The sequence below is a fragment of the Pseudonaja textilis genome, chromosome 1 (assembly GCF_049901715.1).
Source record: "Pseudonaja textilis isolate UNSWEBS1 chromosome 1, rPseTex1.2, whole genome shotgun sequence".
Classification (NCBI taxonomy): domain Eukaryota; kingdom Metazoa; phylum Chordata; class Lepidosauria; order Squamata; family Elapidae; genus Pseudonaja; species Pseudonaja textilis.
The window spans coordinates 148,771,837-148,843,925 of record NC_141990.1 but is presented as its reverse complement, the minus strand read 5'-3'; the positions used below and the strand labels follow the sequence as shown (position 1 = coordinate 148,843,925).

Here is a 72,089-nt window from a genome sequence, read left to right as displayed (position 1 = left end):
TTCTAGATTAGGTTGGGCACAAATAAATTTTTAAAAAGTCCTAGAAGAAGGCAATGCCATATCATTTTTACACTGTTGCCAAGAAAGCAACTGAGATGTATCCATATGGTCTTTTAGAGATCAACCCAATAGAGAGATCTCATTGCTCTTTTGGGAGTTATTTATTCCTCGATGCATATATATTTTGGACTGATAGTTTTGGGTAAAAATACAGAATCTTCCACTCATTTAACCTCACCTGAATCAACCCATAATGTATAAACACAATTTGTCCAGTGATTTTGAATGTGATAAAGAAAAATGGAAAAAGTCAAGGATGAACTAAAAATCAATGTTAAACATTAATTAAAAGTTGTAGGGAGGGCTTTCGGGGCACTAAGCAGCCCCATGGTTGCGTTCCCCTCTGTAATCCCCTGAAAAGATGCAGAAATGTGTTTTCACACCTGTCTAAAAGGCCAGGAGAATGAGGTTCTGCCTCACTTCCAGATGGATAATGTTCCATAGTGTGGGGACAATTGCAGGGAAGATTGTCTTCCTGGACTCTGCCAGGCGTAATTCTTTAGCTGACCAGGCCCATAACATACTTGCCCTGCCTGATAGGGTGGGACAGGCTAATGCAGTGGAACAAAGATGATTCTGTAGGTAACCTGGTCCAAGGCCAAGTTTTGAAAGAAATACAAGTCATTGGAAAATAGTTCAGTGGAAATTGTCAGTTTAGAAAAGTGAGGTACTTTTTAATCGTATCACCTGATTCAAACGTGGAAAGAATGAGAACTAAGGGTGGGGATATTTTGCATTTCCAGGCAGATGATCATTTTAGCTGATTTTCATTTAACTACTTAGGTAATCACTTGCTGGATGCAATGAGATGTTCAATGCTCCAAATTGCGCTTGCTTCCAATTTAAACATCCTATACCTTAGTCTTTTAAATAGGGCTTTGGTTATGTCTACCAATGTTTATTCATTTTGAAGTGTGGCAAAAACAATGAGCATGATTGCTGAGAAACTGGAAGTCTCCTATAGAGCAAATCACTAAATGTTCCTTTGTTTGTGTTATTTATACCATTCTCTATGTTTTGGAATAAATATCCTAAAACTAATACTTGGTTCTAGGTAGAATGTATTCTATAGCCAAAGTACATTAATGGTAAATTTGACCTTTCAGAGGATGATTTTTAAATGACTGTCCATCCATTACACATGTACGGGCTTTATAAAAATGTCCATAAAAGCCAGTATATAGTGCAGTCCTAATATATTGACTTTTCACTGACATGGAATTCTCTTCTCTAAGGGATAAGGCTTACTATTTATTCATAAAGGCAAACTTAATGCTTCCATGTTCTTATAAATCTAACTGGAACATTCTTTTCTCTCAGTATAAATTGATAGATGAGGGGTGGGAGTCTAATATTTTAAGCATCTATACTCAGCTGGTTCTTTTGTTAGGGTCAACCAATAAAAGAATCTGACATTCAGGATATTTTGTGTTCAAAGTTATATTGCTGAACTGTAGATTGTGAATTGTTTTTCCTTATATTTCAATTTGGCTTCTTCTCCTTTTGAGAAGCTTGTAATAGATTATAGGAGTATTTTTTGCTTCTTACAGAAACAGTAGATGATCCTGATGATCAGAGAGAAGATGACATTTCAGAAGAGGTAGTTAGCACTGTTTAAAACTATCAGCTTTTATGTTTCATTTTAATTATGGTATTTAAAATAACATTAATGATCAACAAGTAAAAATAATTTTATGGCTATTTCATATGCAAGGGCAATAAAAGAAAAATGTATTTGATCTGGGGAAAATATCACATTGTATAGGGAAGTAGAAAGCATATCATACTTGAAATCAATACATTTTAAAATAGCCACCTGTTGAATTCTAAGTTTACCTGAAAAGTGAATATTCTGAATAATGCTCAGATACAATCAAATTCTGCCATCTTTTCAATGCTATAAGCATGTGCTTAGTTGTCCTTTCAGGTTCTGGAATGGTGTCATAAAATCAGAGAATGTTGGATCTTAAAGACAATCTAATCCAAGCCCAGGTCCATTGAAATAATCCATAATTTAACTTAAAACATAAGTGTTTTATTTTGCTAGTGCCAAAAAAAACCTTCAATCACGAGTGTTAATGATTATTGTCAGATTACACTTACATCCATCATTATGAAATGTTTTGAAAGACTGAAAAAAGACTTTATGGTATCCAGCCTCCCTCCAGCATTTGACTCACTTCAGTTTGCTTACCATCTGAATCGCTCCACAGAGGATGCTATTTGTTCTGTTTTCCATCTGAGCTTGATAGACTTAGAGGAAAGAAACACTCATGTGCGAATGCTGTTTTTCTATTTTAGTTTGGTATTTAATATGATCATTCCTCAGCATTTAGTAGACAAACTGGGCCTTTTAGGCTGTAATACTCTTTTGTGCCAATGGATTCCTTAATTTTCTCACTGATAGGTCCCAATATGTGTGAGCTGGGACAAATATTTACAACACCACTTTCTTCAGCACAGTTCACCTCAGGGCTGTGTCCTAAATCTGCTGTTGTTCCCCCTGTTGACCCATGACTGTTGTGCAAGGTTTGCTGCCAACCATATTGTGAAGCAGGAAGATGACACCACAATCGTGGGCTTTATTTAGGATGACAGTGAGGCAGTAGTGGGATTCAAATTGTTTTACCACTGGTTCGGTGGGCATGGCTTGGTGGGCACAGCTTGGTGAGCGTGTTTTACCTAATGCTGGCATGCATCTTTCCCCATACTAGCTGAGACCTGCAGCGCCAATCAGCTGAGAGGATAAAGAAGAGAGCCAATCAGCTGAGAGGATAAAGAAGAGAGCCAATCAGCTGAGAGGATAAAGAAGAGAAAAGCGCAGGGGCAGGTGGGAGGGCCGATCCTGCACTTTTCTCTTCTTTTTACTCTCAGTTGATTGTCTAGGATTTTTTCCTCCTCTTGGCTGATCATAGGCTTTTTTTACTACTGGTTCAGCTGAACCAGTCCGAACCAGTAGCATACCACCGCTGCAGTGAGGGTGCTTACAGAGAGGAGGTAGAGGGTTTGGTGGACTGCCTCATTCTAAATGTAGGAGAAACAAAAGAGATCAATGTCAATTTAAAAAAAGGCAGGGACAGCCATATATCTCTGGGTATTAATGATTCAAGTGTGGAGGTGATTAATAGTATCTAGTTTCTGAGTATGCCGCTAATGAGTAGGTTAGCTTGGTCACTCAACAGTGAGACACTGGTGAAGCAGACACAGCAGCAGCTGCATTTTCTGTGTCATATGAGAAGAGCACATCTTCCTTCCCTTGTCCTTACCACTTTCTATAGAGGGAGGATTGCAAGCATCCTGTTGTACTGTATTACTCTTTGGTTTGGAAGTATTACTGTTTCAGACAGGAAGACTGTGCAGAGAGTGATGAGTATGGCAGAAAAGATTATTGGAAGTTCACTTCCTTCTATCCAAGACATGGTATATAAGCACCGCTTGACCAGGGTCTGCAATATTGTCGGGGAACGCTACACATCCTCTCCATGATCAGTTTTCTTTGTAACCTTCTAGGAAGAGGCTTCATGGTATCAGAAGCAGACCTACATTTTGTAATAGCTTTGTACCATATAGTATCAACTTTGTTAACTCTCAAGACTCTTTTTTCTGCTATGTGTTCAAAATAGTACTACCAATAGCATTTAGATTTACTGTACATACCGTTTCATAGTGCTTTACAGCCCTCTCTGTAAGTGGTTTACAGAGTCCGCATATTGTCCCCAACAATCTGGGTCCTCATTTTTACCTCAGAAGGATGGAAGGCTGAGTCAACCTTGAGCCAGTCAGGATCAAATTCATGGCAATGGAATTCAGAGTTTGTCTGCAATACTGCATTGTAACTACTGCACCACCACTGATACACACACACATTCTTTTGAGAGTAGGCATCAGAATGTCACTTTTAATATGTGCCAGTATGTACACAGAAAAATGACAATGAAGATGATTTTATCTGTTATCTCTCTTACCACTTGCCCAAAGTATCTGCATAACTGCAATGCAGAAAGCTGTACCTATTCCATTAATAGAAACCAAGAATGTCCTACCTATCAGTCCTGCCAGATAATCTAGACAAGAAGCACACCAAAGAGTACTAAATCTATCTTTATTGTAACAGAATTAACAGAATTTTGCAAATTGAAAAGCAAACCTCCTATCCATCCTTTTTACTTTCCCGAAAGCAGGTTCCTTCTGAGACAGTTTCGCCACCCCGCCTCTTTCAGACTCAAATTTCATTTATTAGACTCTTGTCTAGATTGGCTGTTAGTCCTGTCTCCCAAGGTCATTCCCACGTACCATCACACTAGGTAAAGAGGGAGACAACTCAAAGAGAACATAATAAGCAGAGATAATTTAATGTAAGTATAATTGTTATTTATATGATATACTTTATTCTGTCTCCCCTTTATGCTTAAAAATCACCAGGTTTCTGCAAATTTTCAGCAGTAGAACTACAGATTCAGGAATTCCAATATCGGTGACTCTCTTTTTCATTAGTAATAAAAACTGGGTTCTTTCATTTCTTCCATAAATAGAAATTCATTTCCAGACAAATTAAGAATACAGAACATCCATTACCTAAAATGGTACTATAACATTGTATAGATGTAAATCAATAACCAGCCTGATTTTTGTTGGTCCTTTATAGATTACTTTCAAAATCATCTGAAGAACATGTTTATAATGCCAGATACAGTTTGATTTTTTTTTAATTTTCCACCTATAGAAGAAAAGTGGAGGCTATATTCCCTGAATCCTTTTTCCACCTGCAAATCCCGTGAACATATATGTCTTGAAATCTACTTCCAAGAAGGAGAAAGGATCCACTGGGAAAATGAAATTAATGTATTAAAGGAAACATAGTTAGATCACTAAGTTTTGCAAACAAAAGGTTATGATGGGATTCCATCAATGTATTATCACTGATGTTTTCAGGTTGATAGCCAATCCATGTAAAAAGAATGACTTTATTTGGCCAAAACTTTTGAGTTTCCCAAAATGTATCAGTCATAATGGTAATTATAAATTTGTAAATTTATTTCATGGTGATTCCATGGATACTACCATACAAGGATATTTTGGAAGGTTGTTTTGTTTGTTTGGGGGTGGGGGGGAGGCAATTTTTACCAAAATAGTTTGCCACTGCCTTCTACAAAGATGCTTTTGACTTCTCAGTCCAAGCTTCAGATCTTGAATTTTCTGGTAGTGTTCCAACTAAATACTAATTACAATACTGTAGTTATGACTCTGTTTAACCTCTGTGCTTAGATGAGAATGGCTTGCTGCTACCATCTGTTGATTCAAGTGAATCCAGTAATAATTATTTGTGCCAAAGGATTGCAGAACTCACTCAGCTCAATTGCTTAAACAATTATCTTATTCATTGATTACCATATCTTTTTTCATTAAGTATGGCTTTTCTGCCTGTGGTAAAGTTGGTTTTACTCTTTCCCAGCCTACATGACAGTTGATGCATCTAACGAACGGGAGGGATTTTTTCTCTCTCTCTTCATATTCTGGTACGTTGTTTCTAGGAAAAAAGAAGCCGCTGCAAAGTGAGTCATTTCATTTAAAGAAGAATCTAAATTGGGGATAAAAGATGCTTACATGTGTTCTTCCTTGAGTTACTTAAATCGAAGGACAGAAATATACTTACTTTCTTGTGTCACTGTGAAAGACTATTTTTAGAGGCAAAAATGAAGTAAAGCCCTAAAAAGATTGAATTTTCTGAAAAACAAAAGGGAAGCAATCTTGGCAAACATAGTTTACACAAATAGCTAACACAACATGTTTTGCAAAATGTGAGCAGTATGTGATAAGTCAGACCATTCAAATCCTATTTTGTCATTCATGTAGAAAGTTTAGTATTGCAATAATCACTTAAAATCAGTTGGAATTCTTGGGGTCTTTTTCTTTATTTGTCATTGGTTATGTGACACCCATTATGGTATGCATTTCGGTGCCAATAATCAATGAACTACTGAAACATTTTTGCTATACCCATTAGTTTAGCAAACTAATCTTGAGTACAGTGTTCTTTTAAAAACAAACCAGTTTGTCTACTATTAATGTGGCACCCCACAGTCACATTGTACATACCATATGTAGAAAACAGAACTAACATACACGCAGTTACCATCATGTAAACATGTGCCATGAAACAATACCTAGGTCAATTTATTTCAATATTGAAAAATGGTATAACTAAACTATTTTGCAGGAGATCCTGAACATATTCCGAAGAGCAACAATGCAAGTTACTTTTCCAACCCAAGGTAATAATATCACTTCAAGAGTGGTGATCTCTAATTTACACTTTTATGATACAGTGAGCAGACCTTAGTGTAGTGGAGTTTGGATGCAACAGAGAAAAATCTGTCTTTATACTCTATGTTTATGCCCATGCATAAAATGTATAAACTACATAAAATATGCATACATAAATTTCCATTCCTATTTTATGCATGAATAAACAGTGTGAAAAAGCATGGGTAAAATCCCATTTGGATTTAACAAAATTCTGCTTGAATAACCTCTATTTATCATTAGCTTGTAAATCAAGAATGTACTGTATTATTAAGTATTAAATTATTATTAAGTATTAAATGATCAAAGCCATGATAGGTGGTGGAGGCAAAGAGAGGGGATTCCATCAGTCCGTACCAGTTTGGATGAACCCCTTGATCTGAAGATCAGCTGGCAGTGTACTGATTCACTGCAATGAGCATGTGGGCCGGCCTGCCTGCCCGCCACTGTTCTTTCCTGTGCTTTATTTCCTTTTGTTGGAGCACAGCTGATTTGCGTGATCACCGAACCGATTGTTATACTGGTGGAATTCCACCACTGGGTAGAGGGCTATATGTAAGAGTCTGTCTGGTGATGGCGATGGCATTTGAACAATTGTGTCTTGAAATATAAGAGGAATACACAGTGAAGAACATGAATTAACAAGTAAAATGAAAGAAATAGGTAAGTCATTTCTCTAAAATTTAACAAAGGGGTAGGAGGGAATAAGTCTGAGTGAAGGTGGTCTCTTCTTATAGAGTGGAGTTGATGAATACATGCAGTTATCATTCATATGATTGACAGTGGAGTGCTACAATGCCTAATAGGTTTCCTCCTCCATCTTCTAATGCAATGTAGTTAGATGGGAGTGGGGGAAAGGGTTTCAAAGTGAGTGGGGAAAGCAAGGATGTGAGATGGAGAGTCTATCGGGATGAATAAAGTAGATCATAGTACCTCAATGTTGTCAGGTATGGGAAGATGTAATTGTGGGAGAGAGGCAGTCCACTAAGTCTGTTGCCTTATGCTGGGTTCGCATTCCAGCCCCTTGGGCTCAACTCATTTGTCAGCAGACTAACATTTGTCCAGGTTTAAACTGATGCATTTAAATTTCAGTTCAGTCTTTAATGTGGCTCCCCTTATTGTCAGAGGAAGGGGTCCCTCTCTCAGAAATGTTCCCAGCTGGGTATAGGATACGGCATCAGCCTCAACCGCACAAAAGGGGACGTGTATTGCTATTGTCATCAGATGGTCTTTGGTTGCTATCAGGGGCATTGCTGCAGAGGTTCCCAGCTGTAAGACCCTTTTCCTGAGGGTGGGCTTTAGGGATCAGGTGTGAATTGCTGCTATTGTACCAGCCTTCTGCTCATAGCCGCCTCTCTGCCCGATCTCTTAGATCATACTGCAGAGTTAGCAGTGGAGTTTCCCAGGCTTATAATTTGGGGGTTGTGGGCATCAATTTGCTTTCCCTGGAGGTGGGGTCAGAGGTAGCTCTGGAGTTCACAGAAACCATGACTTTCATGGACCTGTCCCAAGTCATCCGGGGTTTTACTAGCAATAAGGAAATTTGACTGTGGATTTTTAATATTGTACACCATTTTGTAATCACGATATGTGAGTTGGGAGGCTGTATACATTTGTTAATTAAATGAATAAGGTTAATTATGAATGAAACACCTAAAATGCATGTCATAAATATGAATGGTTTGGTTTAGGTTGTTATAAGTATGTATAAGAGTTCCCATCTTGATTCACCTCTAGGAAATGTATTGAAACCTGGATTTTTCTCCAGGCATTCGGGGGCATTTGAGTGGATCTCCCTCTGGTTCCTTTCATATTAATGCTGGGGTTTATATTCTGTATTTTATATTTATAATGTATACATGTTATGTTTTACCACTGTATGGCTCTTTTTGGTTTATTATGTTTTTTTTGTTATATATATATATTGTTTCCTTAAGTTTTCGCGGGTACTTACATGTATGGCATTCAGCTTTGTTCGGGTATTTTCCCACGTCATTGTAGTTGTGCTTTTAAAGTTGTAGCAATGTTTTGGCAGAATCTCATCTGCCATCATCAGGCTTCTGTGTAGTGTTCATCTGGATACCCGAACAAATACCCGAACAAAGCTGAATGCCATACATATGTGTTTGTGTGTGTGTGTGTGTGTGTGTGTATGTGTGTGTGTTGCCTTTCAGGGTCATAAGGTGGCCTTAATAAATGAATAAAGAAAATATAAGTGTGTATGAAAATAGGAATACATTGGCATGTAACTTTCCAGTGAATTGTGAACCAGATGAGTTCTGGGAAATACTGCAACCTTCCAAATGAATATGATTAAATGATTCTGTCAGCTGACATGAATGGGGATAAGGGAATGAGATGGGAGATGACCAAAAAGGGTCTGGGTCAATTTCAATGAGAATGGTGATGGGGGGAGGAAATATATTGTAAGTCTACTCATACATTTGGTACACATTGCATATACATCTAAAAGCTAGATTGATTTTTAGTGTTTCTGATAAGATATTGGCAAAATTAGCAAAGAATAGAAGAATGAGGGGAAAATGGTGAATAGACAACAGACTATTACTTCCTGGCCATTGGAGGGAAAGACTGGGAAAATAAGAGGAACAATATTAGATGCGAAGAACCAATAGATGGGAGAAGAATTAATTAATAATGTATCTCATGTGGAAGCTTGGTTCAGACTGCAAAAAGCCCTGGAAGAAATTAAAACTATTCAAACAGATCCTATCTTAATTAACTCACTAAAATGTGGGCTGGTTGTTCCTAATATAATATCTAAGATTCTGTACTTTACCCCTAATCTTTATATTAAAACTTTTATTGGAATCTGTATAAAGTGCACTTCAGTGAGTAGTGTTAAAAGTGAATCTTGAAGGAAATGGATATGGAAGAAAAAGAAAACAAGTGGGGAAAAATGACAATAAAACAACTGCAAGAAGAGAGGATATCATCCAAGTATGAAGGAGTAATAGAAAAAAGGAAAGGAAAAAAGATGTGGAAAGAGAAAATACAGAACAATTCTGCTGGAAATTAAAACATAATATTTTAAAAAATATGAAAAAGGGCTAAATAAGGAAACTCCAGCAGAATGAATGGAATTGAAAGAACAAAGTGATGAAATTATTTGTGATAAAATCAAAGTAGAGTATCAGCATTCCAAGTAATGCATCCATTGAAAGTAGAACTCCAAGGCAGGTATATTCCTCAAAGAAATATTTATTGGATACATCATATTAGCACAACTGGTTTTCCCCTGGTTTTCACCTAATTAAAAAGTAAAGTCCCCCCCCCCAGGTCATCAGTCACATTGTCCAATAGTGGTGCTGGCAGGTTGCCTGGTTACTCCACTCCTCCTTTTCTCAGCCACCAGTTGGAATGACCTTGATTCCCACAGGAAAACTTTTTATTTTGATGGCCAAGCCGAGCTATCTAAAATTCCCCCCTCCCTTTCTCCCCCTTCATTTTGTGGCAACCCTGAAGCCTCAAAGATGGCCTCAGCCAGACTCACTTCTGGGTTGACATAGAGAATGCCAGAAGATTCTAGAGACTTGCATGGAAGTAATGGAAACATGTAAAACACTAAAATTAAAACTAATGCTATAAGTATTAGCTTCTCAAAAAAAAAAGATGAAGAGGAAATCATAAAATGCTAGGAACGAGTTGAATCATTAAGACTGTAAGTATAACTGGATGGTTTAAATGAAAACATATTATAACATAAATTTTCTTAGGAATGGCAGAGACATTTCTTTAATGTATGTAATGACTGTGCCTGAACATTGGAAGAAATGCTATTATTGTTCTGGTGTATAATAAAGAGAAAATTATCAAGAATGAAAGCAAAAATAATAGGGATTAGCTGTTATCCCTGGAAAGATGTCAAACTTTTTCTTTTTTCTTTTGGTCTGAAAAACATGTAAGGAAGGAATGAACAAGCAGACCAAATTCTTCCTCCAGAAAGTGACTGAGAAATGTATGAAAGTGAGAAAATTTATTGTGTTTATTTAGAGAAAATATATGATAAAACAAATAGACTTGAATAATAAGATAGCTTGAATGAATATGGAGATTAAGATTGCTTGCTGAAAGCGATTAGTATAAGATGATTATAAAGCATAACTAACAATAAAAAGAATACTTATCGAAGTGTTTCAGCTTTAAGCAGGGAATAAGATAAGACTGAGTAATGTCTGCATGTTTAATATATGTATGGGTAAATGTGTAATAATTGCGTATAGGGATGTTAGAGGTATTTGGTGAATGAAAATGTCTGTGCTTTTGCACATAGACAATGCCACATGTTGACTGACAGCCAAAATTACTTGTTGTGAAAACAGTGTAGGATATAATGAGGGGTATGGATTTGGAAATAAATTTATCAAAGATCATCACAGTTGTGTTTGACAGGGAAGATGGAATCATAGATTTTATATATATAAATAATGAACAATTAGAGTAAGTAGATGCGTGTGAGCATACCTTGACAAAACATTTACTAAATAGAGAAAAGTCGATGGACAAATTGTAAGACATGCAAATACAGGTAATCCTTGGTTAATGATAGAAATTAGGACCAGAATTTCTGTCACTAAGCAGTGGGGTTCTCAAACAAAATATCATACGACCTCATCACTTAGCAACCACAATCCCAACAGTCCTGATTGCTGCTGTTTAGCAAATCCCAGCAGTCCTTAGATCCAAGTCATTTCCAGATTGGTTCTTCTCAGCTTCCAGCCTCGGTAAGATAAGGGTCTGCTTCCTCTTGAATTCCCCCCGCCCCACCTGCCTAGCTCTCCACATCTCTACCCTTTTGGCTTCCTACCTGCTATTACCACTTGCCTTCATTGCCTCATTGAAGGAGAGCATGCTGACTATGTAGAGCCAGACCTAACTCGGCTTATCTCCTGTATGGCAAACTTATTTACATCTAATTTGTAATTTCCAATTGACCTCATGTGGGCCAGATAAGAATAGCCAAAGGGCTGGATATGGCCCGGAGAGGGGGGGCATAAAATGCTGAGGTCTGGGATAGTGAGTAGTACATAGTCTGTTATAAGCAATTAATGTGTATTAAAAGTAGCAAAAATGGTCATGTGTACATGCTTCTGCCAACTTTGTTATAGGAAAGTAAGACTTGGGAATGTCAAGAGAAAACAAAAGGTAAATTGAATGCAATAAAAAAAACCAAGAAGTGGATAGTTCTTGTATAGTAAGACAAGAAAAGATAGGGTCAAGAATATGAATGGATGTCGCATGAACGGATTAAATACAAAACTGAGTAACTAGCAAAAAAGAAATACATTAAGATTTGTTGTATAAAAATAATAAATGAGGATGAAATTACAATGTGGATACAGTATATGAAGGAAGAGTGAATGAGGCGAAAGGAAATGAAAGTGGAATTTCAAAAAGTCAGGTCCGGATGATTTAATGCAAATTTCAAAAAAGACTGGCCAGCAATTAAAGGAAGAAAAGGCAATGTATGAATTACAAGGCTGTGGTGGAAATAAAAATGGTATGCAAGGACACAAAGTTAGAAGTATAGTGGGGGTAGCGTTGGTGAAATTAAATTTAATAGTATTTTCTTTTTTAAAAATCCTATTACTGTAACTTCTTTGACCTACTATTTCTGTTTCTGTGCTTTGCATAAGAGTGCTTGCCCTAATAGCAGGCCTGATGGCCATGTATATGTAAGATAAGTAGATGTTTCACTTGCACAAATGAAAAAGAAAAACAGCTCTGAACATATAAAATCAATTGGAAAAGTTTTTAAAACAGACCTGAATGATGATAATTCAAGCAGTCATTAAAATCTGGGCTGTTACTGTAACACATTATACAGCTAGTACTGTTGATTGGATACAGACTAGCTAGTTGCTTTAGTTCACACACTCTGAAAACTTGGGAAAATGTATCTTCCATTTCACCTTCAAAATGACATAGATTTTTGTATTTATCCCCGCTAAAAATGTTGGTTGTTGTGGTTTGTTGTTAGTGAAACAGATAGTGGAGACTTAAATGACTACATAAAAGCAAGCAAGGAGAAAATATTAATAAATGTCTGCAGGGGAAAAAGTTTTGAATGTGAGAATGAAAGGCAACATCCAAAACCAAATAAGTAGAATAATGAATGAAAAACTGGGGGGAAAAATCAAACCTCTGCCTAGTCAAAACCTGAAAGGAATTAAAGGCAGCGTGAATAGTAGCGAAACTTGGCAAGGCTTGTGATTGATCCATTAGGAAAGAGAAGGAAAGATTGCTATTTGCAGCCCCAGGATATAAGTACTGGCAATCAATGCCATAAAAAAATAACCCTGAAACAGCAAGATGGATTATACAAAAAGAAAGAAAAGACTGTTTGATCACTTAATAAGTAGCTGTAGCAAAACTGCCGAGATTGTGGCAAAAAATATGCTTTCGAATTCGCATAATCAGTATGAATTTGATGTATAGGTAGGACCATAAACATTGAAAGTGTGTTCCAGAATCAACATGTAAAGTTGTTATGGAACTTCTGAATTCTGAACAACGTCTAGAACATGACATGCCAGGGATCACAATAACTGAAGAAAATCACAATTTATGTATAGATGTGGCAACTGAACCTCAGTAAAATAGCTCATAAGTAACTGGATAGATTATAAAGTATTAGGACTTACAATTGAAATGCAGAGATTATGGAATTCACCACTGAAATGGTAGAATTGGCAGAGCAGCTGAAAATAGTAGAATTATTCAACCTCACAACTTTCAACTTATAAAACAACAACTCTTTATATGCATATAGGCTTGCAATAAGAGCAGGACAACCCTTAGGGTTTGAAATAAAGTTTGAATTGATCCTAACCATCACTGAATCAGTATTTTCTGACAAAAGAAGTTTCAGAAATTTTTCACCTGGCCTGGTGGCATGCAATTATTGCTTACAAGATGATTTAGCGTGGTCCTAGGCTCCTTTCTAGCTGCTATTAGGTGTTTGTGTCTCCTTGAGTCAGTACAGATCAAGGCAACTGTTGAATATGCTAATAAGGAGGGGACCAAGGAACACAGGTTTCCCTCCAGTCTGCCTTTCTGGTGAGAAAAATAATAATTTAAAATGATTAGTCCACCCTGCTGGTGAGACATTAGAGGAACCTCATTGGCTGGGCTGCCTGACATCTCCCTTTAAAAGAGGGAGCTGCTGGACAGCCACTTCACTTCTTTGAACACCAGTACCTACTAAATAAAGAGCTGTTTGTCACGAGCTGAGAGTCCTGCCTCTTCTTGCTGTTATGATGTCCAGAATTTTCAAAAGTGGTTTGCCATTGCCTTCTTCCTAAGACTGAGAAAAACAGGACCAAGGTTACCCAGCTGGCTGACTGGTAAACTAGATCAATGTTTCAGTGTTAATTGGTGAAAGAAACATTAGCCTTTCAGTTAAACAATCTAACAAAAAAAAATCAAGCAATTCACAGAGAATCCCTCTTAATTTATGAATAACACTGGACAATAATTTTTTTTCCAAAGTTTTGCATTCTGAAAAACTTTTCGTGATTATGATAGACACCTTCGAACTGAATACAGATATAATTACTTCTTCTTCTTCTTCTTTTTCTTCAGCGTTTGTCTCGCGCTCGGGCGAGGTCCGCTAATGTCCTTGAGTACTGCTTCCACACCTCTCTGTCTGCCACGTGTGTCGGGTCTGCCTTCGCGATCTCTAGATCGGCCTTGATCGTGTCCATCCAGCGTTGTTTAGGTCTACCACGCGGTCTCGCTCCTCCGACAGTCACCTTCATTACAGATTTGATGATGGATTCTTCCTTGGCGCGGCTCACGTGGCCGAACCATCGTGGCAGGACTGCCTCATGACCGTGGGGATGGGCACGCGTTGAACCGTCTCGCACTTCTTCGTTCCTGGCGCGATCGAGTAGGGTGAGGCCTACCGACCATCGGAGCATTCGCATCTCCATTATCTGGAGTCTGCTTTCGACTTCTTTGGTCGCCGGCCAGCACTCTGCGCCGTATATGGCCACAGGGCGCACCACAGAGTTATAGATTTTCGCCTTCAGGCGCGCCGGCATCTTCTTGTCACAGAGGACGCCCGTGACGGACTTCCATTGCCCCACGCTGCATTGATCCTGGCTGCCACCTCAGTTTGTAGTAGGCCTCCTTCCCAAGAGTAGTTCCCAGGTACTTGAAGGTGGAGGCGCGCGGTAGCTCCTGCCCATTCACGTGGATGGAGCCTGTCATTTCATTGTCAGTGGTCAGGTATTCGGACTTCTTTAGGTTCAGCCGGAGCCCGAACTGCTCGAGGCGGTCGTGCCACTGTTGGACTCGGTGCTCTAGTTCAGCCTTGCACAGGTTGGCCAGGAACACATCATCGGCGTAGAGCAGTGTCCATGGGGCGGGCGTGTACAGGTCGTGTGTAATTGTGTCCATCACCAGAATGAACAGCAGTGGTGAGAGAGCAGAGCCCTGGTGTCACGCCGACGGTAATATTAAACTCCTCTGATATCCCAGCTGCCGCTTTTACACGGCTTTTGTGACATCTGTATGGGAGTTGGACCCATTGTACGAGCAGCTCAGGCACGCCGTGGTCTCGCAGTGCGTACCAGATGAGATCGTGCGGGACTCGGTCGAAGGCCTTTTCCAAGTCTAGGAAGGCGGTGTGGAGCGGGATTTTCTTCTCTCTGTGAGCCTCCATCAGCATCCGCACACGAAGATGGCGTCGGTGGTGCCGCAGTTCTTGATGAATCCAGCCTGGTTGACGCTGATGTCGGCGGTGTCCCAATGCGCTTATCAAGGGACGCGTTCAAAGATCTTCATAGTGTGTGACAGTAACCTGACCGGTCTGTAGTTGGAGCAGTCCGCTGGGCTGCCCTTTCCCTTCCAGATCGGAACAGTGGTGCTGCGGTACCAGTCGTGTGGCACTTTTCCCGTGGAGACAGATATAATTACAGTATGACTATAATTATATCATGTAGAAATCTTGAGAATTATGGAATTTTAATGACTTTTTAATGTATTTAATTGCCTAATGTATTTGACATGTCACATGAATTCAACAGGGACAAAAGGGTTTTGCTGCTCATTTTCATTTGTAGTCGTTTCTGATGCTTCTCATTGCAGTGTTCAATAATCGTCAGCTAGCCTTGATTACAGTTGGCCTGATACCATTTTTCTATTGTGGTAATGTCCTGGGGAAAACTTTCATTATGTTCAACATTGGCTACACTTAGATTTTCAGGAAAGAAGTCCAAGAGTGAAGGCAGAAAATGAATCTTCAGCGACATGTTGTGTTTCATGGTCCTGCATGCTGTAAGAAATTTGTCAACCAACTATATGTATTGGTAGTTTGATGCTCTGTAGTTGCCAAGAAAATTCTCAACAACATCCTTGAATGCTTTCCAGGTGATTTTCTCTGGCCCCACCAATAGGTCTTTGAACCACTTATCATTGATGATGCATCTGATCTGTGGACCAATAAAAATTCCTTCCTTAATCTTGGCATCAATTAGAACACCTTCATCTTCATTGTTCATCGCTTTTACATAATAATGTTTTAATAATGCACAAATTTTAACTTCTCTTCCTAGTTAGAAGTAGTGTCTATGGAGATTCTCAGTCATCCAGGTCATGGTTGTCCCAAAGGTGTTTTTTCCACAGGCAACTGGACTTCCTTGTTTTTCACTGAACATATTTTGCTTCTCATCCAAGAAGCTTCTTCAGCTCTGGCTGGATGGTGGGAAATGGAAGGATTTATATTCCTTGCAGAGAGCTGATCATTTGCATTATTCCAGAGAGTTGTTGAGGCTACTTGGATATCTGTTTGTGTCCTCAGGGTCACCTGAGTAGTGCAAATGGGTATGGAGCCTCCTTGGAACTGCTGAAAGGACTGTGTTGTGGAGCTGGGCTTTCTGGAGGATGTTTTCTGTCCTGTGTCCCTTCATTGTTGAACACAGGCACAGGCTGTTGGGGATGAGTCTGTGTTGTTTGCATCTCAAACGGAAGCACAAATGGTTCCTGCAGTCTGCAATTTTTCTGAAAATACTCCGGCGCTATTTGAAGGGTATATACCTAAAAGTCTTCAGAGATTCTCAGTTATCCAGGTCATGGTGGTCCCAAAGGTGTTTTTTTCCAGAGGCAACTAGTCTTTCCTGTTTTTCTTTGAAGACGTTTCACTTCTCATCCAAAAAGCTTCTTCAGCTCTGACTCAGAGATTAGGTCAGGGTAGTAAGTAGGTGATATACCTATTTATTCCACCGCTAGATTACTTCTAACAAAATTGAAGTTTTTGTAATTGCAGCTGCTTTATATAACAAAAGAGGATGAAGCAAAGTTGGGAAAATTTGATCATAGTTCTCATGTGTCATATCTTTTTTTGCTCTTATACAGTAAAAGCTTAACAGATGTGGAGGGGTAAATAGGTCCCAGAAGAATAAGAAGAAGGCTAAATTTAGACCACCGAGGGGGAAAAATGGAGGACTATGCTTCTGAGAGAGACTCTGTGAATAAACAGCATTTGTAGAAGACATGTATCTAAAGGAGAGGGCACGGCCACACTGGGTGTTAGGAGTTGCAAAAAATGACAGCACAAGTTGTAAGATTAATGAGAAATTACAGAAACCGGACAGTAGAACTGCTCCCTGTTATTACAGCTTCAGAGAGTGTTAACCTCTGAGTAGGTGGATGAAATGACTAGGGTTTTCTGGAAAAGATCTTTATAAATATTTCATGGGATTCTGCAGTGCAAGCTATCTTTTGTAAGCACAAACTGCCTTACGCTGAATGTACCACGTTTGAAATATGTCTCAATTAATGTGCAAATTTTACTTGAAATCTGTATTTCAGTTACATTCTAGTCTTGATTGGAAAAGGGTCATTAAATACTCACAGATAGACACTCATTCAGATGCCAAACACAAGAGAGATTGCTATGATGACCAAAATAGCGTTTGTTCTAAAACTGATTTTATTTTATTTTATTCTGGTCAAATTTTTTTCTGGTAAAAGAAGAGGTTGGAAAAAAGAAGGACAAGAGTATTTCTCAGAGTAGCCAGAAAATACTGAGGCATTAGAAAAATGACAAAGACAAGGAAAAGTAAGTATCCATTCATTTGTTTTGATGGCAGAGCAAACATATATCAGTAGGAAATATGGCACACCATTGATTATTAAAATAATCACTTACTAATTCTAAAATGTGCATTCTTCACTGCATATTTCCACAAGCAAAATGTTATTAAAATTATTCAATAACGATACATGATTTAACATTATTGAATAAACAATTTAACTGTAATAAATTATTTTAAATGATAAACTCTTTTAGTACAGGGGAACCACACAAATCAGTGGCAAAAGATGAAAGTCAGGTCAGCTTTCGAAAATCACCTAGATAAATATCTCAAGAATGACTATATACAACAATGATATGAATAAGTATTCAGTTTGGACAACTGAATTAGTAGGCAGAAGAAGACCTACACCTGTCAAAATATATGGATTGGGACCATCTGACCAAGTCCTTGTTTTGTCTTTTGGTTCAAAAATCCAGTAAAATCAAATTAAATGTGTGTTTAAAATGTAAGATGCAGGGTTAATTTCCAAACATTCACCCTATTTGCAGGATTTCTAGAAGTGCCTCAGGTTCATACTTTGGTGAATATTAAGGGAGAAGGGAGTTTGCAATGGATGGAGAATTATTATATAGTGGCAAGGGAGATTCTGGACCAGTGGTTGCCAACCAGTGGGCTGGGGACTACTGATGATCTGCAGAAAAAAATTGGTGGTCCGCAGAGAAATGTCACCCCCAAAGCACCCCCCAAAGCAATTAACCCCGGCTGCGCAGAAACACAAGGCTGTTCTGCTCACATGGCCCATGGGAACACAAGGCTTGTGTCACTTGCATTGTGAACAACACAAGGTAGTGAGGGGAAGGGGAAAAGGGCAGAGGGGTGGTCTGGTCCCACTCACCCTATGCACCTGGCCTGGCCACCGGGCTGCTTCTTTCCACTTCTTTCTTCTTCTACTTTTGGCTTCATGAAAGGAAAGCAGAAAAAGTCTTTCTTTCTCTCCTCCAAAAGCTCCGCAAGAAAGAGTCTTTGGGACCCTGCTGTGCCGGTGTAACAAGTCTCACAAAGACTCATTTCTGGCAGAGTTTGGGGAAGAGAAAGAAAGACTTCTGCTGCTTCTGCTACTTTCCTTGCTTGAAGCCAAAAGAGTCTCAGTCTCTCTCTCTCCCTCTCCCACCTGAGAACGGAGCTGGAGATGGTATCCTGCGATCCCAAATAAAGAAGGATTGATCGGTAGGAAAACAGGGTGGGAAATTTTCCTGCAGACATTTTTTGGGATTTTCCCAGGGTCTCTGGTACCGTGGGATTTAAAATTATGAGTTTGGTGGTCCCTGAGGTCCAAAAGGTTGGTGATCCCTGCTCTAGACAATACACAGGCCACCTATTTATTCCTCTTTGGTGTATATCAATGATATGGAAAAATCATAGGAGGACCATGAAACAAATTTACATTTCTAAAATAGTCTGTTTGCAAACATGTTGAATTCATATAAGTCTGTACCTTATAGATATACGCACACAGAAGTAGTCAAGTGTTGGATAGCTGAATTCAGCAGGAGCTTTGGTTAGAAAATGTGCCCTGAACCAAAACAGATACTGAGTAATTAAATACCAGAACATGTTAATTAAAGGTGAAATGTTCACAATAAGATTGCTTTGGATGCATAGTAAAGGCTTAATCTGGCTATCAATGAATGCTAATTGACATTCGTTAATTTGAAATAACTGTTACATTAATTATGAAATACATACATAGAATAAGAAAGCCTCACTGATTCTAAATTACACCTTGAAGAGAGATAAAAATTGGAGGAGAGGAAGACAGAAAGCTCCATCATCTTTAAAGCACCCTTCCCTTATTTTTTTTTTTTTGCCTAATACAGATGTTTCAAATGTCAAATATCGGTTAGACCAGCTATCAATTATTACAATTGAAGTAAATATAATTTTTTTTAAAAAATATGAAGACAGAAAGTTTTTGAACAAAAAGTTCATAAACTTGCTTCCATTTAATCTACATCTTAAAGAGATGGACGTATGAGAGACAGGCAGACAGGCAGACAGGGCAAATTTCCTTTGCCTCTTAAATAATAATAATAATACTTTATTTGTGGTCACAGACCAAAGCACAAGTACAACAAAAGAAGAACATGGGAAAATTAATCATGAACAATTGGTCACCAAAAACTTGACTAAGGGGAATTACAGCGTTCTCCTCTGATGATTACAGCTCTTAAAAAAAATTGGAAACCAAAGAAGTGATATATGAGGAGCCATCCCCTAGACAATATAAGAACAAATCACTAACATTGGGTCTAGAAGGGTCTGTTTCAAGGACAGAAACTTAGATCTGCCTGCGTTATACACAGGGCAATATAAAAGGACTTGCTCCACAGTTTCAACCTCAGCTCTGTCATAGGGGCATAGCCGCTCGTTAATCGGGAGCCTCTTAAATCGCCCATCCAGTAGTGCTGAGGGCAGAATATTAAAGCGACCTAGGGAGAAAGCTCTTCTATACTTGGGAATGGTTAGAGTGTAAAAATAGGAAGCCATCCTCAGTCTGTAATTATTAAATTGGCTGAAGATCAGAGGGGAGCAAGTTTTGTTAGCTCTGGCTCGTAGATATTGCAAGTCAATGTCCACAAGCCGTTGGACTACCCTAATTTGGGCGTCCTTAAGGCCATAATCTCCCAGGGCATCCCCCGTAAAACCTAGCAGGTGTAATTTCTTTATCAGCTCCCTCTCCCAACGAGAAATATGAGAGTCAGCAAACGCCAGGGAGAGGTAGTTACCAGGAACTGCCAGAAAGAGCACCTGAAAACTCAATTTAAAGGTGTTAATCCACGCCATACATTCGACTGATCGAGTGCCCAGTTCCAGGTACATTGGAGCAAAACCAACACAAGGAGGAAGACCCAGAAGTTTTCTAAGAAAAACAGCCTGGGTTCTTTCAATACAATCCTTGAAGCCCCGTACCCACCTCTTAAATATAGATGTATCTAATTAACAGCAAACCAGGTAGAAACAGGCCTAGGGACTGCTGAGATGAAGATACTTCCTTACATTTGTTTCGGCAGACTCTCATCTGCCATCATCAGGCTTCTGTATAGTGTTCATCTGTGAGTCAGACTTTTACAGTGGTTTCAGATTTAAATTTGGGGCAGCCTATTGCTGTGCGAGCTATATATGTATGAAAATATCTGAAGAAAGCTGAATACCATATATGGTATGTATGTATACATACACTCTGAGAAGCACAGAGCCGAAGACACAAGCCTGAAGATGATGAATGAGACTTCATCGAAACGTTGCCTAGATACTGCCAATCCTACGCGGGAGAAAACCCGAATAAATCCACATACAAATACCCATGAGAACCTCAGTGTGTGTGTGTGTGTGTGTGTGTGTGTGTGTATTCAGCTATTCAGCTTTGTTCAGGTATTTTCCCACATCATTATAGTTGTGCTTTTAAAGTTGTAGCAAAGTTGTAGTATATATACATATTTGACTGATTAAATCTGAAATGTGTCTTATTTTGAACCAGAAACCACCGTCTAGAGGCAGCAGAAAAACAAAGCCAAAAAGTTATGGAACGACTGGCAGCTGATATGCTCTTTGGATATAATGGTCCTCAAAATGTAAAAGCAGCTGTATTACTGTATAAGCTTTTAGCTGAAGAAGGGTCACATAAAAGCCAGACTGTATGTGGTTCTTTAATTAACTGCAGCTTTAAATAATTACTAGTCTGTTTAAAATGAATAATGAATAATTGAAAAAGAATAAATGTGTGTAGATGGAACAAAGAAATCTCAACTAGGTGGTAAGGAAATAATGAATCCAGTTGACTAATTTACAAGAATGGTTGCATGTATGCATAAAATATACCCACATATTTATTGACTGATCAAAAAATTGGGGTAAGACTTAAGCCTGAATTCTCTGAAGACAGTGTATAGACAGAAATCAGTTCCTCAAACTAAATGTATATTTATAAGAATGTTAAAAAGCTAGCTTTACATATTTCCCTCCAAAAATGATATAAGAGAAGGTGGCATTCAACATATGTGTGAGGTTAGAGGACTGAAGAAGGAATATAATTCAGATTGCATAAGTTTGAGAGAGATGGAGTTTGAATGGTAGTGGATACAGGGTTGGAGAAAGCTGGAAGGTAGACGTGATCTGGGAGACTACTATTTTGGTAAGACTACAAAAGCGGTTGAGCCACTGGAGAGAGTTATTTGACCTGCAGAGAGTTGCATGATGAGAGGAGTGGAGCTTTCAATCTGGAGCAATGGTTGTAGCAACTCTCTACAGTAGTAACCATTGCTAAAGGGGGCTGTGGGTTTAGAGTTGCAGCAGCAATGGCCATGCATGGTGGCTATCATTGCCACCATTGTTGGAGTTGTCATTGGAGTGTTGGCAAGGAATGGCACACAGGTGGATTAGTAGCAATTGCATAGTAGGATTGGCAGTGGGGGAGTGCTGAGACCACTGCCAATAAGGACTTCCAGCTAGTGCTGGAATGCCATTAGTAACAATGTCACTGAGAGATCAGTAGAACGTGAGAGCCATTGCTCCATTGTTGGCAGTAACAACAAAGGAAAATTGTAATGGTGTTATGGTCAACTTACTGAGGATGGACTTTAATAAGGTTAAAGACTAGATTTAAAATCATCTGGGAATGTGCTTTCTAAAAGGGTTGGAGATAGTGTGAATGATTTACCAAAATGCTGTCTTCCATCCATAGGGTGGTTGTAGGATATAATAGAGTTTGGAAAGGGGAGTGTGATTGGCAGACTTAGACTTAGAATAACTTTGTCACTTTGAATATGCACTAATCAGCATACATTAAAATGAAGTAAATAAACAAACAAACAAATACAAAATTATGCATATACCCACATATATTTCATGATACAGAGAAACAACACAGTTTAGTTCAGATGTATAGATATGCATGGCAAGAGAAATGAATCTTGTGAGCTTACCAGATATTGACATCCATGGTAGCTGAATAGACAGATTGGACTATGGAAAGCAACATGGCTGCCTTATCCAAATGATATCAGGATGAGCTTGCATTGGATCTCTTCTATGAAACCAGGTCATTTAGTGGGAGCCAGGAAGCATGGTTCCTCTGTTATATGCTTGCCCTGTTGAACAATATCCCCCCTGAGAACTAGATGGCAGCAATCCTGTTAGTTTTTTTGGAAAGCCTTGAGCCCAGATTTTCAATCAGACATTGGGGCCAGGCTGTTAATTGAGTTCTACATGTATGGGATGTTTGTTAAGAGAGAGCTTTTTGGGAACCTTGGTTCCATTATAATGTTTTATATATTGTGTTTGTTTGTTTATTGTGAGCTATCTCAAATTACAAAGTTGAGATGGGCAGCTATACATTTTCAATAAATAAGTAATCTCAGAGGGTTCTGTTTAGCTTCCACTAGAACATCTACAGGGAAGGAAAATCCACTGCCTCTCTAGGTAGTTGGTCCCATGGTCAAATTGTTTCCTGAATACTCAACTGGAAACTATTTTCATGTAACAGATCCATGATTCTAAGTCATGAGCTTTGGAATGAGAAAAACAGGGACATTTTTTTGCCCAAATTTTTGTGTTGAAAAATAAGAAATTATTTGTTGTGGATGGGGGAAGATCTTATACCTACTACTTGTCTCACACTTTTTGTCTGTGCCACAGTAATTACTGTTTGTATGATTTTCTTTAGCTTGCTCTTCAACTGGCAAAGCCATTCTTACTTTCCTTAGCTGATCCTTCATATATTACTGAGCAGGTTGTCTCCTCTTTCAGATTCAACATGATATAAATCAGAACATTTGAGAAATTTAGAAGCACCTGATCCGAAGTAGTGGTAGGGAAATTGCTTATTTTTTTCCTGCTCAATTTTTAAAAGGAAATGGAAATGTGACCTCATTGGCCTCCTCTTCCTCCTCAAACAAGTTGCTTTTCACAGAGTAATTGTCAATGAGAAATTAGCACAGATGAACATTCATTCATTCATTCATTCATTCATTCATTCATTCATTCTACTTAGATGGGCTGAATAAGCCAATCCTTATCTTCTGCATTGATCTTGCACTCTTACTAGGATGCTAACCAGCTGTTTAGTGCTACTGCATGAAATATAGAACACTCTGCACAGTTGCAAATACAAATTGCTGTGTACCTAGGATCATTGTTAATATTATTCCTTATCAACAGGAAGATCAAAGTAATCTCAGTTTCAAACTTTCATGTAGTTTTCAGGACCCCAGAACTGAGGCCTGATTCACATTATCTTTGTTATAGTAAAACCACTTGCATGGAGAGGCATTTGGTTAGAAATAATATAAAAGAGTTTTACTGTGCAAAGACTTTCCCTAAATTTCATCATGGTAAGTTAAGGAAAATATGTCAATTCACTTTTTATTTGGGAATAAATCAAAGCTAATCATTGCAGGAAATTCTGATAAAACCACATCAATGTAACTTTGTCATAATAAGATTTTAATTTAACAGTTTGTTAACATGTTGGTTGGTAAAATGACTTTTTGTTGTTGCTGTCTTGGTTCTGTAGGCATTAGGATTCTTGTCGTCATATGGAATAGGAGTGGAATATAATCAGACAAAGGTAAAAGGAAACTCTCTGAAATCTGATCTAAAATGGCATTCAAAATACATTTCTAGCATGATTTTATTTATTTTTTTCCTTAGGCACTCGTATATTACACATTTGCTAGTGTTGGAGGAAATCTTATATCTCAGATGATCATGGTTTGTAAAACATGTATTTCAATTATTTCCAGTTCTAAATTCCTAAATAAAAAGGAAAATAATTTTGATTTTTCTTTTCTTTTTTTAGGGTTACCGTTACTGGTTAGGAATCGATGTTCCAAAGAATTGTGAAGCAGCGTTAACTAATTATAAGAAAGTTGCAAAGTTTGGTGAGCGCTGTTGATTTAAAATGTATCTTCTGTAAGTAGTTTAAGACCTTTACAGAAAAAAAAATGGTGGGGGGGGGCTCACTTTACACAATATAAAAGAGGAATAAAAACAACATTGGGATCCATTTATTTAGAATACAAAAATGGTATTTAAAGGCAGTCATAAGTGCCAAGGAAAAATGGAAAGATTTTCACTTCTGAAATGACCTTGAACAGAACAGTTAAAAAACTTTTCCGAAAACCAAAAAAATTCTCCTAAATGTACACCAATACTTTACATAAACTTCAGTCCCTGTGGCCTGTAAATAGAATTTAGAGATCCTGGAACAGAGTTCTTTGGTTCTCTGGATGTGCAGAGAACAGAAACCTTCCTCCACATTATAGCATGAATATCTTGTGTTTTCAAATATATGAACCCCGCTGAACATGATCTTGCTTGTTTGGTAACAGTCTAGGAACATGAAGCTTGCCTTCAAAACAAAGGCTACAATTTGAGGTTCTACACTTGGATGCACTCAACATTACAGCTCTGAGGTGCTCATTATAAGGAAGGACCCCTCTGTTCTGCCAAACAGCCTTTCTGACAGTTTAATGCAAAATGTGTGTGCATTTGTTCAAAAAGGTGCATTAACTAATAATCAAATTGTATTAACCAGTGTATCATTGTTGTCCTTCCCCTCCTGGTTGCTGAAATAGTAATTGCATTTAGACTTATATACCGCTTCACAATGCTTTAAAGCCCTTTCTAAGCGGTATACAGAGTCAGCATATTGCCCCCAACAATCTGGGTCCTCATTTTACCAACCTTGGAAGGATGGAAGGCTGAGTCAAGCTTGAGGATCGAACCCCTGGCAGTCAGCAGAATTAACCTGCAATACTGCATTCTAACCACTGCACCACCATGGCTCCTAATGAGTAAAAGCTCATATTTTTTCCACTGAGCCTCAAAGCCATCCCAAACAATCACCTGCTCAAAGTTAGAGATGAAAAAAAGAGACTTGTTTTTTTTCCCATGGAGCCAGATCATTGCACTCTCCGCATGAAAAAAAAAAATTTCTGCCTCTGCATGGAGAAAATAGGGTAACAACAGGCCAAGTAGCAGAGAATAAAGGAAAAGAGAAGGGATTTGAATTCTGCCATTGTATACAGTTTTTTTCTACTGAGACATTAATGTGAGTCTATATAAGCATTTCCATAACAGAAAACATAAAAATTACTATAGAAATTGTATTATTATATGATTTCTTGTGCAAACTATGTGACAAGCAATGTAAAATAATAAATCTGGAACAGTTTTTTTTATTTTCTCTGTCTCCCAAAGAATGGTTTTGTAGCATTTATATCTTACAAACTTCAGTAACTGTTTTGATAATGTAAGTTATTGTTGTTGTTATCAATAGTAGCTAACAAATTAGAAAAAAATGAAGACATACCAGTTGAAAGAGTGAGACTGATGGAAAGGCCAGAAAATCTGAGTATTAATGAGGTATTCTTGGACTGGGATTTACATCAATACTTTAAGTTTTTGGCTAAAAGAGGAAACACACGAATACAGGTAAGATAATTTTCCTAAATTTCTTCCTCCTTGGCTTGCTTCACATAAGAATTAACCCACTTTCTGAATTCACAAAATACAAGTAATCTAATGGTCTGGGTTTCCACAATACAGATATAGATAGATAGATAGATAGATAGATAGATAGATAGATAGATAGATAGATAGATAGATAGATAGATAGATAACAATAATAGCAATAATAATAATAACAAATTCATGCAAAGCCAAAATTAAGAAGACAGCAACAGACAGTAAGTGCTGCCTATGCAAAGAAGCTGAAGAAACAGTGACCAACTAGTTAACTACTGCAAGAAGATCACAAGACTGACTGTAAGTTGCAGGTCAATGGTGAGAGACTAGGAGAGGTTAATATCAAGAGAGGCATATTTCAAGGAGATTCACTATCATCACTACGTGTCATTGCACTGTTTCCTCTGTCAACAATACTAAGGCTTGTATGTAGACATTGTCTTTAGCGCTCATATGCTAATTATGATGGCCATTCCATTTATTCCAGAATCATATTCTGATTGTAAATATCTGTTTGGTTGTCTTGGCTCATATTTAACCTGATCTTTTGTCTGTGACCTGCCCATTATGGGTATTTTTTTTTTCCTGGAGTAAGCATTTCTATTAATGTAGTTCATAATGTCATTGTTCTATATAAAGCCCTTCAAACTTTACAAGGTAATGATCCATGAAGAGATTACTTAGTATAATTGCAGGATATAATTGCTGTGGAGATACCATATTTCCATACAGTTCTCCAGAGTCGTCTTCTTTTGCCATTATGTATAGTTCATTCTTCACTTTGCATACCAACAATTCATTTTTCCCAGATATATCTTGGACAGCTGCATCTTGTGGGAAGAAGAGGACTAGAAAAAGATCATGCTGTACGTATATACAGATTTCAGGGATGGACACTGTTCCATTAACATTCATTAATATGCACATTCTCAATTTTTAATATATTTTAAAACACCCCTTTTTAATCCCAGTATCCTAATGTTAGATTAAAACTCCGAAATTCCCATCTAAAGGCTATCCTGGCTAATCATAAACATTTTTAATGAGTGGTAGTTGGAATTCAGTAAACATATATACAGATTCTTTTTAAGATGGTGTTCCCTTTGTAAATTCTTGTATGTTCCAAATGCAGTTGAAAAGGTTAATGCTATGCTTTTTTTTTTTTTTCAAATGAAGTAATAGCAATGTGAGAAATGATGGCAATGGGGGAATTTCATCAGCATTATCTGAGAAGAATAAACCTTGGCTTCTCTTTTGGATCCCACCTCAGATTTAAATACTAGGAAACATTGGACTTTTGTTTTCCTATCATATTTCAAGTTGAATTTTTCAAAAGGAAATGGGATTTCCTAAAATTGGGAGAGAGGAAAAAACTCAGAACCAAACCCCAACTCTCTTAATTTCATAATCTGGAGGGTGCTAGATGCCATCTATATATCATTTTATATAAGTTCTCTTTATAAGACACAGATTTAGTTATTGTAATATTTCTCTGCCAGATTTCTTCCCAGTCTTCTAAGTCTATATTATGGCTGAAATTTTTTGCCCACACTATCATTGGTCCTTTCACAATTTCCTCTGCTAATTCATATTCCAATAGATAATTATATAATTTAGATATCATATTTTTGTCTGGGCCCAAAAGTATCTTATCAAATTTAGTACTCTTTGATTTTATTCCAAATTCTTTTAAATCTTTCTCATATCTTCATTTCTATTTGGAAATAGGACCAATGATCAATCATTATAAAAAAAAATTATTTTTTTTAAAGTCCTTGGAAACAGTATATCTTCTCTGACAGTAGTTTTTAATTGAAATGGATTTGAATATAAGTAGTTTTAATTATTTATCAAAATGTACTGCAAGTTCAAAATAATCCCACGCTGATTCTAAAACTGACAATAATTCAGTGGTTTCAAATGCTGCTAATATATAATTATCTATTAAAATAGATAACGAGCAGAGGAAATTGTGAAAGGACCAATGATAACGTGGGCAAGAAATTTCGGCCATAATGTAGACTTAGAAGACTGGGAAGAAATCTGGCAGAGAAATCTTACAATAACTAAATCTGTGTCTTATAAAGAGAACTTATATAAAATGATATATAGATGGCATCTAGCACCCTCCAGATTAGCAAAAATATACCCAACATCCAATCCAACTTGTTGGAAATGCAAAGGGAAATGCAAAGGGAACCTACTTCCATCTCTGGTGGACATGTCCAGTGGTCAAAAATGTTTGGATTAGAATCAAAACTTGGTTAGAAGAAATTGTCCAGGGTGGATTGGGGTGGGAACCTAGATTGTATCTTCTGGGTATCATTATGGAAGGTTATCCCTCCAAAGTAAATTATTTGATTATCCATATCCTAACAGCGGCACGTATCTCACTGGCTCAATTTTGGAAATTGCCTAATATACCACCAATACAATTTATTATTCAAAAAAATTGTGAATGTGCAGAAATGGAAAAACTCACACTAAAATGAAAAGAAAAAGAGGAGGCGGAATTTTACTCGACCTGGAATAAGTGGTATGATTGGCTAGAACATAAAAAAAATGAAAAGGAGAATCAAGGGGGGAAAATAAATTTATGAAACAGATTAAGATACATACAATAACAAACAGAAATCGTTAATGTCAGTCTTAGACTCTCTCGTACTTTAAACAATCAATAGAAGGAATTCATTGGTAAAAATAAATAAATATAATCCAACAACAAATATTAACAACAGAACATTATGTTTGATAAAGCATAAATAACAGAGAACCCATGGGAAGTAAGAAATAACTGCCACATAATATAATTTAGGAAATATTTAACTCACTGTCAAATGTATTAAAAAAAAAGTTTAATTAGTTTTAGCACAGAGATTACGGTAATGTTTGACTGTATGAATCTTTGTTTTTTGAGACTGTATATTTGTATATTTTAATTTTTTGTATTCAATAAAGTTAATTAAAAAAAAATTTTTCTAAAAAAAATTATTTTAATTTCTCATTTTCCCTATTTTTCTCTTTGTATGTGAAAATTATAAAAAAAGACTAAAAACCCAAATCTGAAAGAACATTGTTATAGAAATGCTAACTTTTCCTTGCTATTTTTTTTCATCAGAAAGCTTTCTACTACTTCCTAAAAGCAGCAAATGCAGGGAATGCATATGGGATGGCATTTGTTGGAAAGGTACATATTTTGTTTCCTGAAATCAGTTTGGGTTCATATTATTTTCTATTCCTTCCTATCAGAGGTGATTTTCAGCAGGCTCTGACCAGTTCTGGAGAACCGGTAGCAGAAATTTTGAGTAGTTTGGAGAACCGGGAAATGCCACCTCTGCCTGGAGATTTTACAGTATCCTTCCTGTGCCACCAAGCCACGCCCACAGAACCGGTAGTCAAAACATTTGAATCCTATTACTGCTTCCTATAAATAAAACTAGGTCAGCTGCAAAATACAGAAGAGAAAAAAAAACAAAGGAACAGTGCATAACAGTTTCTTTGGGAATTTTTGTGAAGGTATTATATATCCATCAGCTAAGCTGTGTCCTTTTAATATATGCAGATGTATTTAAAAGGAAGTAGTGTTGTGACTCAGAGTGATATTACTGCTTTGAAGTTCTTCACCATGGCAGCAGATAAGGTAATGTATTAATTTTTAAAAAAATTTGCTTGAACTGCGTGGATTTCAAAGAACTTGCAAATATGTTCTTTTAATTTACCTAAGGAGTCTTGCCGAGAAAGGAGAAATATGAAAGCCTATGTGAATGTAGCACTTCTACCTTGACACTGTGAGCACACAGTTGAACTTCTATAACACCATACCAATAATCCTACTGGACATACATAACATATATGGATAAAAATAATACTGAGATTAAATCTGATGCTATTGGGCCAGAAATGGATGGTGGAAAAGGCAAATAGTTTATTTAATGTACGGTGGGCAAGAATTAATTGAAAACCGATATAAAGGAACTTGTAAGAAAGATAATAAAGTTTAGTGTCAGAAGGAAACGTGGTCTTCAAAAGATCACAGGTAGCTAAAGGAATTGGATCAATGTAAAAGTTGAGAAGTTAGATAACATCAAGAAATTCTGCTTTCTAAGTGACAGAGGTCTTCGTTGTGGGACACCCTGTCATTATAGGGTTTTTTTTTTTTTCTGGAGGAGGTTAGGATAATGGACAGGACATGGCACTTGGTTTTTGGTTTTTTAAGGGCCTTTTCAATTCCTCTTGGTTCTCCTGCAGTTATTGGTTATGTGCTTCCTGTTATAGTAAACATAGCAAAGGTTATACCATGGGTATTACCTCACAGGCAAGTGGAGACAAACAATGAAACAAGCATTGTGACATCACAGAGCAAACTCTGCCACTTTTATATATGCATGTGCTTTATTACATTGCATGCATATAGGAAAGGAGCAGATTGTTTCTATCCTGGCTGCCTCTTTATTGCACTGGGGGGTCTTAGTCATGGACCTTCTGAATAGAGTTTGTACTTTGGACATTCCTGCCGCTTCACTGCCAGAAAAGGAGCTCCAGGGAGGTTCCAGCTTATATTCATCAAGACAAATATTGGGGAAGGTAGAACTATGAACAATCATTTAGTACTTCAGTCAGTTTTATTGATGAAGATTATCCGATGTCTAAATGGAACTATCTTTCCTATTATTTAGGGTAATTCTATTGGACTCTGGGGGCTTGGTATCCTTTATTTAAAAGGTAGAGGTGTCCCACTGGTAAGTTTTAATTTCATTAGGCCTCTTTCATATCCTACATATTAATGAATAAAATCATGGGGGAAAAGTTCAATCTAATCTAGGGCAACCTTCCATAAGAGTTCAAAAACAGTCAATGTGTACAGACTCTGAATATAGGACTGAATTCTGTATACTCCGTTTTCTAATAATTTAGCATTAAATAGTTTTTGACGCATTGATGAAGCAATACAAAACTAGAAAAGAATTAGAACTCTACTTTGAATCATCAAGGTTTACTTATTTTTCAGAATTACACTGAAGCTTTTCAGTATTTTCAAAAAGCAGCGGAGAAAGGATATGACAATGCCCAATTTCAGCTAGGAGTCATGTATCATGGTAAGTCATAAACTCCCCCTTCCTTCCTTCCTTGCTTCCTTCCCTCCCTCTCTCCTACTGAAAATCCAAAACACCCAAATTAAACTTTGTTTCAGGTGGTTTAGGAGTGAGGAGAGATTTTAAACTTGCCTTCAAATATTTTGACTTGGCATTTGAAAATGGCCATCTCCTTGCAGTATACTATTTGGCTCAGATGTATGCTGAAGGAACGGGAGTGTTTAAATCCTGTCAAAAAGCAGTTGACGTAAGTAGCAGCAACCATCTGCTTAACCATAATGTTCTTACAGGTAATTGAACCAACAGCTGTTGTCATATTCTCTTACTGTCCTGTTTCAATTGTTATTGTGGGGGGGGGGGAGGGAACTGGCATCTCACCCACATACGACTATTTGAATAAACCCCATACAACAAAATCAGATTATTGTAACAGGATCCAAATAGCTAGAAGATGCTTTGGGATGTAGGGAGAATCCTTTCTACCAAATTTAGCCCTGAAATGTTCTGCCTTGAATTGTTCTACAGTGTCTAGTGCAATGTTCAGGAACAGGAACACTAAACACTACAGCAATCAGGGCAACTGTATTTACACTGTGTATCTGTGTATCTGCGTTGGGAAATAAGGCCCATTAGATGACTTCCAACTTACACAAATTCCCTTTATAGGTGTACTATAGGAAGGGACATCTATTTTTAAGCTGCTTCCTTTATCTTCTCCATAATTCTCATGGGGGGGAGGGTTGGGAAGGCTGTATTACTGGACTGAAATATTACTTGCGGAAAAGTCTACTGGCTGTATTTGTAGTTTCATTTAAAGAGGAACATTCAGTTTATGCAGTGACATATTCTTTTTCCGCTCCTGAGAATAGGTAATGGTTGTTCACTCACTACCTGGAAAATGACTCTTCCTTTTTAAAGCCACTATGGTGTCATTCTGCTTAGGTTGTATACTTCCGTATTGTTTGGTTTGGGGGGTTTAGTTATATTTAATTTCCATTGATCTGCGATAGTCATAATTTATTCAATGCTATATCACATAATGTTTTTAGTATTTTTTTAAAAAGTAGCTAATATAAAACTATCTAAGTATAGCAATAGCACTTAGACTTACACACTGCTTCATAGTGCTTTACAGCCCTTTCTAAGCAGTGTACAGAGTCAGCATACTGCCCCCAACAATTTGAGTTCTCATTTTACCCACCTTAGAAAGATGGAAGGCTGAGTCAACCTTGAGCCAGTGAGAATCGAACTGTTGGCAGTCAGTAGTTAGCCTGCAATACTGCATTGTAACCCCTGCACCACCACAGCTCGCTATCATAAGCAAGCCTTTTTTCAACTTTAGTTTTTCAGTGCTGGGTAGTGATTAGAGGGTTGATCTTGGATCAGAAAGTAATTGATGAACAAAATCTGAATCTGAAGTAGAGATGGGGATGGAGAAAGCATCTCAGAAGGGACCCTCCCTAGTTTTTGAAAGAATAAACGTGAAGGAGAGGAAAGATGCTTTCAGACTTACTGTAACCTTACAATAAAGGTAATGCTAATATTTTATACTCTTGGTTGATGCTTCTTGTCTGAACTACCTTGAAGGGCTGACACAGAGACATCTTCACTCGAATCTATACTTCCAGGTATCACTTCCAGTAGATCATCACTCTTTTTCAGTGTAACTATTTGTAAAGTGGGGTGTATACCATTTATTTGATCTCAAGCTCCCTGCAAGAAAGGTAGGAAATAAACACAAGCTTTGTTAATCAAGACAGGGGATACCAGATACTCCAAGCATTATTTGCTGGGTTTTTTTAAATAGCTTTTTTTTTTTGTGCTCCTCAGCTTTATAAAATTGTATGTGAGCTAGGAGGATGGTCAGAAATGTTCCGGACAGCATATTTTGCTTACCAGTCTGGTAATATTGACTCATCTCTTGTCCAATATGCCTATTTAGCTGAAATGGGCTATGAAGAAGCTCAGATTAATTCAGCTTACATCATGGAATCTGGTAAGGGACAAGCCTATTCTGCTCATTCTTGCATTCTGCAATAGATGGATTGCCTTAAGATATGTGACGCCACAATTTTGTTACAGAAAAAGTTAAACTTCTACATAGAAATCAAGTGTATCCATTGGCTCTTCTCTTATTGAAGCAAGCTGCAAGTCAAGGTATGAACAGAGTTAAAAGCAATCTTGTTTTATTAATTTGCTCTCTTTGGGCTTTTACAGCTAAGCAGGGGTGGGATTCTACCGGTTCAGACTGGTTTAGTAGAACTGGTTGTTACAATTCCCAGTAGTTTGGAGAACCAGTAAAATGGGCCCCTGGCTGGCCCCACCCCTCTCCACCCCCTTTTCCCCTCCCTGCCCAGTCAGTCCTTATCACGCATGTGCGACATCGCATGCATGCACGACAAGCTGACTGCATTCTAACCCTACCTGCCCTTCCTTATCTCGGCAATGCACCATCACTGCCTGCAGTCTGCCTTTGCCCGCCCGCCATCGCTGTCTGCCTTCCACCATGATCTCCCTAAGTAAGTGAGGCTCTGCAAACCCTGGTCGCCTACATGCTGCCGCTGCAGTCAGCCCCAGTTGAGACCCGATTCCTAGGCCAACCTAGGTTGCCACCACCATGCTACTGCTGCCGCCCTTGCCCTCGCTGCCACCGCTGCCACAAGGTTGAGTCCCAACTCCAGGGCTGCCCTCAATGCTTGTGGCATAGCTAGCTGCCCTCCCATCCCTGTCTGGCTTGCTTAGCCACCAGCGCTGTCCATGCAGCACTCCTGGCCTAGCAAGGTTTCCACTCCCACCCCATTTGCCTGTCTTGCTTAGCTGCCAGCGCTGCCCATGAAGCATTCGTGGCCTAACAAGCTTTCCCCCCAACCGTCCCCAGCCTCCAGCTTACCTGGCTTGCTGGTGGCAGAGAGGAAGGTCAGCCAGGGCTGAACCATCACCGTTCGGGTCCCCACCAGCCTGCATCTCATCCCCTACCTGGATTCTCTGCAGCTGCTTGGCCTTGCCTGCTAGGGGCAGGGAGGCGACCAGGGAGCACAACTCTATGCTGCTTGGGCCCCCATTGCCCCTTTGTCTGCTGCCCCTTCCTTCTGCCACCCACCGGCCTGTGCGCTTTGGCTAAATGCGGGCCTCATTCTGTGAGAGTGGTGCAAGTCAACCCTCGTGTGAGTGGTGGCCCACACTTGGCTAAAATGCTTGGCTGGGCGAGGGAGGGACAGCTGGCAGAGGGGCGATGTGGGTGGACACATGTTCCTGGTTGCCTCTTGCATCTCTCTGGCAGCTGTGAGCCCCAGCAGCTGCAGAGAATCCGAGCAGCAGCGGGGGACAAGATGTGGGCTGGTGGGCAGCCGAGTGGCAACGGCTCTGCCCTGGCTGGCTCACCTTTCCCTCTGCCACCAGCCACGGGAGGAAGATAAGTTTGCAGGCAGTCGGGATGCCAGCAGGGTGGGCACTTGAGGGAGGGTAGGAAGTCCCACCCCCGGCCCCTTTGTTGGACCTAGAAGCCTTGTCTGCAGGCTTTTGGGGGCAACACGGAACCGGGTATGAACAGACAATCATACCTGGTCCCTGGGACTCTAGGAGACTAGTAAAAAAGGACATAAGTTAACAAGCAATATTGGAAGTGTTTGTGTGTGTGTGTGTGTGTGTGTGTGTGTGTGTGTGTGTGCATGTGTTTCAGGTGGGTGTCCTAGCTTTAGAAGAACAGAGGGAAGGAGGAATGGAAGGGACAGAGAGAGGGGGGAGAGAGAGAGAGGAAGAGAGAGAAAGAGAGGGAAAAGAGAAATAGGAAAAGAGAGAGAGAAAGAGAAAGAGAGAGGGAAAGAGAGGGAAGAGAGAGAGAGGAAGAGAGAGAGGAAGAGAGGGGCGGGAAAGGGAAAGAGAGAGGAAGAGAGAGAGAAAGAGAGAGTGAAAGAGAGAGAGGGAAAGAGAGGGGAGAGAGAGGGAAAGCAAGAGAGAGAGAAAGAGAGGAAGAAGAGACAAGAAAGAAAAGAAAGAGAAATGGGAAAGAAATAAAAAGGGAGAGAGAGGAAGAAAAGTGATAGATAAAGAAAGAGGGGGATGGAAGGAAGGGACAGAAAAAAGAGAAAGAAGGAGAGAGAGGGAGAGAGGAGAAAGTGAATGAGATATGTGAATGGATAGATAAATAAATACATGGAAGGAGGGAGGAAGGGAGAGAGAAAGAAAAGGAGAGGAAGGAAGAACACAAACCCTGGCTTCAGAAAACTCTTTGAAGCAGCACAGCAATTTAGGGCTGGCCTGGAAGGATCTCGGAGGTCATCTAGTCCAACCCCATGCTCCAGCAGGAGAGCCTTACAAAATCATAGAATAGCGGGGTTAGAAGGGAATGTGTGTGTGTGTCTGTGTGTGTGTGTGTGTGCATGGCTGTCAAAACTCCAAAAACAGGTCAAGTAGCTCTGGGGAGGTCAGTCATAAATTAGAACCCTTGCTAAGCAACCGGCCATTAAGCGAGGACCACTTGTATTTGGTTTGCCAGTCACCTGGCCACACCCTCCCAGTCACATAGCCACCAAGCCACGGCCATACGGTCATGTGACCACCAAACCACACTCACCCAGTCACGTGACCACCAAGCCACACCCACAAATTAAACCACACCCACAGAACTGGTTGTTACAAAATTTGAATTCCACCCCTGCAGATAAGTTGTAAGAAATGATTATAGAATACAGAATAACAGAATTGGAAGGGACCTTGGAGGTTTTTTAGTCCAACCTCTTTTCAGGCAGGAAACCCTATACCATTTCAGACAAATGGTTGTCCAATTTCTTTTTTAAAACTCCCAGTGTTGGAGCATCCACAATTTCTGGAGGCAAATTGTTCTACTGATTAATTGTTCTGTCAGGAAATTTCTCCTCAGTTCTGTGTTTTTTCTCTCCTTGAGTAGTTTCCACCCATGGCTTCTTGTCCTGCCTTCAGGTGCTTTGGAGAATAGCTTGACTCCCTCTTCTTTCTGGCCACCCCTGAGGTATCAGAACACTGCTATCATGTCACCCCGGTCCTTCTTTTTGTAAGACTAGACATATCCAATTCCAGCAACCGTTGTTAGGAATAACATAGGTTACCTAACGTAGTTTGGGTAAAATAATATATATAAACTATGATTGTAAGTTTAAGTGTGTGTCACTTTAAAACTGCAAAGCATGTAATTTTGGGTGTGGTGTGAAACCACCATAAGAAGGAGCAAGAGAACCTGATTGATTGCTGACAATTACTGGATTGCATGGACTGATGGTTTGTTAACTGCGTGTTTCCCCTACTGCTGAGTTGCTGAAGGAAGAGAGGAGTTTTTTGAGTTCTTCATATCTCTACTGCAAGGAGATATATTACTGGACTGATATTTGTAAGTTTACTGACCTCTCTTTTTCGACACTGGAATTTGCAACTGAATAATCCCTGGACGGACTGAATTAGTGAATGATATATGGACTGTTTGACTATGCTATAACTCTTACTGGAATAAAACTATTTAATTAGCACTGTGTATCTGTTTTACTGAGTGTAAGCTACAAAAACGTATATCTCACATATTTTGCCTGCCTGCCTGACTGCTGTGCAGATTCTGCTAGGGTGTATCCCTAACAACCGTTCTTTATATGGTTTAGCCTCCAGTCCCCTAATCATCTTTTGCACTCTTGCATTATTATTTTAAGCCATCCCAAAGAAACATGAGGTATTTGGGATGCAGAATATGCCAACAACACTACAATATTTGTAAGCATTTTCTCAGACACTCATTTTATGTTAAAAAGGTTATATTTTTATTTGTTTGTTTCAGTTTTGAGTCTGCCCAAGTGTCTAGTGAGTCTAAGCTGCTTAGAGATAAAAATTAAATGAAAACCAAATACAGCAAGAAGGAAAAGAAAACATATGTTAAAAAACAACAACCATACGCCTGTTTGGAGTTTGTTCCTTGGTCATTGTTGCTTGTTTTTATTTGGCCTATTTTCGCAATTATACCATTTTAACCAAGTTGAAATCAATTCGGGAGGGGGGGGGATAAAAAAACAGTACCAGTCAATTTTCATTTAATGACTTATTGCCTCCCATTTTATTTTTAGTACGGAGAAGATAGTCTTAAAAGCTTCAAGTTGCTTACTTTATTATTATTTCAATCATGCAAGTCATTTCATTCTATCAGAAAAAAGAATGTTTTGTTTGTTAGAGAAAGTTATTTATTCAGTTCCTTGACCTGCCTCTTAAACTCTCTTTGTGAGTGTTCAGAGCACAGAAATAAACTTATGGAAGAATGAAGACTTAGCTATGTATCTTTAATTCTTGCTCAAACACAGCAACTATAGTATGTCTCTTCCTTTTTCCTGATGGTGACTACATTTTATAGAAGTTAAGTAGACAAGTGCTATCAACCTGCCACACTGTCTTAGATTTAATTTATGCCAGCCTGCTTGAAATAAAGAGATGGCAAACCACTTCCACATTATTGCCAAAAGATTTTGTGGTTATTTTCATGTAATCAAGTGACGTCCAACTCATAGTAAAGAACCCATTACATTTCTATTACCAGAGAGAGTCAAATTTCATCCCCTCCCCACAATGGGCTAGAACATTTTACCAATGTTCTTTGCCTAATAGATTTTATATTAACAATATTGCTTTACTGTTTGATCATAAAATAAAACAATGCTTGATGATTTCCCTCTCCACTCGATGTAGATTCTGTGAATTGCAAGTGATAAAAGATGATCTCCTTTGCATAAAAGAGTTGAATTCTACCAACTACTGTTCAAAATTATCATATATATTACAATAGTTGTACTTTATGAAATAGATTATTTTTCATGTAATGATAAGTTCTGTTGAAAATTTACAACATAAATATAATTTAATTACTCTGCTGTAAGTTTGCTTCGAAAGCCTAACGTTTTCAGAAATCAAAAAAGATGTTTGAGGACTTTATAGATTTAAATGGAATTGAATTTTATATATGGAGAGAGAATAAGTCAATTCTACTCCCTATCAGTAGGTCCATCTTGAAAAGAAACCATTAAGATTATAAGGCCAGCCAGCAACCTTAAACAGGTTCTCACCTTTTGATTCGGACATCTCCTTGGCACATGGAACAAATTTCTTCCTTTTTTTGTAAAGTTTTTTAAAAAAATTTGAATATACATCAATATTAATATATGAACAGTGAGGCATCTGGGTATTGTTCATTTGGGTACAAGTAGTAATAGTAGTGTTAATATTTGTTACTTAAATCATATCTATGTAATTGTAATGTTATACATATTTGTGTTAAAATGTAGGCCTTCATTATTTAATCAGCATCAGTCAGCCCTTCTAATGACAACAACAATATCCTTAAAACATGCATAGTGTCACCATCTTTCAACATCTAATATTTACATCTAGCTATTACTTTTAGTATATGTATAATAATATTCCTGCTATTTCTTGTTTCTGCCTCTGTTCTAGCTCCTAGTAAAGCCAATCTTATGTTATAAAACATTTCCTCTATCCATCATGTCTTGTTCATTTTAATATTTCAATTCTTATTCATTTTTGACTTGCCTCCCAAACTCCTCCCTTGGGTCTTTATCTCTAACTACATCTCCATGTATTTCCTATTTAACCTAAATATTTCTTCCATCTTTACTATCTTTTGCTGCCAAGCCTTCAGAGGGTCTCTCCAAATTTCTATCTTCTTTTCAAGAATATCTTTCTGTTTATCAAGTACCTCCAGGTGTTATTTATTTTGACTTTCTCCTATGTCTTATCAGTATTTTTCCCAGGGTTATAGGAGTATAATGTTTATTCCATTCACCAGTAGGTGGTGCCTTCAGCTTAACTTTCAATGTTGCACAAAATTTGACAGATTCTGTTGGAATTTATTCAGACAAATAATCAAAATTCAGACAAATAATTCCAGCATTTAAAAATGCCTTATTGTCAATAAAAATTAGAAATCCAATTTTTCTGTTTTTAATGGTTTTGCGCTCTCCTTTTAGAATATTTTTCTTTTATTTCTTTGACTGTGATTTCTCTCTCTGTGATTGTTCGCCACTTAAACAAACTTTTCAAAAGTCTCCTTTCCATAATTTATTTTCTTTAGGGTAAGTTTTAGGTTAAAAAGAAAAAAAGAAACCTCACCTAGTTACAGTCACTGTTCATCTACGCCACTCCAGCACATTCTTTGTTTCTTCGGCTGCCCCAGCTTCATGACAGCCGTAATGGCTGCCTCTCTTCTTCATCATCAGATGAGAGAGAATTAGCCCTTGGTCAAGCAGGAGAGATTCCACTCTCTGTGAGCTGTAGGGCATCCCTCCAATCTTCATCACCTCTACAGGGTGACTTTCCAATGAAGGGATTTGGCACAATTTCGCGGAGCCCCGCTCCTCGCATCCAATAGCACTGCGACATCAACTGGAACAAATTCTCTTCCTGAGTTGCTTCCAAACCATGAAATACACTTATAGTCAGATAATAGACCCAGTCCCACTTTTGTCTCTCTACACAAGCTCTTAGGGATAATTATGGAGATATTAACTGTTTTATATTTCAAGTGTTTGTTTTATGTATTTTACTGTCTTCAGCTGTCTTCAAATCCCTATAGATAGAATGATAGAATATAAATAATTTAAAATACCCAGGTGGGACATATGTTTGCATTTTCCCAAGATTCTTCAAAAGACAGTGGAAAAATTGATTGTGAAAGGTTTATTGTCATCATTTCAAGATTATAGATAATGTGCAGGATACAAAATAAAATCATCATCATCACCATCACCACCACCGTCATCATCACCTTTATCCTTTCCATGTATTTGTTTTCCAGGCAATATATTTGCCAGAGTTAAAATTGGAGATTATTACTTCTATGGCTTTGGAACAACAAAAGATTATGTTTCAGCAGTAACCTACTATACTCTTGCTGCAAATCAACTCAGCGCTGAAGCCATGTTCAATCTGGCATACATGTATGAGCATGGTTTAGGCGTTCCTCAGGTAAAGTAACCTACCGCCTGAGGTTGTTTGAAACACTAATGTTAATATTGATTGTAAATATTCTACTTAAATATTGCAAAACAAAACCATTTCTAATGCAATATGATGAGCTTTAATCAGTTGAAAACCAGCTGGTTTTTTTATAAGTTAAAATGTTAATGATAACTTGTTGACTATAAAAAATATAAAGCATTAAGAAATAAGTGTACCATGACATTTGCAAGTTCAGTTATAGAATACAAATTAGTAGATTGTAGAGTAGAAATTAGTTTTATTTTATCATGGAGAACTGAACATTCAGAAAAATCCTTCCCCCACTAATTTCACCCAGTGCTTTTTGGCCATATTAGCTGGGAATTATGGGAACTATAGACCAATACATCCAGTATTTTGGAAGATCGCTAGTTGAGAAAAGGCTTAAGACTGCCCTACAACATTTTGCAGCCTATTCCACATGAATAGGCATCATAGCCAGACTTGGAAAAGTTATTTTAGCCCATTCCTGGCATTTCAGTGGAATGACTTAACAATTCAAGGCTTTTTCGTGATACCTAAAATGTGTTGCCCGAATATAGCGTTTCATTCTGTGTAGAAGCATTTTTTTTCTCCCAGACAGGAATCACTATTTTGTGTCCTGAAATTGTAAAGAATGAACATTAGCAATGGGAAAGCCATCACCCAAATGAGAATTGTAGAATTGTAGAGCTTTGGCTCTTGATTTCTTTATCTAAATCATGTCTAGAAAATAATGATAGAATTCAAGTAAGTAATGACTCATAGTTAGAACCTTCTGCTGTCTGATGTTTTTCAACATGAAACATTTTAAGGTCTTTGGTTCATATCCAACACTGTCTCTTCAGGACACACAAACAAAATGACCCTAAAAAAGCTCTATAATTGTGTTCTTTCTAGAAAATATATGCATATGTCTATGTAGAGGTAAAACTATCAGTTGTAGTTTCCAGTTGCTTTATTTTACCAAAGCAATTTGCTATTCTTAGAAATATTTTTTTTTATGTTTAGGATATACATTTAGCTAGAAGATGGTATGACTTGGCAGCTGAAACCACCCCAGATGCTGTCATGCCAGTGTTCCTAGCATATGTAAAACTTGAGACTATGCATGTGCTTACATATCTGCCACTTCTCAGTGTAAGTCTGGTTTATATAAACATTATAATAATATTAGCTGTATGACTGTAGGATCAAAACTCCAGAGAAATACTGGATTTAGCTGTTTATTTTTTATATATATATATATATTTTGATGTCATTAGTAGCTGTCCAAATCATTGAAGTCCAGGTCTTGTAGTCTTAGCTGTTCCAGAATACTTCCTTTATGAAATAGTTGTTGCTTTCCATTTATAATACTTGCTGTTTTTAAAGCTAGGTTGGTATTAAACAAATGGTGATGTTTAATTTAAATGTTAAATGCCAAAACTGAGATATACTGCAAATAATATTGCCACAGCAGATAACAAAAACTGTAGATGATCTCAAAAAAAGTATTTGGCATATCTGCCAACATCCACCTGCTGTCTTGAACATGTGTAAAAACCAAACTGAAACCTACAGATAGGCAAACACCTTTCCTATGTATACTAAGGTAAAGCTGCAAATGACAGCAAAAGCTTGAGAAAACTGCATTCCAAATCTGTATGGCTGTGGATGTATGATTACTGTATTACCACTTACTCATATTAGCAGATGTTCATTGTTTACTAATAAAAAAAATCACTGAACAATATTTAGGAAATATGCACATTAGTTTTAATATTAATATGGCCTCTCATGTTAGTGTATTTGATAACTCACTATATAAAGCTGACAGATTGTTAGACATTATTGTTAAATATTAAACCAACGTGTCAGGTTTTTGTCAAAACAGCAATCAACAATGCCTTTATTGTTTCCATTAGATGCCCAATAAAAGAAAGGCAAGGAAGGAAGTTGACATTTATACTATATTAAGTTGAAGGGAATCATATGAAGGATCAAGCAAGGCTTTAACATCTCATTAACACCTTTAATTAATAAATGAATTTGTGGTGTTAAAGGAAAACAAAGAGACTGAGATTATTCCTGGCATAAGCAATAGCTTCAAGAAAGATGATTAGGATGTAAAAGCACAGAGGATGGTGTCAGTGTCAGTGAGAAATTACACAGTATATAAAAATGAGTACAGGGGAAGAGCATATTATCACATTCATATTGCAAAAATGGACTTTAGCACATTTCCTGTCTGTGTTTCATGTGTAGATTTGTTTTTATGGTTTGTAGACCATGATGTATCTAGTGCATTGTGCGATGTTCCTAAGCATGGTTTTACATACCATGACTTCGTATTATGCTAGGCCAGGAACAGAAAGATATTTGTGGAGTCACTGGAGTAGTTCATACATTAATCTGCTACGTATATTGATCTTTCCCTCCTGGAAATTGGTAGGTGGGAAGGCGTTGCAGAAGAGGTCCTTTCTTACAACCCAAGATTTGACAGTTCCTTTGCAGCACAGAAAGGAACAGTCACTAACTGTGGGTGATGATGCATACAAAGTAAAAGGATGATGCATTTCAAAAGAGCTTGAACATTGTTGAAATGTAAATACTCAAGGGATGGGCAGAGTCAGCATGAAAAATTACAGTTATATACATAATTATGAAAGTTGGAGGGGAGGCAGGCATTTGAAAGAGAAAACAAGGAAAATGGTACAAAGAAGCTCCAGCAGTCTAATAAAAATATAAAATTCCAGCCAGGGTTTTAGTAAAAGGAATAAAAGATAAGTATACCTTGAAAAGAAAGGAAAAAGAAAGAAAGCTATTGCAGCCAAATAGTTTTTTGGGAAGAAAATTAAGAATAAATTCTAGAACCTCTAAATCAGTGCAACCAAGGGCATTATGGAGGTATTAAAACGTTTCTGGAAAGATATTACACTGCAATCTTAGCATGATTTACACAAAAGGAAGACTTACTGAGACCAGTGGGAATATATGTTCTCAGCAAAAGGTTGCATTTAACCAGTTAACCAGTCAGAAATATATCTTGCTGGGTTTTCACAGCACCAATAAAGTACTTGTAGTAGCTAAAAGGGAAAAAAGTAAGACCATAGTACAAAATGTATCCATAAGAAGCACTTTTTGTATATGCACACACATATGGACATTTTTTTATTTCCTTCTCTTCAACAGCTTACTGCAATCTGGAAACTGACAGTATTTGATGGTTTGCTAAGAATATATTGGGATATGTTTATGATTATATTCCTGTTTGCATTAGTGATATTGTTAAGAGCCCATCAGCAAAACTGAATAGTATTAGTTCATATTTTTTATTATCTAAACTGATTTTAAATTCTAATTTTCTAAAGCCTTTGTTTAATAAGAAATTAAAGTATACTAAAAGACTTTTAATGGTGTCAGTCTCCTCTTTCTATATTACTGTACAAACAAGTACATTCAAAACTTTTGTGTGAAAGCCACATGATTCAAATACTTTAGGTATTTGGCACAAATACATCTTCATAAAATTTTATCAACATTATCTGCAATATCTTCTTATATGTTTTAGCTTATGCCTTCCAATTTATTAGGCAGAAACATCTTTCAAACTCTGAAATTAAATCACTTGTCTTTTGAAAATGCCACTTTAAGTTTTTTTTACTCTATAAAGTTAAAAGTACTACCTTGGTCCTGAAATTTAACAGTAAGATTTAACCCACTAAGTAGGACAGAAAATATTGTTCCTGAATTCCTGGAACATTGTTGCTACTCCAAAACAGCATCAAGTAGACCAGATGATCCGATGACTGGATTCACCATCATGCTGAGCCAGCACTAAACAGATCTCATCATGTCTTACTATATGATATGATCCCAGTCACCAGATACAGGTACTAGCTTCTTAGATTGGCTTTCATAGGTTGGGTTTCACACATCTTTAAAAAAAAATGAGGTGGTCTAGTTTGCAATTTGATGTATTGTGCAATCCCTGGCAATTGGGTTAATTAAACAAAATGAAATAAAATCTAATTTTGAAAAACACATTTGAAATTGTGTGGAGATAGTTCTGTAGTCTCAGAGAAGAAGTCTTACCATTTCTGCAAATTTCCAAAAATGAACAGCTTAGGCCTCAGAAGTACCAAGAGCGATAGACTGTGTTCTTTCCTCTTTCTGTAACAAGTAGCCTGAAATTTTTGTATCAAGGACTGAAATCTTTAGGTAAGACCAAAAACTATTCAAGTTTAATCTGCTATTGGTAATCTACTCGATGGTGGAAAAGGTCAACTCAGATGAAAAACACTCCAGTCAAAAGCCAGATCTGAGAAGATCCTAAATCTAGGATGATTTCATGAATTTATGAAAGGGATCCATGGAATGAATACTCCCATTTTGTCCTGTTTCAGATTCTAATATCTGTTATGGATTCTACATTTATCCAAATAAATGAAACCATATACTCAAATTTTTATGGTCCTATTTACTTGTCCTGGTAAATGAAATGTCCAGGTTACTCTTTTACAAGATATGCCAACTGAAAGCTAACTAAACTTTTTCTCTATCCCATTTATACTGAACAAAATTAATGTCTTTCTTGTGCTTTTTAGTTTCTCGGGTCTGAGTTAATTTTTTTTCTCCCTCAGTGATTCATTGCTCCTTTCCTTTCATTCCTTCCCTTTCCCAGTTCTGCGGTGTTTCACACTAATGGAATGATTTTGCTTTCATTACATGCTTAAGCTGGTCAATTCCTAACTCAAATCAGATTTTATGATGAGTGGTCCTTTTTAGCACATAGTCACAGGCTCAGTAGTCATTAAAATATTCAAGGAATGAGTAGCAGTGGCAGGAGAAAATAAAGGAAAAACAAGTAAGAAAACTTGCAAGTTCCAAGATACACAAGAACTCCCATTCATCCTAGAGGTCTGTCTTGTTGACATTCTTCCTTTTAGCAGCTCCCTTCATACTCCATCTTTGCATCAGCCAGATATCCTGAAATGGCTCATGAGATATACATGCTTATGCTCTTAATAAGGAAAAAAAACTTTGATAGGGGATCCCACTGCAATGTAATTCTCACAGCCAGAAACACTAATGCCCATTCCCCTAGACACCATGTCATCTACACCCAGCTGACATGCAGAAGGCCATGAAGAGCTTTGTTTATTTAATGTGTGTGAGTGCATGGCGATATTTTCAGAAATCAACCCTACTACAGCTAGTTTCCCATTTGAATTCATTGCTGACTCTTTCATTCTAGCATGTTAATGCATCTTAGTTTTAATCTGGCTTCCTGAACAAGTAGTAGGAGTGGAGTCCGTGTTTCATTCTGCCCTAAATCATAGCCTTCAACCTAGAATGGCCTGGCTTACAAAGCAGGCTAAGCCAAAATCAGATAAATCACACTGTGATTTAATAAACCTGTGAGTCCATTCAGTGTAAATGTCACCTTTTAGTGGGACTGATGTTTCATTGGTTACAAATATTAAAAGGCAAGAGAATAGTGGCTACATAAAGGAACAGAGACTTATTCTTCTTCAAAAAAAGAAGCTGAGATCTGATTATTCCAGGTGTTATTCTGGAAAAAGACTACATACAGACACACATTTGAATAACATGTAGTGAACTTTCAAAAACCAGAGAAAGTTTCAGAGATGACCTCTTGAGCTCCTTGACATACTCAATGACTTGTAGAAGTATTATGCAGAATTTTTTTCTAACAATAATTTATAAAGGTTATAATTCTGCTTTTTATTTTACATTTTTAACACATATTTTTCTGATTATTTAACATAACTATATATGTTCAGTACATAAGAAGTATTTGCAGACTGAAACTAATCTTGATTTTGTCAAACTACAGTAATATATCTCTAAAAACACTCAATTCCCCTAAAGCAATAGCCTTTACATGATTTCTGCACTATATTTGAAGCGGTAAGACAATACGTTAATTCTTTTTACCACAACTTATATATAGCATACATAAGATTGCAAATCAATTAAAAATTGGGTCCAATTGATGTTAAGGTATCATTTTCAACCTTAACACTGGTGGCATGAAGATTCACACATTGCATATGAGAAGTTATTAACCATAATTTGTTGAACATACCACAGTAGCCTGGTTTGTATATAATACAACGCTATAAGTGAGCTTGTGTATCACACTAAGCCCAAACGTGTAAGCTGTTTTTAATTGTTTTAGTATTATGTAAACTGGGCCACAGACATTTGGGCCAGTCTGTTTAATTAAAGGACAGAAGAATCCACATCTCCTGAGTTCAGCTGTACAAAAGGTGAATGAAAGGATATTATAGTTTAACCAATCAAACTATGCAACCATGCCCTTCTAAGGATAATTCTTGCATTTAATTTCATTTTGCTAATATAAGACAGCAGTCAGAGGCTTCCACAGATAATTATCTGGCTGTTATATTTCTTTCTAGTTCATAATCCTTAGCTCTTTGATGAACACCAGGTCAATAGACTGAAATTAAGTACAACAGAATGTAACCATAAAAACTGCACAGTAATAAGATGTGGTCGGGTGGGATTCTACCAGTTCGCACCTACTCACTAGAACCAGTTGTTAACATTCTAAGCAGTTCAGAAAACCGGTTGTTAGAAGAAATTACTGGCCTAATCCTGTAAGGAAGGCAGGGAGGAAACATTCTGGTGTTGCTTACAGAAACTGCCTCTCTGTTAACCCTTGACATTCTTGACAGGACTGGACTTCCCGTCTTGAGGTATTTTTCCTCCTTTGCTGGTACTTTGTGTGGAGTGACCAAAGTTACAATGGCACTGAAAAAAGTGACTTATGACCATTTTTCACACTTACAACTGTTGCAGCTTCCCCACAGTCATGAGGCCAGGTAAGGAGATGTGTGCCTCGATGTGAGTGATATTGAGTTGGCCACACCTAGCCAATAACATGACCACCAAGCCACGTCCACCTAGTCACATGACCACCAAGCCATGCCCACTAAGCCATGTCCACAGAACCGGTTGTTAAAAAATTTGAATCCCACCTCTGGAAGGGGTAATAGGAGTACTGAAATGTAGTTTTGAAAATGTAAAAAGATCAAATATTTAGGACATCTAAAATGCTCAAATGGATTTTGCTTCAACTATTTGAGTGTTTAGACACTTATTCTAAATGTTTCTTCTTGTCTCCTTGTTCCAAGCTCAGTAGCATTAACTGGCATTCTGCACCATTAAGTTAAATACAATTGTTGGTAAGCCATATAACATAACAAAAAAGCACAAGGATGGGATTCACACAATATACTAACTTCCAAATAAGCCAAACTAATTTTGAGTACAGTTGTGCAAAACTTTTTGAATTTGAAAAGAAGTGTTCCATCCATATTCTTGGCTTGATAGTCTTGATAGAATCAGATCCATCACCCAAACCCTTCCAATTAGAACAAGGAATTTGAAGCTTTAGATTGTTTATACACCTATAATATTGTGCATTGTGAGAGTATGGAAACTAAACAGGCAGTAATAGACACTTAGGACAAGTGCATGCAGTTGCAGGCGGCCATCTTGATGTGTGATTGATTCATTCAGAGTTCAGCAATACTGCAACTTAAATATTTTGAACAGCTGAAGAACTGCTTCACTGAGTTCCTTCCAGCAATCTCTGAGTATTTAATTCTTCCATACATCAGTTTCCCCATATCATTATGTGATTTCATCTCCTCCACATTGGAAGAAAAATTATGGATTATTATACATCTGGTTGATCCCAACTTGCCATGCACACCAAAAGTGAAATGGACCTCATTTTAAAGAAAATTAGACAACCTGTGACCCATTGTTTTAGGGATATTTTCTTCCCAAATTCCTCAATGCCTTCAATAATGGCAGAATTTCTGATGTACTGCTTTCACTGGAAAATTCAGGGAAATGTTTATAGAGTTATATCTTCACTTGAAAATAGCCCCTTGTTGAACTGCATAGCATAAACATGAGTTGACCATAGGGAATATTTTATAATATTCTATGTTAAATTACTGTATTATGTCACACAAATGTTCCATGGTGATTTTTACATCATAAAATGCTTTATAACATTTGCCAGATTTCAATTCCATGGCTGCTATGTGTTTTGTATTTTGGGCACAATCTGTAAGTGAGACCATTTGATGTACCTTGGTTCAAAAATTGTTGCTCTATGATGCACTGTTTCGCCCAGTTAAAGGATACAGACACAAGAGTTTTGGTAGTATATAGGTCAGTTGATTAACTCTTCCAAATTATCCCTCCCCACCTGGGCTGGATTCTCACAACATAATAGGCTAACATGTGACTGGTTTATTTGTAGATCATATGTGGAGTTAATTCTGGTAAACTACGGTTCAGTTAAATGTGGAAGCGTAAGATTTATTTTATACACAACAGGCACACATGCATGTATATATAGTAGGGGGAATTAAATGTAGCAGTTCTGCAAAACCATTGAAGCCATAATATTGCAATCCAAGTATTGTGGTTTATGATATTTTTACTGGAAAAAAATAACAATTTTAACAAATGCAAAAGCTAAAATAAATAGTGATAGATCTTTGAATAATGTTGCTACAAGTCAGCATGCATGCCTGATATAACTGTCTAATGCAGCATAAAAAACTCTTTTATTCTAGATAGTTGAGAAATTTATTCTGAAAGAAAATGGTTGCAACCAAGAAAACATCTGGATCTTTATTATTTTGGTTGACACCTTGGGGTGGCAAGGTGGGGAAATGCCTCTGCATCATATTCTACAAGTGGCTCAAATTAACATGTCATTGTGCAATGATACATTTCTCTAATGATATGATAATGCATGTGGTGTCATTGTGATAGTTACCTATGGGATAAACATACAAATAGAAGCCCACTATTCCTTTATTCTTAGCATAGCCTACTGTATACCATTTACATTTCATCTCAGCTCTTCACTGATGAGCCTTGGGATCCTGGCCAACAATTTAAGTCCTACAAGGATGTGGCCTGGCATAGTGGAATTACATGGCTTTCATCAAACAGCCCACTAGATAACAGAGGGCACATTATCTCACAGAGGGTGCAAGCATTGCAGCAGAAAGAATTGACCTTCCAGGACTCGTAGGAGCAACTATCCAAGTCTCCTCTCCATCATTCATTTATTCTTTTATTGAATAGCCAAACCTCTCATATTTTCACATAGGCAAGTAATATGTGTACAGAAATACACTCTATCATTTCTCTGGATGTACCCAGATCAAATTGGCAATTTTGCTACTACTATTTGCATATAAAAATACAGCCACTGCATGGTAAACAGGAATAAAGGCCCCCTTTTTGTCCTAGACATCGAAGTAGTTTTGGGGAAAATAATGTTGTTTGTCAATGTTAAATGATAACTGTTAAATATCCAACAGGCTATGTACAATTTGTATTACTATATTTCATGTCGAAGTGTTTTTTTTGCCTGAAATAAGTTCATTTATTTTTCTCAGATCTCCAAATGATGCTGTTGCAGAACCTCTCTCTGCTGGTTGTGCCTGAAAAGGAGAAAGAAGTTGCCGTTTTAAATATTAAGAAGCAAGTGTTAAGTAAAATAATATGGTTTTATTTTTATTTTTAAAAAATCAACTAAAAACCCTAATACATACTCTTGTTTAGTCACCCCACGTGTTACAGGGTGGCTAAATAAAGGAAGGTAAATATAACAGGGAAAGTAAATATTACCTGTGATTTATGGAATTTCCATCCTATCATATAATATATCTGAAACGTTGCGGGTATTGTCCCATCATTATTTCCATACAACTCTGTAAAAAGAAACATTTTGCGTTTATTTCATTGCAGCAAAAAGGAATACAGCGGAAACCTATCTAATCCATTATAAAATAAGTGGTTTATATCCGATTCAAGACAGCTTGATGCTTCAGATGTATTGGTTCAAGTCCCTGTGCCAGCAAATTTATCAACTATAAGGAACTGTCAAAAGAGAACGCAAGGGAATTCAATGGGTTCATTGGAACCACACCACCCCTCTTGGCCTAAATTCCTCTCCCTTTTCTGTCTCTGAGCTGAACCCTGGTTGTGCTAACAACAGTGATAACAACATTGATAACAATGGCAGTCAATGAGAAGAATCAACAAAGAATGACAACTTTATATCATAACCGTGTGTTACTGACTGTAGCTTTCCATTCTCCCTTTAGTATTAGGGCCAGTGGATTACACACCTATGCTGGAAAGGTACATTCAATGGTGCTTAAACATTTGTGAACCTTTTGAATTTTCAATATTTTGGTATAAATGTGACTTAAAACCTGATTTGTTCACCACACAAATCCTAAAGTTGATAAATAAAACCTTATTAGACAAATGAGTCAAAAATATTATATTTGCTCATTTATTTACTGAGGAAAATTATCCAAAGCTGCATATTTGTGTGTGGTAAAAGAATGTGAAATGTTGTTACAGTTAGTCCTTGATTTACAACTGTTTTTTTAACAATGAAGTCATGACAACCTCAGACAAAGTGACTTACAACCTATCCTCAAAGATATGGCTGTTACACCACCCCATGGTCATGTGATCTCACTTTGGGCACTTGTTAACTGGCTTGCATTTACAACAATTGCAGCAAGTTACAGTCACATGTTCACAATTTGAAATTTTCCCAGCCAGCTTCTGACAAGCAAAGTCAATTGGGGAAGTTGGATTTGCTTAATGACCATGGTGAACTGCTTAACAACCACATTACAATGGTTATAAAATCGTGTCCAGTCAGGTAATGACTTGTTTGGAAACCACATTAGTCATCAACATTATGGTCCCCAATTGAAAGAATTCAAGGACTATATGTACTACTGCCTGAAGAGGCAAACCACATACAGAAAGCAAACTTTTTCACAAATTTTTAAGCACCACAAAAAAGATGGTGGGACAGAAAATTGCATGAAATGAGTAAGCTGGAAAATGTAGAGTGACAAAATCTACTTCCATGTGATAAAGATGAGTTACTTCAGGGGTTCCCAACCTCCAGTCTGTGGCCTGGTGACAGGCCGCAACCCGTTTGGAAGCGAGTTGTGGAAGTGATGGGTAAGTGCATGTGCGAAGCTGCCTTTGTGAAAACGAAGCGCACAGGCAAAACCATCCTCTCTGCTTCCCTCCCCCTCACTGCTTCTCTCAGTCCGTAGAGCCAGAAAGATTGGCGACCACTGTGTTACTTAATAGAAAGCTCATACCTTTATACACTGCTGCAGCTGCCAACATGGTCGCTCTATGTATCATAGGTTTCCTGTTCCAACAGCAATTACTTTCTCCCATACCTAAAAACAGTTTTAGGCTTTAAAAGAAGATACAGCATACACCATCAGTTGAATATATTTCAGCAATATGAATAGGATCAGATGAGTGCAAATGTTTTAAAATAACACCAAAGATCTTATTTCTGCTTACTCAAAGACAAATTTATCCATCAACAATGAGGTTAACATGCAGGACTGCAGCCCCAGCATGTAGTCTTTAGCCCAAAAACCTCCTTATAAACTTATATACACTAAGATTAATGAACCCAGCGAAAACTGGGACCTATACAAAATGCAAAGTACAATTAATATGATTTGCCAGTAAATAATTTTCTATGAAAATGCCTTCAGAACACCAGCAGCATAAAACTTCAAATATATACACATACCTTCCTTCTACAACAGGACAATGGTTTATATGTCACCTGGGAGATACACTCCACTAAATTCAGTGGAATTTATTTCCAACTAATTGTGCTTAAAACTGCAACCTATGTTTCTCTTTAATGTACAGATTAATCAAGACAGTTACAACCCAGCTCGCAAAGCATTCCCTTCAACTATTTAAGGGAAGAAAAGATTCAGTGTGATTCAAAATTACTCTGGTGAATCAAGTCTGGGCAGAAATGAAAAGCTACTTCACTTGATGTATGGTGATAGCTCTGTTGTGTTAATATATATGATTAGCTTAAATGCAGCCAGCAAATTGGCCTTCAACAAATCTACAATGTAAACCCACAAAATGTCTATTGGAATGCATGGGTCACAGCTATGGCTTGCTTATTTAAAAAAATCACTCTGGCACCCCCTAGGTCAGAGGTGAGCATCTTTTGAGGGAAGGGACAGCATATAGCTGTTTTTTCAACTCTGTTTCTGGAGGAAGGAAGGAGATGCTAACACTGCCCTGGTATAGTGTTGCAGGGTACAATATTTTTTTTTTGGGGGGGGCACACATGCAATGCTGTGGTGCCTGGAGAAAATGAACAGGGCTGATGTCCCAATGATGCTTTTATCATCTGACTCCACGCCCCTTTCTCCTTTGCCAAACCCCTCCAGATGTGACCACGGGCTGGTTAGCGGGGAAAGGGGAGCTGTGGCCTCTAAGAGATAAATTGCTATAATTCTCACTTTTAAAACCCTCCCCAAACTTGGAGGATGTTCAAAAATACCCACCACCACCCCCAAATTTGACCACTTTACTATTAACCTCTTTGGCATAATTTCAGAATTTACTACCTATTTTAAAAAGGTGAGCATAGCATACAGAGTTTTTTGTTTTTGACTTTGAATAAGTTAAACACAATATGCAGAACTGTATACTATCAATCTTAACAGCATGTGAAAAAGTAAACTGCAAGAGTAAATTATATTATGCATCTCTAAGTCCTGAAATGTATATTACTTCTATATTTACATATTTTTCCTTAGTTTCTCTTGAAAGAGCATGTTCATTCCCATTAATATACCTCACAGTTCAATAATAAAGTAATAAACCCTAATTTATGTCTCCAAATAAAGTCAAATCAGGCTGGTAGTTCACTCTTTAAAAAAAACAAACCATGGAACTTGCCTTGTAGATCAGCCATAATTTCAAACATTCCTGGATAGTTAACTTGGATTTCATCTGAATCCTGGAAATAGTAAAGAGATTTTTGACAATCACCAGAACAAAACACATTAATTCTAAAAATGGGACTTTAGAAATAAATAAATGAGGTCAAACCCAATATTGCTAATTATGATTTTTTCATCTAACATACCACTGCATATTGTAGAATATTTTTTTTAATTGAACTGAAGAAGCCCGTCAATAAAATGCTAACATTGCAGAGTGACAGAAGAATAATCTGTTTGGATAAGAAAAAAACTACAGCAACCTCCAACAAATGATAGTTTTACTCCAGGTAATAGAAAGAGTAGTCATCCAGCAAGCTAGCTAAACAGTCAATAGCTAGGAGAGTCAATAACTAGGACAGAGACTCTGAGCTTGTATAACACACTAAGCCTTATCATGGTTTGATTGGCTACTGTGGTTGGTAAATCAAAGACTGGGATTTGGTGTTATGTAGACAATGTAGTTCATTTGACAAGCTATGGCTTATTGAAATATGTTAAATCAGGGCTGTCAAACTTGCGGCTCACAAGTCAGATGCATCACGCACTGGCCATACCCAGGTCCGGTTTAGCGAAGGGGAAAAAAAATCACGATATGTCACATGATGACACCGTGACAATGCTAGTTTGACACCCCTATGTTAAATCATTCCTTCCCCTTTTTTCTTTCAGTCCCAAGGATTGTAAGGTTGGGGAATTTCAACTCAACTTCCCTTCTGTTAGGGTCTTGATGCAGCCCAGGAGTTCTTAACCACAGCAACAACAGGCCTGACCAACTAATTAAGAGCCTGATGTACATGAAAGGTCACAGGCAAGATCTAGTTTTTGATGTGGTTAGACACAAATCAATTGGAAAATGGGGGTGAGGGACTTTAAATTCCACCAATTCTCATAGAGGATATTTTCTTACCATCATTTCAATTTGTATTCTGCCCAATTCCCAACAATTCTAGGCAATTACAATAAAAATATTTTAAAAACATGGTTTTTGTTTTCAAGGTAAACAAGACCCAAAAAACAGACGGGAACAATTTAAAAAGAAATTCAGACAATGCAAAAGGGTGGTTTTACTCACCCTCACCAGTCAGATTACTCTTTGACTGCCATGGAATTTTACAGCATGACTCAGTTTTCTCCACAATGGGGAAAAATGGGTCAAAGGGCATTTGGGGAATCTCCCAAGAGTGTGGTATGCAGTTTGATTATGGTCACCCATTGGAATAATGGGTCATGTAGGGGCTGAACTAGATTGCACCGGGGCAACCTCTCTCTATCTGGAGATCCACTGCAGTTTCTTGGTTTATTGAGGAGATGAGAGATATGAAGTGGTTGAGAAGATACCTGAACACAGCTGGAAGGCCCACCTCATGTCTGATACTGATACAAGCTCATGTTTAGCAGCAAAACCAAAATATGTTGCCATCCTACTGACATCCAGCAGCCCTTATAATGCAACTTGCTCCTTTCTCAAGAATGTTTGACAAGACTGGCATCTGAAGAGTTGCTGGGAAGAATTAGCATTAAAACTGCTTAGATTTAAGAGGAGCTAGACTTCGCCTGGACTAACACAATGGAAATTTGTAGGATGTCCTCTTGTGAACTGGAATCATTCTGAGTTTGTGTTCCAAGGAAGCAGATAGAACCATCTGCAATGCCAGTTCCACCACTTCTCAGGTGGGTCTCTGTTTCTGATAACTCGCTAAGGTTTCCTGTGAGATGGCGGGAAGTTGGATCGAAGCAGTAATTAGTCCTTCCTTGAGGGAAGGATTGTTTCCTTCATTTCTGAAAAAAGCTATAGTGTGCCATCAACTTAATAAACATTCCAGCTATTTGGACTTTGGACCCATCCCTATTTTGGACTTTGGACCCATCCCCAGCCTTCCTTCTTAAAGAAATGTTGTGGGGAAAAACATGCCTTTACATGGTATAGCCTTAGAGGAAATGGATTATTTAGATCCTTGGCAGTCAGCTGTCAGGTCAGGATACACCACAGAAACTGTATTGATCATACTTGGTGGCAGAGGTGGTATTTAGCAGGTTCTGACCAGTTCTGGAGAATTGGTAGCAGAAATTTTGAATAGTTCAGAGAACCAGAAAATACCCCCTCTGACTGGAGATTTTACAGTATTCTTCCCAGGGGTGGGATTCTACCAGTTCACACCTATTCGCTAGAACCGGTTGTTAACATTCTAAGCAGTTCAGAGAACCAGTTGTTAGAAGAAATTACTGGCCTAATCCTGTAAGGAAGGCAGGAAGGAAACATTCTGGTGTTGCTTACAGAAACTGCCTCTCTGTTAACCCTTATTACATTCTTGGCAGGACTAGACTTCCTGTCTCAGGAACTTCTCTGGAATATTTTCCCCCTCCTTTGCTGGTACTTTGCTTGTGTGGAATGACCAAAGTTACAATGGCACTGAAAAAATGACTTATGACCATTTTTCACACTTATGACTGTTGCTGCATCCCCACAGACATGAGAAGCCAGGCGAGGAGATGCGTGCCTCGATGTGAGTGATATTGAGTAGGCCACGCCCAGCCAATAACATGAGCACCAAGCCACATCCACCCAGTCACATGACCATCAAGCCACACTCACCACCTAAGCCACACCCACAGAATCGGTTAAAAAATCTGAATCCCACCCCTGATCCTTCCCCTGCCACGCCCACCAAGCCACGGTAATAAAAAAAAATTGAATCCCATCACTACTTGGTGGTGTGTGAGGTTGGGGAAGCACAATCCTCCTTGATCTCTTTTGGTACCATTGATCATACTGGAATATCCCCGAATGGTTAGAAAGGAGAGGGGAGACATTCAACTACTTTGATTAAATGACCAGGATAGGGAAACTTGAACAATCTGAGACTTTGAAGTCTTTCTGCTAAAATCCAGGGGACTTTAGCACAGAGGTCTCCAAACTTGGCAACTTTAAGACTTGTGGACTTCAACTCCCAGAATTCCTCAGTCAGCCACGCTGGCTGGGGAATTCTGGGAGTTGAAGTCCACAAGTCTCAAAGTTGCCAAGTTTGGAGATGCCTGCTTTAGCAGGTAAAGCTCTTCTCCCTCAGATCTAGATCCATGGAGAAGTCTATTAGAGACGGCAGGTTCAGCCAAGTCTCTATAGATCAATTGCCAAAGTTAAATAAAGGTAGTCCTCGACTTAGAACAGTTCATTTAGTGACTGTTCAAAGTTACGTCATTTTCAAGTGACTTCTGACCGTTTTTCACATTACAACTTTTGCAGCATCCTCAGGGTCATGTGATCCGAATTCAGATTCTTGGTAACTGATTCATACTTGTGACAGTTGCAGTGCCCTGGAGGGAGGTGTCATATGATCATCTTTTGTGACTTTCTGACAAACAAAATTAATGGGGAAGCCAGATACACTTATCATCCATGTTAAAACAACTGCAGTGATTCACTTAACAGTTATGGCAAGAAAGGTCATAAAATGGGGTAAAAGTCACTTAACAAATGTCTCCTTTAACAACCAAAAATTTGGGCTCAATTATGGTCATAAGTTGAGGACTATTTTTATATTAATTCCAGTTCGTGGTCTGGTTCCTATGTCTGCTTGGTATAAGGCATACACCACAACTTAAATATTTCTTTCAGTCAAAGCAAGATAACAAGTGGTGACTAACAGCTGTTGTAGTTTTCTGGATTGTTCCTTTCTTGTAATAGATACCGTGTTTCTCCAACAATACGGCCTCCACCAATAGGAAGGCCCAGCATGATTTCTAGGCATGAGGTGAAATTCAGCCCCGCCCCCAAATTTAGGCCTATTTAAACCATGCGTTTCCCTGCCATTTCTCATATCATTTGTTAGAATTACACGAGGTGAAGAGAAATGGGGGGGAAGGGTAGGGGGGATGGGGAGAAAACTGGCCTTTAGGAGTGGCCTGCAGGTAGCCTAGGCTAGAATACCCTGATAGCCGATAGAAGCTCCCTTGAAGGCAGAGTCCCGCTTCAGGGCGTGGCATGGCTGCCCTTATCCCCACGCCTTTAGGCAGTCTCTTTTGGGCAATGGAAGCTCCCCAAATGCAGTCACCAGCCACTTTGATCGGCCGGTAGAAGCGGCCTCAGGGCGAGAGCACACACAAACACACTCCCCTCGCCGCAAGGCCGCTTCTATCGGCAGACGAAAGCTCCCTTGAAGGCAGAGTTCCCAGCCGCTTCAGCGCGTGGCGTGGCTGCCCATGTCCCCTCACTTTTAGGCAGTCTCTTTTGGGCGATGGAAGCTCCCCAAATGCAGTCTCCAGCCATTTCGGCCGTAGAAGCAGCCTCGGGGCAAGCGCACACAAACACACAAACTCCCCTTGCCGTGAGGCCACTTCTATCGGTAGGCAAAAGCTCCCTTGAAGACAGAGTCCCCAGCTGCTTCGGGGCAAGGCGTGCCTATGCATCAGGTTCCCAACTGCAAACTCAATGCAACTGCAAACTCCATGCAACTGCAAGCTCAGTGCAATGTACATATGCTGTTGTCAGAATAAATATCAGACGACCCCAAGATTCCCGCTGCATTTCTGCTTCCTGAGCCAGCCATTCTTCTTCGTCCCCTCAGATAGCCCATTCCCCCCCGCCTTGATTTCCCACTGCAACCATTTGGATCGCAGGAGGGTTGCTAAAGAAGCTTTTGTCTTCTCCTGCCCCACTCTTTTAAACTTCTCTCTGCAGCCTTGTAAATCCTCTCCTGGGGACTCCCTCCCAGCTCCAACCCTGTTTAGTTTTCATCCTAGACAAGTCCCCTCCCAGGTGCGCTCTGGGAATCCAAGGCTTGTTTCCTCCCCCAATCTCTGACTTGAGCAGAGCAGGCACTGGGGTGGGCAGGGAGGGGGCGGAGTGGAGGGGTTCCTGTTTTTTTTTTGCCTGAGCTGGGTGAAGATCATCCTGGTGGCCCCAAAGGGTGGTCTTTCAGATTGCTTTAATGATTAACAGGACACTTCCCTGAACCCCCAACTCCCTCCAGTGGGGAGGACGGCGTCTTGCTGGGCCCGGGAGAGATGATGGCTGCATTGCAGGGGAGAAACACTCCCCCCCCCTAAAAAAAAAAGCCCCTTGGGGAAACGTAAATGAATGAATAAACTCAAAGGGTCTTGGGATAACCCCCCCTCCCCCCCAGGTAAATTGCACCAACAAAAGAGAGGTGGCGGAAGAGCAGGGACCTTCAGGTTCAGAAACTCGGTTAAGCACAAGCTGCTACTTCTTCCCTTCCTGCCCTCATTTCACTTTGCCTTTGATCACAAAGCAGATTTTAATGATAAACAACCCTTTTGTAACTGACCAACTGCATGCCAAATCCCAGCCACCACCCCAAGGTGGCTTAATGTGTTTGGGTTAATTGATTAATTGAGTTAATGATCTAAAGTGATTTTTATTTTGGTCTAGAGAGAAGATGAGTTTAAAAAGAAAGAGCTACTCTGTGGTCTGTGGAATTCAAGAAAGCAATCGTGGAGGATTCTCGTGGTAAGAATCTGACCGCGTTTTGCAAAGAGAATGTGTTGCATCTCTGTATGGTCCGAAAATGGAGAGCTGAGTATGATAACCTCAGTCAACAGGTGCAGAAGGGAAATGCCAAGAAGTGCAGGTGTGGATCAGGTCGGCATCCATTATATCCTGAACTTGAAGACACCATCGCTCAATGGATTGCTGACAGGAGAGCAAAGGCTTTGGTTGTACACAGGGCTGATATTCAAGCATTTGCCCTTGCAATGGCACCACAGTTTGAAATTACCCAAGGAGAATTCAAAGCCTCTCATCGCTGGCTGGATGGCTTCCTTCAGCAATATGGATTGTCTCTGAGGAGATCCACCTCACTCTTCAAGCTAGAAGATGCTGAGATTGTCAAAGGGCACTTGCTTTTAAATCATTTGTTGATGACATTGATTTCTCCAAATATAATGTCTCTCACATGATTGCGATGGATGAGGCTGCAGTTTTTTGGGGCCAAGAGGCTCAAACAACAATTGATAAGAGGCGTGCCTCGTCAATTTACATTTCATCAACTGGATATGAAAGTGCACGTATTATGTGCATCTAGGCCATTCGTCTGGATGGAACAAAAGTAGCACCTCTTGTCATTGCCAAGGACAAAAAAGAAAAAATTGAACATGTTTCAGGGACTTATGTGCTTGAAACCGAAAAGGCTTGGTGTACACAGGGTGTTATAAGGAAGTGGATCGAGTTAATACTGCCACTTGTTGTGCAAGGTGGCCAAAGAGGCATGCTGATATGGGATGCAGCCAGCACTCACCGTGCCAAAGACATGAAGCGTTTCCTTGCACAAAGAAGAGTGGATCAAATAATGATCCCAGCAGGAATGACAGCACATCTCCAAACCCTAGACTTTGCAGTAAACAAACCATTCAAGGACAATCAGCAGGTACAAATCAATGACTATATTGAGAATCGCATGGAGAGAAATCAACGAGGAAACTTTGTGAAGCCTAGCCTGGCAGAGGTTGCGAGTTGGGTGAAGAAAGCATGGGATCCTATCACTGACACCTGTGTTGCCAATGCTCAGGATACATGGACAAGAGAGGCGGGATACATGGACAAGAGATACTCCTTTAAGGAGACCTCTATTGCTAAACATCAGCGATTGGGACGAATTCCTTTACAGGCAATGGAATCACAAGAGCTGCCAGGCGGAATTCAGGCTTTGAAGTGTTATGACGATGTTCTAGAAGAAGATGACATAACTGTTTTGGAATAAATTGTTCCTACGTATGTTTGCATAAATTGTTCCTGTGTTTGAATAAATTGTTCCTGTATTTGAATAAATGGCTTGGTTTATTTATTTTTATTAAAATGGTGGATTTTTAATAAATTGGGGTGTCGCTTTGTGGTTCCCCTGGGGGTGGTGGCTGGATTTGGCATGCAGGGTAAGTTACAAAAAGGTTGTTTATCATTAAGATTTGCTTTGTGATCAAAGGCAACGTGAAATGAGGGCAGGAAGGGAAGAAGTAGCAGCTTGTGCTTAACCAACAGTTTCTGAACCTGAAGGTCCCTGCTCTTCCGCCACCTTTCTTTTGTTGGTGCAATTTACCTGGGGTGGGGGGTGTTTGTCACAAGACCCTTTGAGTTTATTCATTCATTTACGTTTCCCCAAGGGGCTTTTTTGGTGGGGGAGTGTTTCTCCCCTGCAATGCAGCCATCATCTCTCCCGGGCCCAGCAAGACACCGTCCTCCCCACTGGAGGGAGTTGGGGGGTTCAGGGAAGCGTCCTGTTAATCATTAAAGCAATCTGAAAGACCACCCTTTGGGGCCACCAGGATGATCTTCACCCAGCTCAGGCAAAAAAACCAGGAGCCCCTCCACTCCGCCCCCTCTCTGCCCACCCCAGTGCCTGCTCTGCTCAAGTCAGAGATTGGGGGGAGGAAACAAGCCTTGGATTCCCAGAGAGCACCTGGGAGGGGACCTGTCAAGGATGAAAACTAAACAGGGTTGGAGCTGGGATGGAGTCCCCAGGAGAGGATTTCCAGGGCTGCAGAGAGAAGTTTAAAAGAGTGGGGCAGGAGAAGACAAAAGCTTCTTTAGCAACCCTCCTGCGATCCAAATGGTTGCAGTGGGAAATCAAGGCGGGGGGGAATGGGCTATCTGAGGGGACGAAGAAGAGCGGCTCAGGAAGTAGAAATGCAGCGGGAATCTTGGGGTCGTCTGATATTTATTTTGACAACAGCATATGTACATTGCATTGAGCTTGCAGTTGCATTGAGTTTGCAGTTGGGAACCTGATGTATAGGCACGCCTTGCCTCGAAGCGGCTGGGGACTCTGTCTTCAAGGGAGCTTTCCGCTGCCGATAGAAGCGGCCTCGCAGCAAGGGGAGTGGGTGTGGGTGTGGGTGCGCGCGGTCGCCCAGAGGCCGGTTCTACCAGCCAATCGAAGTGGCTGGTGACTGCATTTGGGGAGCTTCCATCGCCCGAAAGAGACTGCCTAAAGGCGAGGGGACATGGGCAGCCACGCCACGCGCTGAAGCGGCTGGGAACTCTGCCTTCAAGGGAACTTTCGTCTGCCGATAGAAGCGGCCTCGTGGCGAGGGGAGTGTGTTTGTGCGCGCTCGCCCCGAGGCCACTTCTACCAGCCGATCGAAGTGGCTGGTGACTGCCCTTGGGGAGCTTCCATCACCCAAAAGAGACTGCCTAAAGGCAAGGGGATATGTGCAGCCACATTTCGCGCTGAAGCGTGTGGGGACTCTGCCTTTGGGGAGCTTTCGTTGGCCGATAGAAATGGCCTCGTGGAGAGGTACGTGCGTATGGGCCACTCTGGGGGGGGGGAAGTCACCCCCGAAAAGATGGCCTAGCTGTTTTTTCAGGGGTCAAAAAAAACTAAGGCCCGGCCTTATTTTGTGAGAAACACGGTAATTACCACTGTCAGTGTGTTGAAGCCAGCTCTTCCCAGTAGATGTCCTAGGTCGCTCACAGCTGTAAAAGGAGACACATGTGGAGAAAATCCACCTTCTCTTTCCAGTTCTGCTAGTTGCAAAGAGCAGCGGAGCTCAAAGAGTGTGTCTCCCCCAAACATAGAACCAATAAATACTCCATCAGGTTTAAGGACTCGGTGTACCTAAAACAAATCACAATTAAACCAGGCATTAATAAAGATCTAATATAGCCTTTCTTATATTTGAATGGTAAGGTCTTACTTCAGAGTAAACACCAATCTCATTGTAATGCAGCATGCCACTGAAAGTCACTATACAATACTTAGGCCTACTTCTTTCTTAAATCTCATTGGATATATAATACAAGAAATATTTAATCAATGCATTCGCCGCAATTAGTGGAATTGGAAACGGCCGCCCAGCTTGATGTAGGATCCAAATTAACACATCTCAATTGTTATGAGAAGTATTATATGAGAAGTTCAACAATGAATTGCCCCCAAACATCTGGATCAATATTCTAATTCAGAAGTGAGAGATCTTTTGGGCTCTGGAAATTACATGCAGAAGCAGCTACAAGTCAGGGTTATACATCAATAATACACACACAGATGTATATGCATGCAAAAACAGGTGTTTCCCCCAAAACAGACAGCACACTCCCTTTCAAATGAGGAAGAATAAATATCTGGGTACGACTCCTGGCAGAAAAAACTTTAACAGCAATAGCACTTAGACTGATATACAACTCCACAATGCTTTACAGCAGTCTCTGAGCAGTTTGCAACATCGCCATATTGCCCCCAACAATCTGAGTCCCAATTTTACCGACCCTGGAAGGATGGAAAGCTGAATCAACCTTGAGCTGGTCAGGATCGAACTCCTGGCAGTAGGCAGAGTCGGCCTGCAATACTGCATTCTAAGCACTGCGCCACCAAAGGCCCAATATTATTATTCACGGAGATAAAGTACAAACCTTGAGATAGGATGGGAGAATAAGAAAGGAACAAGAATATTGCACTTCTGTTGCTGCTGCTGCTAGTAGCTGTCAAAAGAGCAATCTTCTTCTTCCCATCTGGTAATCAATTGGTAGCAAAGAAAAGAATGTGGCCAATCTGGATCGTTATAGACTGATCATAGTTGCATGTGGGTTATGGATTACTGAATCCTGCTATTCTGACCCACACCCTTTTCCAACAAATCAAACACAATCCAAAGAGAACAGAAACCTTTTAATGCTTCTGCAGAATAATTAGCTGGGATAAGTATAAGTCTTGCCAAACTGTGCCAGACTGCCAAAAGATAACAGGCATGAAATAATTTGCAATACAAGAATCTTCAAATACAAACTCAGGATACTGGAATGTCCACGAGGCTGGAGGTTCAAAACGTCTTTGCCTTCTACAAAAAACATTTGTTTCACGGCTGGCTTTTATCTTCTTGAAGGAGGGGCCATGACCTTGCAGCCTTATTCCTGAGTCACCCATGCTGTTGTTGCTGCTCTTTCCTCCGAGTGATCCTGCACGCACGCACGCGCACTTGGCACAGGCTCCTTGGGAACCTCCTCATCACTGCTGCCAGCCCCCACAATCTCTGAAGGCAGCAGTCTACTCCCTAATGGTCCTGGCCCTTCATCTGAGTCTTTGCTCTCCTCAGCCATCCATACCTGCTGCCAGCTAACCATAACAGCTGCCCTGGACTGAATTTTATCCACTTTGCTGTATTAACTGTGAGCAGATAAGTATATTACAAGTGGACAGACTTTGCAGGTAGTCCTTGACTTATGACTATTTGTTTGAAGTGATGACAACCTTGAAAGAGTGACTTACAAGCTGTCCTTGAAGTAACAGCTGTCACACTACACCTGTGATCATGTGGTTGCAATTTGGATGCTTGGCTTGCCTTTATGATGGCTGTAATGTCTTGTGGTCATGTAACCAAAATTTGCAACCTTTCCAGCAGAATCTAACAAGCAAATTCAATTGGGGAAGCCCAATTCGCTTGATGACTACTTGATTCACTTAGCAACCATGTGATTCACTTAACAGCTGTGGTGATGTGCTTAAACAACCATGGTAAAAATGATCGTAAAATCAGATCCGAACACGGTCCCAACTGTAGTCATAAGTCAAGGACAACGTGCGTGTGTGTAGAAGGTAAGAGCTGTATCAAAATATCATAGGTCAGTATCTCTTTCAATCTGATTTCTGTTGGAAATAAGCTCAAGGAGGCTACTTTACTACACCCCTTTCCTTCTTTGCCAACTCAGTATATCATAGCTGTTAGCCGTACACAATTATTGCTGAGTTGAGGATGCTTGCTTTGCCAATTTTGTTGCTGCTTTAGGGATACACTGATGTAGTTTCCTTGGCAACTGTAAGGATGTAGCTTATTACTGCCACCTTCTGGGATGCCATTTCAATCTCTCAGTCTAGTCCCCTGTCTTCTTGTCCCTCTCATTACCGAACTAACTGGGCCTGAACCAGTGTAGCTTTTGAGCCCAAGTAAGGCCAAGCAGGAGCTGCCATCTGCATGCTAAAACGATGGTTAAGATTAAGGGTTATTCTCTCCACCATATCGATACATTAAAGGGAGGGGACACGTGTACTTACTTCATGCAAGGCTTTGGGAAGATCATTGATCCAATGCAAACTAAAAAGGAATTACAATAGAAAGCAAGTTAGCAAAAGGGAAAAAAAAACCCTCTCTCACCAGTATAAAATTTAGATGGCAAACTCAGACTGGCATATTGGCACAAGAAAAATATACCACACCAGAGCTGCATTTACATAATATACTAAGAGTATGACCTTAAGTAACATAAATGCATGTGGCATCATTTCTGCTGTGCATTTCACCCAAAATTTCAGTTTCACTGTAGTGTATTGTGCAAATTCAAAACAGATGCCATCTTGGATCCCTTTAACTTAAATACATAGTGATATAGAAACTAGTAGCCAAACTTTCCTCATTTGTTACTGCAGATAACGCACCACACTTCCTAAAACAGTGTTCTGGAAACGTCGCCGGAGTACATGTAGTAAAGTCAATTTTCTTCATATTAATCTTCTAGCCTCTCAATTATAAATTGCACTTGCCAAACTTGTTCTTATAGCAGGCCAGATATTGTAGAAGATGACCAGACTGAGCCCAAGGGAGCAGTGGTGGGATTAAATTTTTTTTACTACTTGGTTCTGTGGGCGTGGCTTGGTGGACATGGCAGGGGAAGGATACTGTAAAATCTCCAGTCAGAGGTGGTCTTTGCCGGTTCTCCGAACAACTCAAAATTTCCGCTATCAGTTCTCAGAACTGGTCAGAACCAGTTGAATACCACCTCTACAAGGGAGAGGTCAAATGCGTCATCAGCCATGAGTCCCTGCAAGCCCACAAGAGATCTAAGTTCAGCCTACCTTGAATTCCTTAACTCCCGCTTATTTCCTTTGACTGTTAGTAGTTCAGATTCTTGTCGAGAGTTTAAGCTTGCAATGAAACTTTATACTCATTTGAACTACCCGAAACTCTTGATTTCCCTATTATATTAGGGAAATATATAATATACTAACACACAAAACTGCAATCTTAGAAACAGTTTTAGAACCTAAGGCTCCCAATTACAAAAATCACTATTCTCGCTATAGATGTTTCTGTCTACTTTAAATCAATTGTTAATTACCTCAGACTGCTGACAACAAGATTAAATGTGTTTTCTTTGAAAGGAAGAAATTCTTCATCCGCTATGATATTGACTCTTGGTATTTCTGAATCTATTGTGTTCTTCTAAATCAGATTAGAAGAAAAATAATTTAGGATAATCCAGTTAAGACAGTTCAACTTTTCAGTTTTTCAGTAGCATGAGTTAATAGCTGACAAATAACACGCAAAAATCTTACCAGAGCATTTTCAGCCACATCTGTTTGAAAAAGCCTTTCAACAACATCCTGAAAGAAAAACAGGTAGTGAATAATTTACAGATATTTTATTGATTTTATTTAGAAAACTGTTTGTTTGACTAGCCAGAAAAAAAAAGTAACATGATGTATGTGATAAGGCTGTTTCTTCATTAAAAGATAATATTGTATATATGCGCCATTAAACTATTTATTTGAGTTCATTATTTTGTTAAAATACTTCTGAAACATTGCAAAGGCTTATGTATTGGGGCTGAAAGGTGAAAGCCGAAGCAGTATACTCTGCCCTATAATTGGGCAGACCAGGTTGCCCTGATAGATCGGTCCCACCAGAAAAAAACACTTAACCTTCTGCATAATTACTTAAAAATCCAATTGAACCAATGAGGGTTACTTCTTTGTCACCATACAGTATATCAAAAAGCTGAGATGATAAAGACAGAAGATGATTAAACAGGAGTGACATTTGTTAGATCTTATTTTGAGTATTCAACAAAGGCTTGACTGATTACTTAGTTCAGTTGTCTGATTCAAATTTACAAGGTTAGGCAGGTTCCCACAATGTATTATAATGTGATTTGTCTAGCTGCAGCTTCGTGTTTTGTAGATACCCAAGCATTCTTGGGTTTATAACCCATGGTTTATTATTTTGATGTATTGTGTAAATCAGTCAAATGTGATTTCAATAGAAGAGAATGTTGTTATTTATTAAGCAATCCACAGGTTGTACTGCATGAATAAAAATCAAACTGCAAAAAATACCTTGTTTAAATGCTGAGCAATGTAGCTTCGCCCACACCCAAGGTCCAAGGCAAGGGGAAATGTCCTTAAGAATGAAAAATAAAATAGGATTAAAGTGCAAAACTGCAAACCAATGGTCTATTTTAACCTAAATTTCAAAGATGTATTGCCTCCTTGAAACTGTCTGATTTACAGCTTAGTCTGATAGTGGCAACAAATGGAAAACAGAATGTTTCTTTCGCTGCAGAAAACCTTTCTGCTTTTAAGATTATTAAGGTAAAGATTCCCCTCGCATGTATGTGCTAGTCATTTCTGGCTCTAGCGGGCAGTGCTCATCTCCATTACAAAGCCAAAGAGCCAGCGCTTCTGAAAAAGTCTCTGTGGTCATGTGGCTGGCATATCTAAACATCAAAGGTGCACGGAATGCTGTTACCCTCCCAACAAAGTGGTCCCTATTTTTCTACTTGCATTTTTACATATTTTTGAACTGCTAGGTTGGCAGAAGCTGGGGCAAGTAATGGGAGTTCCGTTACGCGGTGCTAGGGATTTGAACCACCGAACTGCCAACCTTTCTGATCGACAAGCTTGGCGTCTTAGCCGCCGAGCCACCACGTCACTAGTAATCTCATAATAATCTTAAGATTATTATGAGATTTTAAATCCACTCTAAAACTATATTAAGCATATTTTAGGGCTTATACTACGGTTCTGTTCCTGGTTGAAAAGTGTGAGAGTATTTCCCAAATTTGGGTTACTGTGGTTGGTGAAGGTTTCCAGAATCCCAAAACCAGGTATGGTGTGCAACTGGAGGTTTCAGATTTGTCCAGTCTTGTTTGATATGCAGAGTGAGAACAACGAGTAGTACTTACAGTGAGATCTGAGCTTCATCTAAGTTGTATGAATAGACTGAGATTCCAGTTAAATAGAAACAGACAGAAGTGTATTTTGTCATGTCTCCAATCAACAACCTGATCCAACATTATTTTTATAGGAAAAAGTTTTTAATTGCTGAATGTACCTTTGATTACTTCAATCAAACATGCCAGCAATGGTTTTGAGCTTCATGAGCATCAAATTTTTTAGGTGGATTAGATCTTTTTTGATGGGGGCATGATTCACTTCTACAATCCTGTGTCAAGAAGACCATGTTCTGAGAGTGGCAACCAAAGTGTGTAAATCAGAGGTGGTATTCAGCAGGTTCTGACCAGTTCTGGAGAACTAGTAGCAGAAATAGTGAGTAGTTCGGAGAACCGGCAAATACCATCTCTGACTGGCCCAGCCCTCATCTATTCTCTGCCTCCCGAGTCCCAGCTAATCTGGCTGACTCTTCTTTTGTTGCCCTGCACAGGAGAACAGAGCTGGAAAGCAGGTTAGTGGGGTGGGGAGGAAATGGAGATTTTGCAGTAACCTTCCCCTGGAGTAGGGAGTGTATGGAGATTTTGCAGTATCCTTTCCCTGCCACGCCCATCAAGCCACGCCACAGAACCGGTAGTAATACCACTAGTGCAAATGTACAGGAAAAGCCCCACAAATCAACATCCGATTGAAACATATGACTCTCAGTCAAATGAGCTGATTATCCTAGAATTTCACATAATTTTAAAATAAAATATTTAAAATATTGTCTCAATATTTACAATAAAAGCTTGAGACAGTTCATATTTGTGCTGTATGCTGTTTGTTTAATCAGAATCTTTTTATCTTACAGACAGCTCTGATTGCACTGTAGGTCACAATACTTCAAGATTATAGATATACTAAAGAGTTCACAATTTTTTCTCTCCTGTCCTCATATCCGCAAATAGATCTGTCTGCCATTTAAGGGGCGGGGTTTAAGGGATATCTGACCAGACTTCTGTTCAGAAAAAAGACAGAGCAACCTAGTCACATCTGTTTTATAGATCAGAACTTCCTTGTCCTCATTTTTCAATACTGACAAATGTAAAGAACTTCAAGTAACAAACGAAATAGCATAATTTTACATTATACACATAAATAAAATAAAAATAAATAAAATTTATATTATACAGTCAAGACACCTCATTTTGTAGAGAAAAAAAAAACATGAGATAAAATCTTACCTGCTTATGTCAAACACACGATCGGCCATCCTACCACCAACCTAGAATACAGGGGGGAAAAAGAAGATAGGCACTGGAGGCTTTCAAGATACTGGGCAGCCCTTTGTTGGTATATGGTCTCCTGCTCGAGCAGAAGGTGGACTACGTGACCTCCAAGGTCCCTTCCAACTTGGTTATTCTATATTCTGTGTTGCTATTTTTTTTTTTTTTTGCAATCTTGATATTTAGCATAGGATTTGGGGAAAATGTTAAAACTATTACAGAATTCACACTTCAGGCCAAGTCACTACATTAGAACTACACTGTAAATAATCCAGGTGACCACTAGAGTTAATATTGCCTATTCTTTGCAGCCATCATGTGGTCCAAAAAAGGACTGCATCCTAGTTCTGATAATTCTAATAATGGATATGATCCATACTGCAGTGGTACCTTGGTACTCAACTGCTTTGAAATTCATCTAATTTGGTACTCAACACATTTTGACACTAAAATTTTCTCCTAGTACTCTCTGTTTGCTTGGTATTCAACACACAAACTAGAACTTGTCAGTGTTGGCTACCTTGTGACTCACTATTCTTTATGGGGAAAATTTGTTTGGTACTCATCATTTTGGTACTCATCACGGCTCCCAGAACCACTTAACAATGTGTACTAAGGTACCACTCTACTTACTATGTTGTATTAATTCACAGTTCTGTTAAATCACAAATCATGAATTTTGTTTTAATGCAATATGTGAACAATCCGGCTGCAATTTACTCAACAACATACCAAGGAAGACCACATTGTGGCATCTAATCAAATAAACTGCAATTTATAAACATTTTTGGTATCAGGTTATTAGTTTTAAAGTATCTTTTGTTTTTTGGTGACATTGCGTGCTTTTTAGTGTCATCAATACTTCGAGTTAGTGTATTCCTATAATAATTCATATAATTACAGCCGTGAGATTGGCTTATGCACAACAATGGAAAGGTAAAGCAACTCCACGTGAATTAGAAATAATTAGGAAAATCTGGTTGTGCGCAGAAATGGACAAATTGACACAGGAATTAAAAAATAAGGATGAATTGGATTATTATAAAGTACAGGATAGTTTCATGGTTGGTTTGAAAAAAGAAAGGATCAAGACAAATAAGAAATTATTATATATATATATATATATATATATATATATATATATATATATATATATATATATATACATACATACATACATACATACATACATACACATACATACATATATATATATATATCTATACATACACACACATACATACATACAACAGAATGCAAATATGTATTATTTTTATATGTAATTTAGCAATGTAAGACACAATGTGTGGGTTAGGAGGATTGTACCGTGTTCAATGTTTTTAATGTTTCTTTTTCTTTTTGTTTGTGTTTGTTTGTTCAATAAAATTTAAAATAAAAAAAATACTTTGAGCTAGTGTTGACTCATGGCAATTGCCTGTAGTTTTCTTGGCAAGGCTTTTCAAAGTGGTTTGCCCTTGTCTCTTTCCTAGGGCTGAGCGTGAATGACTGGCTCAACCTTAGCCAGCTGGCCTTGTGCCTTAAACAGCAATATAAGTCAAAGTCTCCAGGTTTCTAGTCTGGTACCTTAACCAACTGTAAGTAATTCTTGCCTTACATCCACAATGGGGACAAGTCTTTCTTTGCTAAGCAAGGCAGTTGAGTTATGCCCAATTTTACTATTCTGACTTGGTCGTTAAATGAATCATAAATACATGGCATTGCCAAGCTCCTGAATTTTAATTATATGACTGTCAGAATGGTGCAACGATCATATCATAAATCACTTTTTTCAATGACTGTAACTTTGAATGGTCATTAAACAAATGCGTGTAACTCAAGGACTATCTGTGTCTGACAATGGCTGCTTAAAAAACAAACAAAATTAAGGTTACACAAAACTGAAGAGTTGCTTTAGCAGTTCGAAAGTTTTGACATCTCATGTACATCTCAATCATCCAAGTAAGGTCAAAATCAAAACGACCTTGAATCTAACCCCAGCCATTAACATAACTTTATGGGGGCTGATTAAAGATAATTGGCAATCAAATGTTCAAAATGTCCCAAACTAAATCGATAATGTCAGAATAGTTAAGAAAGATATATACAGACCAAAAAGAAAAAGAAAATTGGCTAAAAGACAATACAAAATCAAAATAGGCTAAAAGGTTTGCTCAGGCTCCACGTATATCCCCAGCAACCTAATCACCCCTTATAAGGTTTTCAAGATATGCCTTAAAGTATAATGTATTCGTTATTGCCCGAAGGATCATAACAATATTGGCTGGCTTTTTTAAAAAGGCACTGAATGCAATCTCGGCAATATTTGGAGGCTAGATTGCTTGCGGCTTTTCCCTGACAACAGAACCGTAAAGTATTTTCAATACTTTCCCAAGGCACAGCAAGAACAGGGAGCGCCCTCTCCTCTCCTCTCGCCCCTTCGCCTCTACCTCTTCCCGCAGGTACTCGCAGCGCTCCGCGTGAGGCTGCCCGGCTGCCCAATTCTTTTGCTTCCGCTTCATTTGCCGGTCGAAAGGGCTGAGGGCTCCAGGCCCTGTGACGGGACGAGACCCCGCAACGCCGGGCCCCGAAGGGAAGAGGTAGCGGCGGCGGAACCAGAGCCCGCCAGGTGTGCCTCTCGCCGCCGCCGCCGACTGCAGGCGGCAAAGGCACGATGCCCGCAGAAACGCCTTCGCTTCCATTGCTCCGCCGGCGCCCGCTTTTGCAAAGGCTGCTAGAGCTAGAAAAGAGAGAGCAACAAACGCTTGTCGGGTTCGCAATATCCGCCTGCGTGGAGTTCAGGTCACTTCTGCACACTAGCTTGGAGCTTGAAGCCGGCAAACAAACCTATTTGAAATAGATGGATTGGCTTATTTGTATTGCATATATTTCAGTAGCGGAAACAGGCGTGTGTTTTTTTTTAATAAATCTGAATGCGAAGTTTCTTAACTTAGGGGGCTGGACTAGAAGACCTCCAAGATCTCTTCCAGCTCATTCTATTCTATTCTAAATGTAAAGATAGACCCTGCTTGAATTGCTTGAAAAAGACAGGTGAGGAAAGCATAATAAACCCCTTACTCCTGAGTTCACCGCACCGGGTTCTTTTTATGGCTTTATTCAGGCTATTTCAGTCCAACGTGATGATCCTTTGAAAAGGAGAGAGAGGCTAAAATCGATGTACTTGAATAGAAGTTGGCGCAAGATTGCTCTGTAGTGTACAAGCTTTCCTGACGCATCAAGTGGATTAAAATTCGGAAGGAACGGGAAGCAGTAGTGGAGAAAAAAACAACAGATGTCTGTATCAGTTACAGACAGGGTTTATCTAAGCCAGGGCTCTTCAAACTTGACAGCTTTTAGATTTGTGGACTTCAACTCCCAGAATTCCTCCTCCTGTCATGTTGGCTCAGGAATTCTGGGAGTTGAAGTCCACAGATCTTAAACCTGCCAAGTTTGAAGACCCTTATGTGCAAAACCAACCCATTGGTTTATTCAATAAACCGTAAACAAATAAGGATTTAGTATGTAGTGTGAAATCAATCCTAGCCTACTTTTGCAGGATATCCAAAACCGCCCAACTAACCTTCCCCCAGACATCTAGGAAGAATACTAGTTTGCAATTTCTGCTGACTTGCACCCTGGGGAAATAATACAAATATTATAACAGAATAAGGGGAAAAATGACTTTTTACATATTTAATGCATTGTCGCTATTGAACAAAGCCAATTGCTAGGATTAAGCAACATCCTGAAACATAAAGAGTTTTCATTGGCTTTGTTTACATGACATATTGAGCATTAAGTTACCCAATCTCAATTTTATGGAGGCATGCAAATTCAGTCTAAGAAACCTAAGTTGTGGTTGCTTTAAAAGGCTTCTCTTTCAGCCTCATTGTACTTAAAATATTGTGGGACTGTACGTCTGAGCTCCGATATAAATGGTGAAATGCACGACAGTGTTATTGTGTTATATCTCTTGTGTCCCCTCCCGTTGTTATACATGGAC

The 72,089-nt window shown here is 38.9% G+C and overlaps 2 protein-coding genes across 4 annotated transcripts; one reads left to right on the top strand and one right to left on the bottom strand.

The window, feature by feature from the left end:
* The first annotated feature begins 15,121 nt into the window (after nt 1-15,121).
* On the top strand, nt 15,122-43,395 carry SEL1L2 (SEL1L2 adaptor subunit of SYVN1 ubiquitin ligase). Its single transcript, XM_087922109.1, has 18 exons — nt 15,122-15,175; nt 16,311-16,417; nt 20,968-21,124; nt 24,001-24,054; nt 24,138-24,197; nt 24,286-24,367; nt 25,768-25,922; nt 26,765-26,821; nt 29,074-29,142; nt 29,518-29,595; nt 30,632-30,694; nt 30,964-31,051; nt 31,147-31,295; nt 32,879-33,044; nt 33,131-33,205; nt 39,864-40,033; nt 41,057-41,185; nt 43,220-43,395. Exons 1-18 carry the CDS (start codon nt 15,122-15,124, stop codon nt 43,337-43,339), a joined length of 1,833 nt encoding a protein of 610 aa, XP_087778235.1. The 3' UTR covers nt 43,340-43,395.
* A 5,771-nt stretch (nt 43,396-49,166) lies between these two features.
* NDUFAF5 (NADH:ubiquinone oxidoreductase complex assembly factor 5) lies at nt 49,167-70,875 on the bottom strand. Of its 3 annotated transcripts, none has more exons than XR_015740652.1 (11): nt 70,537-70,830; nt 68,048-68,088; nt 65,988-66,051; nt 65,208-65,255; nt 64,991-65,094; nt 63,930-63,969; nt 61,302-61,499; nt 52,889-52,949; nt 51,256-51,356; nt 49,745-49,827; nt 49,167-49,557 (listed from the first exon to the last, which is right to left on the bottom strand). XR_015740652.1 is itself a non-coding variant. In XM_026712822.2 (11 exons), the coding sequence occupies exons 1-11, from the start codon at nt 70,786-70,788 to the stop codon at nt 49,462-49,464; spliced, it is 1,071 nt and encodes a 356-aa protein (XP_026568607.2). In that variant the 5' UTR covers nt 70,789-70,875; the 3' UTR covers nt 49,167-49,461. The 3 variants fall into 3 exon arrangements, 2 of the variants coding, with proteins under 2 accessions (XP_026568607.2, XP_087775402.1); XM_026712822.2 differs by having other exon boundaries at nt 51,256-51,339; nt 70,537-70,875; XM_087919276.1 differs by lacking the exon at nt 61,302-61,499 and having other exon boundaries at nt 51,256-51,339; nt 70,537-70,831.
* Between the last annotated feature and the right edge of the window lie 1,214 nt (nt 70,876-72,089).

What these genes read in the sequence shown, in the direction of transcription:
- NDUFAF5 (XM_026712822.2), bottom strand. Translation starts at nt 70,788, where the DNA reads ATGGAAGCGAAGGCGTTTCTGCGGGCATCGTGCCTTTGCCGCCTGCAG. An exon ending in GCGAGTACCTGCGGGAAGAG is followed by an intron (nt 68,089 to 70,536) that starts GTAGAGGCGAAG and finishes CCTGTATTCTAG; the next exon opens with GTTGGTGGTAGGATGGCCGA. An exon ending in CGTGTGTTTGACATAAGCAG is followed by an intron (nt 66,052 to 68,047) that starts GTAAGATTTTAT and finishes TTCATTCTTAAG; the next exon opens with GACATTTCCCCTTGCCTTGG.
- SEL1L2 (XM_087922109.1), top strand. Translation starts at nt 15,122, where the DNA reads ATGTCGGCGGTGTCCCAATGCGCTTATCAAGGGACGCGTTCAAAGATC. An exon ending in GGATGGCATTTGTTGGAAAG is followed by an intron (nt 29,143 to 29,517) that starts GTACATATTTTG and finishes TAATATATGCAG; the next exon opens with ATGTATTTAAAAGGAAGTAG. An exon ending in ATGGTTTAGGCGTTCCTCAG is followed by an intron (nt 40,034 to 41,056) that starts GTAAAGTAACCT and finishes TTTTATGTTTAG; the next exon opens with GATATACATTTAGCTAGAAG.